The sequence below is a fragment of the Schistocerca piceifrons genome, chromosome 1, assembly GCF_021461385.2.
Source record: "Schistocerca piceifrons isolate TAMUIC-IGC-003096 chromosome 1, iqSchPice1.1, whole genome shotgun sequence".
Classification (NCBI taxonomy): Eukaryota; Metazoa; Arthropoda; class Insecta; order Orthoptera; family Acrididae; genus Schistocerca; species Schistocerca piceifrons.
The window spans coordinates 92,123,831-92,195,919 of record NC_060138.1 but is presented as its reverse complement, the minus strand read 5'-3'; positions in this window follow the sequence as shown (position 1 = coordinate 92,195,919).

Below are 72,089 nucleotides of genomic sequence, written 5' to 3'. Positions count from 1 at the left end.
ATACAAGGACGATGTTCTTGAGGAAAATATTATGGAAATGGAAGAGGATGTAGATGAAGATGAAATGGAGGATATGATACTGCGTGAAGAGTTTGACAGACCACTGAAAGACCTGAGTCGCAACAAAGCTCCGGGAGTAGACAACATTCCATTAGAACTACTGACAGCCCTGGGAGAGCCAGTCCTGACAAAACTCTACCATCTGGTGAGCAAGATGTATGAGACAGGTGAAATACCCTCAGACTTCAAGAAGAATATAATAATTCCAATCCCAAAGAAAGCAGGTGTTGACAGATGTGAAAATTACCGAACTATCAGTTTAATAAGTCACAGCTGCAAAATACTAAGACGAATTCTTTACAGACGAATGGAAAAACTAATAGAAGCCGACCTCGGGGAAGATCAGTTTGGATTCCGTAGAAATATTGGAACACGTGAGGGAATACTGACCCTACGACTTAACTTAGAAGCTAGATTGAGAAAAGGCAAACCTACGTTCCTAGCATTTGTAGACTTAGAGAAAGCTTTTGACAGTGTTTACTGGAATACTCTCTTTCAAATTCTGAAGGTGGCAGGGGTAAAACATAGGGAGCGAAAAGATATTTACAATTTGTACAGAAACCAGATGGCAGTTATAAGAATCGAGGGACATCAAAGGGAAGCAGTGGTTGGGAAGGGAGTGAGACAGGGTTGTAGCCTCTCCCCGATGTTGTTTAATCAGTATATTGAGCAAGCAATAAAGGAAACAAAAGAAAAATTCGGAGTAGGTATTAAAATCCATGGAGATGAAATAAAAACCTTAAGGTTCGCCGATGACATTGTAATTCTGTCAGAAACAGCAAAGGACTTGGAAGAGCAGTTGAACGGAATGGATAGTGTCTTGAAAGGAGGATAGAAGATGATCATCAACAAAAGCAAAACAACGATAGCCGGCCGAAGTGGCCGTGCGGTTAAAGGCGCTGCAGCCTGGAACCGCGGGACCGCTACGGTCGCAGGTTCGAATCCTGCCTCGGGCATGGATGTTTGTGGTGTCATTAGGTTAGTTAGGTTTAACTAGTTCTAAGTTCTAGGGGACTAATGACCTCAGCAGTTGAGTCCCATAGTGCTCAGAACCATTTGAACCATTTGAAAACAACGATAATGAAATGTAGTCGAATTAAGTCGAGTGATGCTGAGGGTATTAAATTAGGAAATTAGACACTTAAAGTAGTAAAGGAGTTTTGCTATTTGGGAAGCAAAATAACTGATGATGGTCGAAGTAGAGAGGATATAAAATGTAGACTGGCAATGGCAAGGAAAGCATTTCTGAAGAAGAGAAATTTGTTAACATCGAGTATAGGTTTAAGTGTCAGGAAGTCGTTTCTGAAAGTATTTGTATGGAGTGTAGCCATGTATGGAAGTGAAACGTGGACCATAAATAGTTTGGACAAGAAGAGAATAGAAGCTTTCGAAATGTGGTGCTACACAAGAATGCTGAAGATTAGATGGGTAGATCATATAACTAATGAGGAAGTATTGAATAGGATTGGGGCGAAGAGAAGTTTGTGGCACAACTTGACTAGAAGAAGAGATCGGTTGGTATTACATGTTCTGAGGCATCAAGGGATCACCAGTTTAGTATTGGAGGGCAGCGTGGAGGGTGAAAATCGTAGAGGGAGACCAAGAGATGAATACGCTAAGCAGATTCAGAAGGATGTAGGTTGCAGTAGGTACTGGGAGATGAAGAAGCTTGCACAGGATAGAGTAGCATGGAGAGCTGCATTAAACCAGTCTCAGGACTGAAGACCACAACAACAACAACAACTTCAGTTTGTGCTTGGAAATGTTTGGTTTTTGAGTTAAGGCCTTCAGAACAGTGATATCATTAAAGCGTTTTTATTCCCGCAGTTATCTGCTGTAACAGAAGATACAATATTACTTGGACGGTTAATTCGGAGGGTAAGAGTAAGCAAATACCAAGAGTTGTGTTTGGCGTTCGACACGTAATGAATCAAGAGTTGGCAGACGTGGACTTCGTGCACGGTAAGATCGAAAGCAATGCTGTGATGGCTCGTCGTTTGCGCCAGAAGATGTCTAGATCGGAAGACATTTCAATGTCTCAATTGCCGTCTGTGGTCTCATGGGATGCTTACATCTCCTGGATTGGAAAGGAGCGACCAAGACATACAACTCCAGATTTATAGGGGGAGATTCTAGGTTCTGTTCACACGAGATATTGGTTCAGCACACGAACCTTGGCGTTGTAGGTGAACGTAGCTGATACGACTGTCTGGAGGCTGTAGCGAGGGCAACAATTATGTCTTTACCATTTGCAACATATGCAGGCCCTGTCACTAGCAGACTAGCTTGCACGAGTTATGATCTGCCAGTGGTTCTTATAGCAGTGTGTTGCAAAACCAAGTTTTTCCGCGTTAGTGTTATTAACAGATGAAGAACAGTTCACACGAGATGGCTTTACAAACTTACACACTCAATACGTGATGACATATGTAACACATGTGCAACTGTTCCACGTCGTTACCGAGTGCGATTCTCCCTTATCACCCTTAGCATGTGAGCCGTTATCATTTGTGATAGGTTAGTTGGAACCTATGTACTTGCAAAGAGGCGTACACAAACTTTCTGGGAAACACCATTCTTCATGTTTTCGAAGACTCTCCACTGATTATTCGTCAACGGGCTCACTTCTTGCATGATGGCACTCGTGCACGCTTCAGTAGTAGGCTCGCTGGCACTTGGATCGAATGTTTCCTGATCGATGGATAGATAGAGGCCGTCCTATTTCTCGGCCTTCATTCTCACTTTGGCATTAACGTTATCGATTTTTACGTGTTGCGCCATTTAAAGTCATTAGTGCCCCTCCTCACACAGAATTCCTGGAATTTTTCGATCGTATTCACAAGGCCATGAGACATAGATATGAGGCCTGTATTCGCGCGGGAGATGGACATTTTGAGCACCTTCTATAAAGGCAACTACGTGCGGGAAGAAAAACGGTCGCTTGAACATCATTGTTTTGAATGACCTAACTCCTCTACTAAGCATTCCGGGCACATATTTTAACAAACTTTTTGTATTCCCCATATGAAGTATGGAAATATGAAACATTGTAAGTGCTAGAATGAGATTTTCACTCCTGTGTGCCCGACCGAGACTCGAACTCGGGACCTTTGCCTTTCGCGGGCAAGTGCTCTACCAACTGAGCTACCGAAGCACGACTCACGCCCTGTACCCACAGCTTTACTTCTGCCAGTACCTCGTCTCCTACCTTCCAGACTTTACAGAAGCTCTCCTGCGAGAGAGGTAAAGGTCCCGAGTTCGAGTCTCGGTCGGGCACACAGTTTTAATCTGCCAGGAAGTTTCATATCAGCGCACACTCCGCTGCAGAGTGAAAATCTCATTCTGGAAACATCCCCCAGGCTGTGGCTAAGCCATGTCTCCGCAATATCCTTTCTTTCAGGAGTGCTAGTTCTGCAAGGTTCGCAGGAGAGCTTCTGTAAAGTTTGGAAGGTAGGAGACGAGGTACTGGCAGAAGTAAAGCTGTGAGTACCGGGCGTGAGTCGTGCTTCGGTAGCTCAGTTGGTAGAGCACTTGCCCGAGAAAGACAAAGGTCCCGAGTTCGAGTCTCGGTCGGGCACACAGTTTTAATCTGCCAGGAAGTTTCATTGTAAGTGCTAGATTTCACATTTCTTAGCAGAGCCACAAGACAATGTGTCACTTTTTGTACATAACTTATTTGTATGCAAAAATCTGAGACGCTATTCTGATGCAAGAGAACTATGCTGCTCACCTCATAATTGGAAAAAAATATAATTTATTAAGAATATTTTACATGCCATACTAGTGAACTGACTGGTTATAAGTGCCAAGGAAAACGTTATTGGTTGAAGTGCCGTCAGTATTAAGTCAGTACATTTTATTTGTGATATTACAAATAGAGGTATACAGAAGTCATGTTTTAACTAGTAGATCTGTAGCCAAAATAAACCGTTTCTTATATTTTTCAATATTTTGCAAGGGATAACAAAATTAAATTCAAGAAAAAAAATCTCTCACAAGGGAACCTCCCCATAGCACCCCCCTCAGATTTAGTTATAAGTTGGCACAATGGACAGGGCTTGAAAAACTGAACACAGATCAACTGAGAAAACAGGAAGAAGTTGTGTGGAACTATGAAAAAAAATAAGTAAAATATACAAACTGGATAGTCCATGCGCAAGATATGCAACATCAAAGAGAGTATAAGATCAGAAACACCGTGGTCCCGTGGTTAGCGTGAGCAGCTGCGGAACGAAAAGTCCTTAGTTCAAGTCTTCCCTCGAGTGAAAAAGGCTAATTTCTTTATTTTCAGACAATTATTACCTGTCCGTCCGTCCGTCCGATGCGATCACTTTTTTGGGAGTGATTATCACATCCACAAGAAAACCTAAAAAGGGCAAGGTAGAAGAATCTTTTTACCCATTCGCCAAGTGTACAAGTTAGGTGGGTCGACAACATATTCCTGTCATGTGACGCACATGCCGTCACCAGTGTCGTATAGAATATATCAGACGTGTTCTCCTGTGGAGGAATCGGTTGACCTATGACCTTGCGATCAAATGTTGTCGGTTCCCATTGGAGAGGCACGTCCTTTCGTCTACTAATCGCGCGGTTTTGCGGTGCGGCCGCAAAACACAGACACTAAACTTATTACAGTGAACGAAGACGTCAATGAACGAACGGACAGATCATAAATTTGCTAAAATAAAGGAATTTTGCACTGGAAGGAAGACTTGAATCAAGGACCTCTCGTTCCGCAGCTGCTCACGCTAACCACGGGACCACGGCGTTCCTGAGCTCACCTTATCCTTGATGTTGCTTATATTCCGCATGGACTACTCAGTTTGTATATTTTGCTTATTTTTTTCATAGTTCCACACAACTTCTTCCTGTTTTCTCGATTGATCTGTGTTCAGTTTTTCAAGGCCTATCCGCTGTGCCAACTTATAACTAAATCTGAGGGGGGTGCTATGGGGAGGTTCCCTTGTCAGTATTGACTTGTGTCAGGGATCAGATGTTTCAGAGTTTACTGTAGGGCATGACATACATCAGGTGTGGCCTTATCTCTTTTGAGCCGCGTGGCCTAAGGCACGTTGTCACGATTCGCGCGGCTTATCCCGTTGCAGTTTCGAGTCCTCCCTCGGCCTTGGGTGTCGTGTTGTCCTTAGCGTAAGTCTAAGTTAGAGTAAGTAGTGTGTAAGCCTAGGGATCGATGACCTCAGCAGTTTGATCCCTTAGAAACTGACCACAAATTTCCAATTTTCCTTTTGGATACATCGACATTTTTCCAGTCTTTTGTTTCAAAGTAAAATTTAACGGTTTTTTGAGATGGGTGAGTATGAGAAACTTTCACCTTACTGCATTTGGAGATCTTACACTCCTGCGTGCACAACAACATATTAGCAGCATCTTTAATTTCAGAGAAGTCAGTTGTACAATTACATGGAATGGTTTCATAGCTGTAGCTGATTCAACAGTCTTGGGTAAAGTTTGAGGAGCAAAGGCCATTCTTAACTTTCTTCGTTTCTCTATAACAGTAAAATCTCTGTCGCAGCTCAGAAGTCGGTGTACACTCACCAAAATCTTTTACGTTATATCTTAAAACCATCCCACTCTTGATAGGAACACTGTCTTTCACAGCATTTTCCGTACACACTTTTTTTATCTGTTCATTTCGCCAACATATTTACTGCTTTTGGAACCCAAATTATCTCATTCGATTAGAAAGATGTTTTATAGAAAGAAACAAATGCTGACAGGCACTCTGCTTATTACAGAACCATTGTTCGATTAAATGAAGGAACCTTGGCATATGATGCCATCTAGCGATGAAGAGTGTAAACATATTCTGTGTGGTGTCACCGCCAGACACCACACTTGCTAGGTGGTAGCCTTTAAATCGGCCGCGGTCCGGTAGTATACGTCGGACCCGCGTGTCGCCACTGTCAGTGATTGCAGACCGAGCGCCGCCACACGGCAGGTCTAGAGAGACGTCCTAGCACTCGCCCAGTTGTACAGCCGACTTTGCTAGGAAAGGTTCACTGACAAATACGCTCTCATTTGCCGAGACGATAGTTAGCATAGCCTTCAGCTACGTCATTTGCTACGACCTAGCAAGGCGCCATTACCAGTTTATATTGAGATTGTTATTAATGTACCGTCAAGAGCGATGTACACCAATTATGGATTAAAGTTAAGTATTCTACCAGCTACGTACCTTTTTTATTAGACTCAACTCCTATAACTGTTCCAGACCTCACGCCAGCCTGCGTGAGCTTAAACGCGTGCCTTTCGGCTACCAGTCATAGTGGATTGGCTGTCGGGCCAGTCCACTACATTCTGCGTGTGCATATTCCTATTTACGCGGCGCAATGATTGTTCCATAAAATTTCGGGTATTTAGAGCCGCCTAAATTTCATTGCATCTTCTAATATTTCGACTGTGTACCGTCCAGCCATCTTCAGAGAGAGCCGAAGAGACAGACTCTCCAGCACTTGCTCCGTTCTTTCAAACCCACGGACCGCGCCGCTGCGCATGCGGCCACAGATACACAGTGCATATTTTTCATTTTCAAAACCTTTGATAAAACGATTTCAGCTTTGTTTAAACATATCTTGAACTCGACATATTTTTACTCAATAACGGATTTTGTGAAGAGACTGGGTATCGCCATGGGTAGTCGTCATCTTTGTAGCCACCTTCTTTGCGGAGGACTTAGAGGGAAATACGTTGAAATCGGCTACCTTGCAGACCACAGTGTTTTGGAGGTACGTTGATCAGGCGTATGTAGTGTGGCCCCATAGTGAAGATAAATGAAAAGAATATCTGAATTCCATCCTAGACAAATTCAGTTGACAACGGAAACCGGAAAAGATGGATGCCCTTCATTTTTGGATGTTTTGGTGCGATACAAAAGTGATAGCACTTTGGGATATGTAGTATATCGGAAACCGACCCATACGGATTAATATTTACAGGCAAATTGCTGCCGCCGTCCATCGCAGACGATAAGTGTTCTCAGAACTCTGGTACACTGAGCACATGCCATTGCTGACGAGAGCAGTCTGGACGACGAACTTCGACTCTTGAGAAGAGTTTTTGAAGCAAATGGCTATTCTCTACAGCAGATACGTAAGGCACTATGAATGAAACCAACTACGGGCATATGGAAAGTTCTTAAATCCATGGCTTTTCTGACATACGTGGGAAGCCTATCGCCGAAAATAAGGCGGATCTGCAGCAAACACAAAATAAAAGTGATTTTTGTCACTCCACCAAAGATGTAGCGCTCCTGGGTTCCGTTGAAGGTGGTTCCATGCTTCGGATGCTCTTACATCGGACAGATGGGACGTACAGTCCATGAGAGATACACAGAGCACTGCAGGCACACCGGGTTCTTCCAACGTGATAAATCGGCGGTGTCAGAGCACTGTGTTGGCATTGGGCACTTTATAGTGTACGATAACGTCGAAATTTTAGCCTCGACTTCATCTTTCTGGGACTCGGTAATGAAAGAAGCAATTGAAATTCGGTTGGTAACGGATTTAATTAATAGAGATAGCGGCTTCAGCTTGTACAAATCAGGGAATCCACCACTTTCTGTAATAAACTCACGAAGACGTCGTAACGGTGCAGCTCGCAGTGGTACATCGGTATCACCGAGTGGATCGACCTTGCAGTCATACATCTAATTTCATGCATATGTCGCACCTTGTGTGTCTGTGACCACATGCGCAGTCGCGATGTCCGCAGATTTAAAAGGAGGGTTCAAATGGTTCAAATGGCTCTGAGCACTATGGGACTTAACATCTATGGCCATCAGTCCCCTAGAACTTAGAACTACTTAAACCTAACTAACCTAAGAACAGCACACAACACCCAGCCATCACGAGGCAGAGAAAATCCCTGACCCCGCCGGGAATCGAACCCGGGAACCCGGGCGTGGGAAGCGAGAACGCTACCGCACGACCACGAGATGCGGGCTAAAAGGAGGGGGAAAACGCTGGAGCGTCAGTCACCTCGGCTCTCCCTGAACATGGCTGGACGGTATATAGCCGAAATATCAGAAGGAGAAGTGAAATTTATGTGGCTGCAGGCTCGAAATTTTATGGAACATATTCTTTCCGATTTGGTACTTGGAACAAATCTCGGGACATGGAACGCAGTACAGAGAGTACAATAAGATTGAAATCGCGCTTTGTGAAGCAATGCCGCTTACCAAGGAAGACATTCCCACCCATCATATAGGGAATATACCGGGTGATCAAAAAGTCGGTATAAATTTGAAAACTTAATAAACCACGGAATAATGAAGATAGAGAGGTAAAAATTGACACACATGCTTGGAATGACATGGGGTTTTATTAGAACCAAAAAACAAAAAAAAACAGCTCACAAAATGTCCGACAGATGGCGCTAGACAGCAAAACGTCAGTGAATGCGCATGACAATCGTGTATAAAGGGAGCTGTAATGAGAGAATCAGATGCGCCAGCAGTCGCAGCATGTTGACGTTACCTGAAAAGCCGCTTTTAGTGAAGCTGTATTATCAGAATGGGGAATGTGCTAGTTCAGCGCTATGATCCTATCGCCATAGGAAGGGGATTCGAACGGGTAAAGGTCCGTTGGCAAATGCAGCTGTGGCGAGAATGATTTCGAAGTTCGAAGCCACGGGTTGTTTAGACGATAGACCCCGTAGTGGCCGACCGAGCACAAGGCGTATTGCTGCTCAGACAGTTCAGGAAGAAATGGAAACTGTAGCGGGTTCGTCTATGCACGGGGAAGTCAGCGCTCGTGCAGTCGCACGTCGCACCGGCATTCCATACACTACTGTTTGGTTGCCACTGAGGCGTACCCTTCGATGCTATCCGTACAAAATCCATCGGCATCATGAACTGTTACCTGGCGATTTAGTGAAGCGGACGATTGGTTGAGTAGCGTGTTGTGGACCGACGAAGCTCATTTCACGCACCGAAGGTCTGTCAACGCCCACAACTGCAGAATTTGGGCTACCGAAAATCCTATAACTGTCGTGGAAATTCCATTGCACGACGAGAAAGTCACGGTATGGTTTGGATTTACCACATCTACTGTTATCGGGCCTTTTTTCTTCGAGGGAATACGTGATTCTGGCTTTGTAACAGCTGCCGTGACGGATGAGAGGTACGCCGATATGTTACAGAATCGCATCATCGCCAGCCTGGCTGATAAACACCTGCTGGAACGTACGATGTTTATACAGGATGGCGCTCCACCCCATGTTGCTAGACGCGTGAAAGATCTGTTTCGCACATCGTTTGGTGATGATCGTGTGCTCAGCCGCCACTTTCGTCATGCTTGGCCTTCCAGGTCCCCAGACCTCAGTCCGTGCGATCATTGGCTTTGGGATTACCTGAAGTCGCAAGTGTGTCGTGATCGACCGACGTCTCTAGCGATGCTGAATGACAACATCCGACGCCAATGCCTCACCATAACTCCGGACATGCTTTAGAGGAGGAGGAGGAGGAAATTAGTGTTTAACGTCCAGTCGACAACGAGGTCATTAGAGACGGAGCACAAGCTCGGATTAGGGAAGGATGGAGAAGGAAATCGGCCGTGCCCTTTCAAAGGAACCATCCCGGCATTTGCCTGAAGTGATGTAGGGAAATCACGGAAAACCTAAATCAGGATGGCCGGACGTGGGATTGAACCGTCGTCCTCCCGAATACGAGTCCAGTGTGCTAAACACTGCGCCACCTCGCTCGGTCATGCTTTAGAGTGCTGTTCACAACATTGTTCTTCGACTACAGCTATTGTTGAGGAATGATAGTGGACATATTAAGCATTTCCTGTAAAGAACATCATCTTTGCTTTGTCTTACTTTGTTATGCTAATTATTGCCGTTCTGATCAGATGAAGCGACATCCGTTTTTTGAACTTTTATATTTCTTTGGTTGTAATAAAACCCCATGTCATTCCAAGCATGTGTGTCAGTTTGTACCTCTCTATCTACATTATTCCGTGATTTATTCAGTTTTCAAATTTATACTGACTTTTTGATCACTCGGTAAATCCGTAATTAGCCTCTCTATATTTGAAACACCCTGTGGAGGTCAGTGTACGAAACTGGTGTCTGACCAAACGAAGTGCCGCTGGGGAAATGTCTCGAAATCGAATAGGAAGTTATTGACTGCTCTCCGTCATACATGTTTAGGCGACAGGTGCCGAAGGCGCGGCTTTGACACAGGTGGGCCGCGACGCCCACGTGCAGAAGCGCGCAGCCATCATCTGAGGAGCGCGGTGGCCGGCGGCCCGGCGGACCACACGCGCGCCGCCATTCAGCTGTCAGCGCGCGGCCGTCTGTCAGCGTCTCGTTAGCCGCCATCGCGAGATCTGCCGCCACAGCTGCCGTCGGCCGTCGCCGGCTACTCTGGGCTCTGCGCGCCAGCGCTCCGTCGTGGGCGCGGCCGCCGTCGTGGCCGCCCGCACACGGACCCTTCACTGGGCCCCAACTACCATACTTCTGTGCACGCTACTCTCTGTGTATGTGGGCAACTGTTACAACTTCTACATCTACAGGGTGGGTTTTCCACCGTGTACAAACTCTGGGGATTGATCGATGAGAGGATGCGGAACAAAAACGGTCTCCAGAACGAGATTTTCACTCTGCAGCGGAATGTGCGCTGATATGAACCTTCCCGGCAGATTAAAACAGTGTGCCGGACCGAGACTCGAACTCGGGACCTTTGCCTTTTGCGGGCAAGTGCTCTACCAACTCAGCTACCCAAGCACGACTCACACCCCTTCCTCACAGCTCTACTTGTTGTGGACTGGCAAGAGAGCCAATCCACAAGGACTGGTAGCCGAAAGGCACGCGTTTAAGCTCACGCAGGCTGGCGTGAGGTCTGGAACAGTTAAGGGAATTTATAGTAGCAAAGAACGTAAGTAACTACTAGAATACTTAACTTTAATCCATAATTGGTGAACATCGGTCTGACGGTACATGCATCACAAGATAAATAGCAAATGATAATGGCGCCTTGCTAGGTCGTAGCAAATGACGTAGCTGGAGGCTATGCTAACTATCGTCTCGGCAAATGAGAGCGTAATTTGTCAGTGAACCATCGCTAGCAAAGTCGGCTGTACAACTGGGGCGAGTGCTAGGAAGTCTCTCTAGACCTGCCGTGTGGCGGCGCTCGGTCTGCAATCACTGATAGTGGCGACACGCGGGTCCGACGTATACTAACGGACCGCGGCCGATTTAAAGGCTATCACCTAGCAAGTGTGGTGTCTGGCCGTGACACCACACTACTTCTGCCAGTACCTCGCCTCTTACTATCCAAACTTTACAGAAGCTCTCCTGCGAACCTTGCAGAACTAGCACTCCTGAAAGAAAGGATATTGTGGACACATGGCTTAGCCACAGCCTGGGGGATGCTTCAGGAGTGCTAGTTCTGCAAGTTTCGCAGGATAGCTTCTGTAAAGATTGGATAGTTGACGAGGTACTGGCAGAAGTAGAGCTGTGAGGACGGGGCGTGAGTCGCGCTTGGGTAACTACACACCTGGAAATGGAAAAAAGAACACATTGACACCGGTGTGTCAGACCCACCATACTTGCTCCGGACACTGCGAGAGGGCTGTACAAGCAATGATCACACGCACGGCACAGCGGACACACCAGGAACCGCGGTGTTGGCCGTCGAATGGCGCTAGCTGCGCAGCATTTGTGCACCGCCGCCGTCAGTGTCAGCCAGTTTGCCGTGGCATACGGAGCTCCATCGCAGTCTTTAACACTGGTAGCATGCCGCGACAGCGTGGACGTGAACCGTATGTGCAGTTGACGGACTTTGAGCGAGGGCGTATAGTGGGCATGCGGGAGGCCGGGTGGACGTAGCGCCGAATTGCTCAACACGTGGGGCGTGAGGTCTCCACAGTACATCGATGTTGTCGCCAGTGGTCGGCGGAAGGTGCACGTGCCCGTCGACCTGGGACCGGACCGCAGCGACGCACGGATGCACGCCAAGACCGTAGGATCCTACGCAGTGCCGTAGGGGACCGCACCGCCACTTCCCAGCAAATTAGGGACACTGTTGCTCCTGGGGTATCGGCGAGGACCATTCGCAACCGTCTCCATGAAGCTGGGCTACGGTCCCGCACACCGTTAGGCCGTCTTCCGCTCACGCCCCAACATCGTGCAGCCCGCCTCCAGTGGTGTCGCGACAGGCGTGAATGGAGGGACGAATGGAGACGTGTCGTCTTCAGCGATGAGAGTCGCTTCTGCCTTGGTGCCAATGATGGTCGTATGCGTGTTTGGCGCCGTGCAGGTGAGCGCCACAATCAGGACTGCATACGACCGAGGCACACAGGGCCAACACCCGGCATCATGGTGTGGGGAGCGATCTCCTACACTGGCCGTACACCACTGGTGATCGTCGAGGGGACACTGAATAGTGCACGGTACATCCAAACCGTCATCGAACCCATCGTTCTACCATTCCTAGACCGGCAAGGGAACTTGCTGTTCCAACAGGACAATGCACGTCCGCATGTATCCCGTGCCACCCAATGTGCTCTAGAAGGTGTAAGTCAACTACCCTGGCCAGCAAGATCTCCGGATCTGTCCCCCATTGAACATGTTTGGGACTGGATGAAGCGTCGTCTCACGCGGTCTGCACGTCCAGCACGAACGCTGGTCCAACTGAGGCGCCAGGTGGAAATGGCATGGCAAGCCGTTCCACAGGACTACATCCAGCATCTCTACGATCGTCTCCATGGGAGAATAGCAGCCTGCATTGCTGCGAAAGGTGGATATACACTGTACTAGTGCCGACATTGTGCATGCTCTGTTGCCTGTGTCTATGTGCCTGTGGTTCTGTCAGTGTGATCATGTGATGTATCTGACCTCAGGAATGTGTCAATAAAGTTTCCCCTTCCTGGGACAATGAATTCACGGTGTTCTTATTTCAATTTCCAGGAGTGTATGTTGGTAGAGCACTTGCCCGCGAAAGGCAAAGGTTCCGAGTTCGAGTCTCATACCGGCACATGGTTTTAATCTGCCAGGAAGTTTCAAAAACGATCTAATGAACTTATGTCTGGAATTGCATGGTTTCCATTGAAACGTCCCCTTTCAACAATTATACTTGACTGTCCTTAAACTGACACACAATATTTTTAGCGCAACGCAATCTGAGTTTCAAAAATCCCTACAAAAAAATGGCCGCTACTAACATTAACCTATACCTTTCACAAATCACTTACCTCACAAAAATCTTCGTTACTCGAACTACTGCAATACAGCGAGCGCCACTACTGCCAGCTAAATAAAAGATTCAAACTACGGAAGGCACTAACTACTGATAGGCATAGTTAGCAAATGAAAGATTTTAATAGAGAACAAACAATGTATTTACCTTAATAGTGTTGAAAAATCATAATATACATAGCAGTTCATGACATCCAGTCTTACAAATTTCAAAACTCCGCCATTTCTCTCCCCACATCCACCACCGCTGGCGGCTCACCTCCAATTGCCAACGCTACTTGCTGTTAACAGCCAACAGCCCAACACTACAATGGCAGACAACAATGCAAACTAGCCACAGACTGCACACAGCACAGCCAGTGATTTTCATACAGAGCGCTACGTAGCGTTGCCAGTAAGAAAACATTAACAGCCTACTTACATAGCCCCCATGCTCCCCACAAAAAAATTTTACAAATTGTTTTGGGCAGTGGCCAATAATGATTTGATAAAATTTTTCATAATTACAATAACGAAGAAATCAAATGCACACACTTATTGACACAATGTTGATCAAAAGCTAAAATTTTCTCACAGTCCATAAAGACAGTCCTGATCGTTCATCACAGTAAAATAGCAGTGTTTTTCTCAAAGTCTGAGCAGTAGAAGAAAATGCACACGAAAGTAGTGGATTTCCATGCAGTCTTGAAGAAGTAGTGTTGTCCTTCCAACGAAAAGACAGTGCTGACTCTTGACATGCAGACAGGTAATGGGCCACAACAGAGCAAATCCACAACAGAGTCATTCGAAGTTTTGAAGACTATTGGTAGGTAGGTCATCACAGAGTAGACCCACTGTAGTCCTGGTAGAGATTACGGTATTGGTGGGCCATCAAACGTGCAGACCCACTGTAGTCCTTGTAGAAATAATGTTATTGGTGGGACATAAAAGATGGAGACCCACTGTAGTCCTTGTAGAAATAATGGTATTGGTGGGCCATCAAAGATGCAGACCCACTGTAGTCCTTATAGAGACGACCAGCAGCCATCTGTTGCGACTGTGCAGGTGCACAATCACCATTGAAGAGTCTTGCGGACAATACAGCAAGTCCATAACCACCATTTGTGCACTCACAAAAAATTTTTTTTGAAATGTCCTTAGAACCAGCAATGCTGTTATCCAGTCCCTTGCTGAATTATTAACACACGTGCAAACACTAACAGTCCCTACTTCTCACATATTGTCCATATACTATGACCAACAGAAACGTGTGCAGTGAAATGGAACTTACAAGTTAATAATATGATGAACTGGTGTCAATTACAATTTTATAACATAAGAATACAATAACAAAGGTACAAAATACATCATTAAAGAACATAACAATACAGATAACATTTGTAGTAAAACAGGCTTTACAAAAGAATAGAAACAAACATGTACATCAGTGTTACAAGAATTATGACATAAGCAAATAAATAAAATAATGAGAATAGTTCTTGAAACATTAATTTCACACATGATCATTAAAACAAAACAGAATAAATAATGTCTAAGCATCTTTACAAGATAAATAACATATTATCAGAAAAATTCTACAACATAACTCTTATTAGCTAAACACATACAGACAGGAAAAACACAAATTCACATAGTGCAATAACACAAAAATACAGGACAGGGTTTGTTTTCAGTGTAACATTTGGTACTGCAGTCCAACCCAAAACTTCATTCCATAGATGTTTCGTCTTATTTCAACATTTGTTTCCACCAAAAAAAATCCTATCCAAGCATGCTTTCTGTATTTATCTGTTCACATATTTCTTACCTCATTATTTATTTACCATCATCTTACCTCATCATTTATTTCCATGAAAATCCTACCTGTACCTGCTTTCTGTACTTTTTCCGTATAACTTCTCAACGAATTTCTTCCAATTCATCGCAACTCATTCTCTTATATAGTCTACCCCCTCTTAAGCTAACTTAAATCTACTGAGCTCAGATGCTAAACTAAGGGACGAGGCAATGCAATATTTTTAGCGCAACGCAATCTGAGTTTCAAAAATCCCTACAAAAAAATGGCCCTGACTAACATTAACCTATACCTTTCACAAATCACTTACCTCACAAAAATCTTCGTTACTCGAACTACTGCAATACAGCGAGCGCCACTACTGCCAGCTAAATAAAAGATTCAAACTACGGAAGGCACTAACTACTGATAGGCATAGTTAGCAAATGAAAGATTTTAATAGAGAACAAACAATGTATTTACCTTAATAGTGTTGAAAAATCATAATATACATAGCAGTTCATGACATCTAGTCTTACAAATTTCAAAACTCCGCCATTTCTCTCCCCACATCCACCACCGCTGGCGGCTCACCTCCAACTGCCAACGCTACGCGCTGTTAACAGCCAACAGCCCAACACTACAATGGCAGACAACAATGCAAACTAGCCACAGACTGCACACAGCACAGCCAGTGATTTTCATACAGAGCGCTACGTAGCGTTGCCAATAAGAAAACATAAACAGCCTACTTACTCCATGCTAGAGACCATTTATTCATTCATACTTTGTTAGAGAGACAGCGATCTAATAAGCGCTGTACCTTGCAGCCACTGTTACAGTATGTGCTGGAAATGGTTTCCATGAGCCTCAACATATGCGTGCACGCTCCACCAGATGTTCCGTCTCACACGTACACATCGTCCACGTTGAATCCGAACAGTGTCAAAGGCGGCATCGATAGACTGCTCCAGTGTCTCCACATCTGGAATGGTCTCTGCACACACGATATTTTTGAGATGACCCCATAACCGGAAATCGCACGGGTTGAGATCTGGTGCACGAGCTGGTCATGCAACTGGACCCCCTCGTCTGATCCATCGGCCAGGGAAGACACGATTGACATGCATCCGGACTTTAATGGCGAAGTTGACTGGAGCACCATCATGTAACACCCACATAGAACTTCGAATCGGCTATGCAACTGGACCCCTTTGTCCGATCCATCGACCAGGGATGACACGATTGAGATGCGTTCGGACTTTACGGCAAAGTGGGCTGGAGAACCATCATGCAGCAGCCACATAACCTTCTTCCAGCAGGGGAGGCAAAGCCACACGCTAGAAACGCCGACAGTTCCGGCCTATTAGGCGACGTGGAAGGAAGATTGGTCCCAAAATACGGTAGCTAATTATGCCTGCCCACGCATTCCGGGCTGCAACGATGCTGATGATCAGCTGCCACCATACCATAGGAATTCTCCTGATGACTGTTATGAACATTGAAGATGCCACTCCGGATAAAGGTAGCCTCACCTGAGAATAGGATGGATGGCACAAATTCTGGAACCGCGGTGGTCTGGTGAAGAAACCAGTGACAAAACTATTCCCGGTGTGGAATGTCTGTCGCTAGTAAGCCCTGTAAATACGAGGTGCATTCAAGTTCTAAGGCCTCCGATTTTTTTTCTCCGTACTGGAAAGAGATAGAAACATGCGCATTGTTTTAAAATGAGGCCGCATTCATTCTCAATACGTCCCAGAGATGGCAGCACCGTACGGCAGATAGAATTTTACCGCCAGCGGCGAGAATGAGAACTGTTTTAAATACTTAAAATGGCGACGTTTTCCTTACTTGAACAGCATACAATCATTCGTTTTCTGAATTTGCATGGTGTGAAACCAATTGAAATTCATCGACAGTTGAAGGAGACATGTGGTGATGGAGTTATGGATGTGTCGAAAGTGTGTTCGTGGGAGCGACAGTTTAATGAAGGCAGAACATTGTGTGACAACAAACCGAAACAACCTCGGGCTCGCACAAGCCGGTCTGACGACATGATCGAGAAAGTGGAGATAATTGTTTTGGGGGATCGCCGAATGACTGTTGAACAGATCGCCTCCAGAGTTGGCATTTCTGTGGGTTCTGAGCACACAATCCAGCATGACGACCTGAAAATGCGAAAAGTGTCACCCAGGTGGGTGCCACGAATGCTGACAGACGACCACATGGCTGCCCGTATGGCATGTTGCCAAGCAATGTTGACGCGCAACGACAGCATGAATGGGACTTTCTTTTCGTCGGTTGTGACAATGGATGAGACGTGGATGCCATTTTTCAATCCAGGAACAGAGCGCCAGTCAGCTCAATGGAAGCACACAGATTCACCGCCACCAAAAAAATTTCGGGTAACCGCCAGTGCTGAAAAAATGATGGTGTCCATGTTCTGGGACAGCGAGGGCGTAATCCTTACCCATTGCGTTCCAAAGGGCACTACGGTAACAGGTGCATCCTACGAAAATGTTTTGAAGAACAAATTCCTTCCTGCACTGCAACAAAAACGTCCGGGAAGGGCTGTGCGTGTGCTGTTTCACCAAGACAACGCACCCGCACATCGAGCTAACGTTACGCAACAGTTTCTTCGTGATAACAACTTTGAAGTGATTCCTCATGCTCCCTACTCACCTGACCTGGCTCCTAGTGACTTTTGGCTTTTTCCAACAATGAAAGACACTCTCCGTGGCCGCACATTCACCAGCCGTGCTGCTATTGCCTCAGCGATTTTCCAGTGGTCAAAACAGACTCCTAAAGAAGCCTTCGCCGCTGCCATGGAATCATGGCGTCAGCGTTGTGAAAAACGTGTACGTCTGCAGGGCGATTACGTCGAAAAGTAACGCCAGTTTCATCGATTTCGGGTGAGTAGTCAATTAGAAAAAAAATCGGAGGCCTTAGAACTTGAATGCACCTCGTAATAAATGAGTAACAATTGTCATGGAGAACGTTCCACACGGTCACCTAGCTTACCCTGTACTGACAACGGCGGTCGTCTCCCACAGTGTTAATCATAGTTTCCTCCAAGTCTGGTGTCCGAAGATTTCGGGTACGTCCTTCATGATTACCTGCTTCCTGAAACGACCATGTCTGAGACAGATGGCGAAACACAATCACTAAATGCTGTGGTGATAGGCGGGGGTAGGTCTCCTAACACAACCCGCCTGCCGTCCGTTAATAAACATCACGGGGGTAAGCTCTCGATTCAAATCCGGAACCATTGTGTACAATGGTGTACTACAACCACTACAAGGTGAGTCAGCAAGAGAAGTGAACTGAACACAACATAACCAGTTACTATGGCAGGAGAGGGCGCTAGAGCATGACGTGTGAGGAACTGTACCATCCTCTAAGAGGAATACTTTAACTGTGAAATTTTGAAATGTTGCAACACCTGTAACCGCGTAAGTAACGAGCAGCCCTTAGTAGCTCGCCATCACAATTTTTTATCTTAAATATATTTATGACTAATGCCCTTTTGGCGAATTTATTATTTTATGAATGACATGTAAGTACTGCCAGTCTTTCACGATGATTCTGTACTTATACTCTGTATCATACGTTTTTTGTCATAATTCTGTGACCATGTTATAGGCCATTCTTTGATTTAAATTCTGAGAAAGACACTCCTGGCATTGTTGAAACCCGGTTAATTCGTTAAAAATTGTGACAGAGGGCTGTTTTCTTTCAATTGTAGCGTTAACTGTGGCTGCATATTAGACCGCTAACTCTGTTCAAAGTATGATTGAGTAAATGGTCTCCAGCATGGAAACCATCCATTTCCGGACATAAGTTCATTAGACCTTTTTTGTTCCGTATCCTCTCATCGATCAATCCTAGTGTTTTCCACGGTGGAAAAATTCACTCAGTATACGCATACACTTAAAATCGCTAGAAAGTACGACACCGAGCGAGGTGGCGCAGTGGTTAGCACACTGGCTTCGCATTCGGGAGGACGACGGTTCAATCCCGCATCGAGCCATCCGGATTTAGGTTTTCCGTGATTTCCCTAAATCGCTTCAGGCAAATGCTGGAATGGTTCCTTTGAAAGGGCACGGCCGACTTCCTTCCCTAAGCCGCTGCGACCGATGACCTCGCTGTTTAGTCTCCTCCTGCAAAACATCCTACATTCCATCAAAAAAGTATACAGAAGTGGCATGGGATTACTGAGATGTTTATCCAAGAGGGTGCAATATTCTAAAAAATGACATTTCTTATACAACTGATTCGGTGGGTCTGGAGATTCGATGTCCTGTAGTAACTAAGTCTGACAGGTGATACACACATATGGTTTATAAGGTAGATTATTTTGGCACATACACTGAGGGGAAAAAAATCGCAACACCAAGAAGGAGTTGTGCGACATAAACAAAAATTGGTAGGCGTATTTCCGCATGTAAAAAATGATGTCTATGCAAATTTCGCGCCAGTCGCATAAAACTTGAGCTAGGAGCCATGAGGATGCGAATCGTGTTTCCTTTAAATACACGCTGTATTGTGAGCCGTGCGTGGCTCGTGTTCCCGCCATCATGTACACTGCTGGCCACCGTAAATGCAACACCCTGAAGGAAGCATCCGAATCAAGTGAAATTTACACCATGGGTTTGCAGCGATGAGATATGCAACTGATTAGAATTTCAGCGCAGACGCACATCACGCGCGCCTGTGGCGCCACCTCATAGCGCCATTTAAGGCTTGACGATTTCGACGAGTGTACGTTCGGCACGTGTGTTTACCTTGTGGTTGTTTCACAAGACGATCAGTTATGCCTCGTAGACAACAGCGAACATCGTTTGATCAAGTATCCGAGTTCGACAGAGGAAGGATAGTGGCTTACCGAGATTGTGGAATATCATACAGAGAAATCGCTAGTCTTGTTGAACGAAACCAAACAACTGTAATGCGGATATGTGACCGTTGGGTGCATGAGGGTACGACGGACCGACGTGGTCGATCGCATTCACCTCGGTGCACCACTGCACGTGCTGATAGGCAAATTGCGCGCATGGCAGTGGCGGATCGCTCAGTGACATCCCGAACCATAGCACAGCACATTGCGTCTGTAACGCATCATCCAGTGTCTGCGCGTACCATTCGACGCCGTTTACAGCAGAGTGGTCTGTTCGCAAGACGCCCATTGCTTCGTCTACCATTGACGCAGAACCACAGACGTCTCCGTCGCCAATGGTGTGATGACAGACGGATGTGGACGGCAGAATGGAATGACGTTGTCTTTACTGACGAGGCACGCTTCTGTCTGCAGCACCACGATGGTCGGATTCGAGTGTGGAGACACCGTGGGGAGAGGATGCTGGACAGCTGCATTATGCACCGCCACACTGGTCTTGCTCAGGGAATTATGGTATGGGGCGGTATTGGATATTATTGTCGCACGCCTCTAGTACGCATTGCCGGTACTTTAAATAGCCGGCGCTACATATCCCAGGTGCTGGAGCCAGTTGTCCTTCTTTACCTTCACGGCTCGGCCACAGCCATATTTCAACAGGATAATGCGCGACCACACGTGGCACGCATTGTCCAAAGGTTCTTCGTCAATAACCAGATTGAAGTGCTTCCCTGGCCGGATCGCTCTCCGGATCTTTCGCCGATAGAAAACATGTGGTCCATGGTAGCTCAACGAGTGACCCAGATTACATCCCCAGCTGCCACACCAGATGATCTTTGGCAACGTGTGGAAGCTGCTTGGGCTGCTGTACCCCAGGAACACATCCAACGTCTCTTTGACTCAATGCCGAGACGTGTGGCAGCGGTGATCTCCAACAATGGCGGCTACTCTGGCTACTGATTCTGGCAGGAACCACATGTCACAGACGTCTGTAAACGTAATAATTTGATACTTGGTCAACATGTTATCTACAAAATAAATTTTGTTGTGCTACCTCTTGTCTTTCTTGGTGTTGCATTTACGGTGGCCAGCAGCGTATTTACACCCTGTTTTTAACGTATTTCCACCTCACTACGTTAATTTAAATTACTACTGCCACTGAGTTGCTGCTTTGCCTGACCGTGAGGAGCGTTAGCAGCGCGTATCGATATATCCCCCCCTCGTGGTATCTTTGCTCGACTGCTATTACTTCCAGGTCGTTGTCTGTCGTAAGCCAGTTCGGATAGGGAACTCGGGTCGCGAGGTCGGGCTGCCAGTCAGTTGGAACGCGTCTGGAGTGCTGTCCGGACCCACCAGTCAGGGAGTTGCTATGCGGCACTAGTGCAGTCGGGTTGGAGCTGTGAGGTCTGTATCGAAATGGTTCGCACGACCATTGTCGCCACGCATCACTTGAGCCGGGCCACGGTCTTGGTGAATCGTCGGTCGGTCGTCCTACCGGACGACGTGTTTTCGCTCGCCGATCGTTCATGAGTCGACTGTGTGTGTGAGCATCGACTCCCGATTTGTCTTCGTGCGTGCAGAGTTACTGTTGGGTGTCGTTCAGGTCTTCGTGCAAGTGCTTGTTGTGTTGTATGTGGTTGGTGTTATTTTCACTGACGACTATTTTAGATGTTGTTGGCATTCTGAGAGATTGAGTCGGAACGTGCGAGGAGGAGAGTTCACAGCGGCAGTTGGGGTCGTGAGTTGGGTCCTGGCAGTCAGTAGCAACGCGTCTGGAGCGCAGCCCGGGCCAGCCAGTCGCCGGCTTGCAGCAGCAGTGAGCCCTGCGTGGACATCGCCCGCCCGACCGTTGCCGCCACGCATCACTTAAGCCGGGCCTGACTTTTGGTGGATTGTTGGTCGGTCGGTTGGTCCGAGGACATCTCCGTGCGGCGTAGTCGACTGGGCCGCTGGCGGGCTCTGCCAACACCGACTCGAAGGGAGGCCTCGGTGCTTGTTGGTGACGTCACGTCAGCTAGGCACGGCGAACGCCAGGTCTGTTGTAGGCATACTCATAATGGAGGTGTCTCCCTCTCTGACACAGGGAAATGTGAAACTATTGGCGGTAGTTGACCAACACAAATTGTTTTGAGAGATTTCTGCAATCAATTAATTGTGCAATTCATTACACTTCTTAACAAATAGTGTACTCCTGAACTTAAATTTCCACCTGTTTTAAGGATTGACGTACAAAAACCACTTCATGGTCCAGCAGCAACAGAATTCGTGCTTCTTTACCATATTTGTAAATCTGAGGAAGTTACGTTTGTACTGGGTTGCTTTTAGAAGAAACAGTGAACATATTGGTGCTCTTCTTTATGTATCTTGGTTGACTATGGGGTGAGGAGCACTGAATGTTATTGAAATGTCTTGCGATTGTACACGTTAGGGGAGGGGGTGGGGGGACAGAAGAAGAGGCAAAAGAGTGATACTTCTTTTATCAAATAAAATTTTTTTATCTTATAAAGTTTCTCCTTTCAGTTGCAAGACGGGATTATTTATCTTTTCTAATGTGCATGTTTAAAAAAGTTTAAGCTCAGCAGTATTTTCGATATATGAAGCTATTTTGTTTCCAGTTTAGAATTCCTTTCGTTGAAAACGGCTGTAAACTAATGACTGCCAACAGTTGGACATTTACACATGTAAATTAGTTCACATTTCCAGTGACGATGTCAAACGAAAATAAATAAAAGAAACGAGTTAACTGTAAGGGGGTTGGGGTAAGTTTCGATAACAAAATGGATCAAGTAAATATAGTTCCTTGAATGTAAAATTTCCGAAGCTTGCAATGGGGCAAAGCATCTTCTCATATTGATCTACGTTTGTTTCTACAGGATTAAGTAATACAGAACTATGATCTTCATTTGCAGCTTTACGATAGAAAGTAAATCTTTCATCTAAATAAAACTGCAGAATCCAAAACAATACCAAACATTTTTGTCCAAAAATAAGAGATTTATATTGATAAGCACGCCCAGGCGTTTCTGCCTGCAACACACCTGGCGTTCGCCGTGCCTAGCTGACGTGACGTCACCAACAAGCGCCGAGGCCTTCCTTTGAGTCGGTGTTGGCTCTGCGCAGTGTCGGAGTCTGTCTGGAGCTGTCCGATCGGTACGAGCATCGTCGCTCGCCGACCCAGGATGTGAAGGTTGAGTGGTTTTGAGCATTACCTTGTTGGTTACGGCGTTGCTGTTGTGGAGGTTTTCCTGTGAGCAACAACGAGTGAAGTGTTCGAGATAGCCGCCGTCAGGTGGAATTGAGAAAATAAATTTATCCATAGTCAAGTGCACCAGTGGAATTTTCTGCCTTGTGGCCGTTAGTGTTCTGGTTACCTGCCCTGGACGCTAACATAGTTTTTAGGCAGTGTCTTTTCCTCACCTGTTGTTGCTGGCGAACAGGGTGTGTAGTTTTGTCAGCTCAGTTCACATACGTGTTTGTTTGGGGATAGTGATTTTTTTTTTTTTTTTTAGATGTCTTGAATTCTCGTGTACTCCGTCGTGGCAAGCAGGCGGTTGGTCGGTCAGTCTTGGATTCACCACCGGTCTCGTCTAAGTGAACGAGGGCAGACCGGTCCACCAGTGACTTCTGAATGCCGTTCTCTTAATTATCCTTTTGGCAGTGGTAATTTTGTTGCAATTTAGCTGTATTTTAAATTTTTAATTTGGCAAGGTTAGTTGTGGGCCTTCAGCCTGGAAACATGTTCTCAGAGTTTCCTTCAAGTCCAAACATAGTAGCCTTCTGCCTTCAGTAATCATTATAATATATTTGGAATTTTGAAGATATCATCCGGCGGCCTTCAGCCGCTCCGCATTCTGACCTCATATATGTATACGGTTTATCTTATCGTAAATTTAACTGTGTCATGTCTTTTCAGAATCGAACTTATTCTAAAGCATCTGTTTGGAGGCCTTCAGCCGCGAAGCAGATTTAATCCTTGCAAAAGTGCATTTGTGAACTAAATGATAAAAAATTGCAATTGTGAAATGAATCCGATCGCAACATCCTTGGCCCTTTCCACAGTCCTAATTACCTGCTAGCCCTGCGTGATTTGGCGGACGTTTCATATCGGTCTTGAGCGTTAGTTAACTTTGGAACTGGACGTGGTGAGTCGGTGTTTGTCAAGAGTCTCTTTACGGCGACAAAGACGCCATTATCATCACCTCGCCGAGTTTGAATGAGGTCGTGTAATAGGACTACGAGAGGCTGGATGTTGCTTCTGCGATATTGCAGGAAGACCTGGCAGGAATGTAGCCACTGTACACGACTGCTGGCAGCGGTGGTCGCGAGAATGATACAGCTCGCAAGAAGGCAGGGCTCCAGACGGCCGCGTCGCGCTAACGAGAGAGAAGACCATTGTGTTCGGCGTATGGCTCTGGTGCATCCTACTGCATCTGCAGCAGCAATCTGAGCAGCAGTTGGCACCAACTGTTACAAGTCGGTTAGTTTCCGACCCAGGTGCCCTGTAGCATGCATCCCACTGGCTCCAAACCACCGCCTTTTGTGACTTTAGTGGTACCAAGCGAGAGCTCATTGTAGAGCAGGGTGGAGGTCAGTTGTGTTCTGGTTCTGCCTTGGTGCCAGTGATGGATATGTGATAGTTAGGGGAAGGCCAGTTGAAGGCCTGCAACAGACCTGCCTACTTGGTAGACATACTGTACCTACAAACTGGAGTTACACTTCTGGCCATTAAAATTGCTACACCACGAACATGTGCTACAGACGCGAAATTTAACCGACAGGACGAAGATGCTGTGATATGCAAATGATTAGCTTATCAGAGCATTCACACAAGGTTGGCGCCGGTGGCGACACCTACAACGCGCTGACATCAGGAAAGTCTCCAACCGATCTCTCATACACAAACAACAGTTGACAGGCGTTGCCTGCTGAAACGTGTTGTGATGCCTTGTGTAAGGAGGAGAAATGCCTACCATCACGTTTCCGATTTTGGTAAAGGTCGGATTGCAGCCTATCGCGATTGCGGTTTATCTTATCGCGACATTGCTGCTCGCGTTGGTCTAGATCCAACGACTGTTGGCAGAATATGGAATCGGTGGGTTCAGGAGTGTAATACGGAACGCCGTGCTGGATCCCAACGGTCTCGTATCACTAGCAGTCGAGACGACAGGTATCTTATCCGCATGGCTGTAACGGATCGTGGAACCACGTCTCGATCCCTGAGTCAACAGATGGGGACGTATGCAAACCATCCGCACGAGCCGGCCGGTGTGGCCGTGCGGTTAAAGGCGCTTCAGTCTGGAACCGCGTGACCGCTACGGTCGCAGGTTCGAATCCTGCTTCGGGCATGGATGTGTGTGATGTCCTTAGGTTAGTTAGGTTTAAGTAGTTCTAAGTTCTAGGGGACTGATGACCACAGAAGTTAAGTCCCATAGTGCTCAGAGCCATTTGAACCATCCGCACGAACTGTTCGACGAAGTTTTCAGCAGCATGGACTATCAGCTCGGAAACCATGGCTGCAGTTACCCTTGAAGCTGCATCACAGACAGGAGCGCCTGCGATGGTGTACTCAACGACGGATCTGGGTGCACGAATGGCAAAACGTCATTTTTTTCGGATGGATCCAGGTTCTGTTTAGGGCATCATGATGGTCGCATCCGTGTTTGGCGACATCGCCGTGAATGCACATTGGAAGCGTGCATTCGTCATGGCCATACTGGCATGGGGAGCCATTTGTTAGACGTGTCGGTCACCTTTTGTTCGCATTGACAGCACTTTGAACAGTGGACGTTACATTTCAGATGTGTTACGACCCTTCATTCGATACCTGCGAAACCCTACTTTTCAGCAGGATAATGCACGACCACATGTTGCAGGTCCTGTACGGGCCTTTCTGGATATAGAAAATTTTCGACTGCTGCTCTGGCCAGCACGTTCTCCAGATCTCTCACCAATTGAAAACGTCTGGTCAATGGTGGCCGAGCAACTAAATGAACCTGTACCGAATCGTGCCGTCCTTCTCTGGATCTAGCCTATTTCCTCTCTCAGTCCTGTCTGGTACGTATCCCACTATGACGAGCAGTGTTCAGCTATTGGCCGACCGAGTGTTTTGTAAGCTGCTTCCTTTGTTGACGGGCTACATTTTCTGAGGATTCCTGCAGTGAATCCCAGTCTGACATTTGTCTTAACTGCGGTTAGTTTTATGTGGTCAGTCCACCACATGTCATTCCTTAAGCATGCTCCTAAACATTTTATGGAAGTAACTGCTGCCACTGATTGTTCTGCGGTCGTGAAATCATACAACAACGAGTCTTTTCGTCAGTGTATTCGAAATACCTTACATTTATTTATGTTGAGGGTCAGTTGATAACCCTCTGCGCCAACCGTTAATTTTCTACAGGTCTTCCACCATTTCGCTACAATTTTCTAGCAACGCGACTCCTCTTACACAACAGCATCATCTGCCATCTCGTAGGACTTCCGACGTTATCTACGATGTCATTTATACACAGAGCGATTCTCATTAACGTTTAAAATCCCCTGGAGTGACGTACATGACGCTAGAGCAAGTGATTTAATATAAGACATATGAGCCCGCAATTGTCGGAAAATGCCACAAAAGTGGGTGATGAATGTTGGACATGCGACGTCTCCAGAAGGCATACCACGCAGCATGTGCAGCTGTTAAACATAACGGTCTGTCGCACCTGATCATCCCAACCTAAGTCAATATTTACGTCAGTGTTTTAAGGGCCCACATGTGCGACTTCGGCGCTTGAGGCACAGGGATGGAGTCCTGCGTGCGGTGGTTAGTATCTTTTTGCATTACGTTAGACAGTTACCTACGTGTTTACATTCGGGTAAGATTTACTATTTTATTTACCTTTCTCGTGGTCTCCGCTGGTTTATTGCAAAGTACAGTACAACAGAGACCTAGTGTATTACATCACAAGTAAATGAGTATAAGCTTCCGAATTGCATCGCTGCCAGTAAATAACGTACATATTCTTCACTAAATAAAGTGCGTAAACAGGAAAAGAATGGAAAAAAGGGAAGAAACACAAGTAATTACGCTTTTGCTTGGTTACAGCGAGGACAATTATTTTGCAACTTCTACGTTTACAACAGATCACATACATAGAAGGCTTTCGAAAGAGTAGTAGCCTTCTGGAGCAACGTGCAGCACAGCGCTCCAAGATCGGTAAGACCAGCCACTGCACATGTAGCGAGGTACGTCTTCTGGTGACGTCACATGTTCAACATTGTTCATCCACTTTCGGGGTACTCCCCGACATTTGTGACTCCGTGTTACATTACTTGTCTCAGCGTCATCTGTGTCGCTTCGGATGTTTTTAAACGCTATTAAAACCATCTTCTATATTGCGAAAAGTAATGATCCTACAAAACTCTGAAACGTCTTTGTAAAGTCGTTTCATAAGACGCTTGTCGAATTCGGTACAACGTGTTCACTGTACTACGTGACTTTAGCGCAATTCATGAAGTCTTCCAAAAAGACTGAGCACTGAAATAAGGACTATTGATTATTATATGTGTGTTTTAATGTGAGGTTTCGGTTTTGTCTTGTGGGAATTGCTGAATTGTTCATCGTCTGCTGGGAGCACACGATGTAGCATCTCGTTGGAAGGAAAGCGCAGGATGACCAACTTAGGTTTCCAATACCTGAACAGAGAGGTTTACCCATCTGAGTCGAGGGCTGTGTGGAAGGCTGTTTCTGTTTGTGAGGTTGATGACGGAGGGCTACCCCTCTGGTAGCTTCCGCTACACGGGGAGCTAGGTAATCTCGTGAGAGAAAGGGACACTCTTTGGTGAACGCTTGGTGAGTACGGATCGTAGCTCTTAAGGGGGGTTTCAGGTGATAGGAAGCAGGTTGAATTAGGACTTCGTTATGTTTAACTGTTGAAATACTTTAGAACTTCAGCTTAACTAGTCGTGTGAAGTGAGTATGATTTTTAATGATTTTTAAATCTATATTTTGTGGAAGTTGCTTTTGTCTTTGCGTGTCGATTTTGTGCCACGTGTTTGGTAATCAATGACCCTTCTGGTCCACCACGGCACCGCAATAGGCTTTATTTTAACAGTTTGCTTGTTTAATGAGCTATAATTTCTGCAAGAATATCTACTCTTTCGTGGACTTTCTAGACTTTCTACAAAGCAGCACGACAGTTCGGAATGCACCACGTGCTCTAGTTCGGCCGTTTGGAAGCAGCGTACACAGTTAGTATGTTCAATATTTATCGCACAACCTCGTGCATTGGTTACACCTCTGCCCAGAATAGTGCACGCGTAGAATCGTAATGCAAATCTCACTGACAAGGGAACCTTCCCATCGCACCCCCCTCAGATTTAGTTATAAGTTGGCACAGTGGATAGGCCTTGAAAAACTGAACACAGATTAATCGAGAAAACAGGAAGAAGTTGTGTGGAACTATGAAAAAAAATAAGCAAAATATACAAACTGAGTCGTCTATGTGTAAGATAGGCATTATCAAGGACAGTTTGAGTACAGGAGCGCCGTGATCTCGTGGTTAGCATGAGCAGCTGCGGAACGAGAGGTCTTTGGTTCAAGCCTTCCCTCGAGTGAAGATTTTAATTTTTTATTTTAAGACAATTATCAAAGTTCAGGCACTCACACATAATCAACTTCGCTCTCCAAAATTCCAGGACATATTCAGATTTGCTTGGACATAAGCAGGATTTGATGGTCTACACACGGAAAAATTTGAAAACATATGTTTTCACAGAGCACGGGGAAAACTGCGCGACTGTGAAACTGTTGCATTCATTTGTTGCAGTTTATGTGACAAACTCCTATGTTTTCATCACTTTTTTGGGAGTGATTATCACATCCACAAGAAAACTTAAATCGAACAAGGTAGAAGAATCTTTTTACCCATTCGCCAAGTGTACAAGTTAGGTGGGTCGACAACATATTCCTGTCATGTGACACACGTGCCGTCACCAGTGTCGTATAGAATATATCAGACGTGTTTTCCTGTGGAGGAATCGGTTGACCTATTACCTTGCAATCAAATGTTTTCGGTTCCCATTGCAGAGGCACGTTCTTTCGTCTACTAATCGCACGGTTTTGCGGTGCGGTCGCAAAACACAGACACTAAACTTATTACAGTGAACAGAGACGTCAATGAACGAACGGACAGATCATAACTTTGCTAAAATAAAGAAAGTAAACTTTTCACTCGAGGGAAGACTTGAACCAAGGACCTCTCTTCTTCCGCAGCTGCTCACGCTAACCACGGGACCACGACGCTCCTTAGTTCGCGTTCTCCTTGATGTTGCCTATTTGCGCATGGACTACTCAGTTTGTATATTTTACTTATTTTTTTCATAGTTCCTCAAAACTTCTTCCTGTTTTCTCGATCGATATGTGCTTAGTTTTTCAAGGCCTATCCACTGTGCCAACTTATAACTAAATCTGAGGGGGGTGCGATGGGGAGGTTCCCTTGTAAGATATTTTTATGGTATTAATGCAAAGGAGTTGATAGTATCATTGTCTCCCAACCCCGTTTTTTGTGTTTCTTCTTGCTGTAGTTAAACTGTGCTCCGTTACATTTTCACGTAATTCTTACTTAAATATTTCTAGTCAGGCACCAGTTATGTGTAGTTAGGATGTGCAATCAAATAATACTTAGATACAATAAACAACCTACGTGAAAGATAAATTCTGTGGTGTTGATCTTACCCAGTTACTCCGTTTTCCAATCCTGAATTAATCAAGTTGCTTCATACACGACATGGAGTGCTATTTATCTGGCTACTTAAAGAAATTTGCATACTTGAAATTAAATTATTAAAGTAATTAAACTAACAATTTTCCAGCTCCGTTTTGTTCTAAATGGTTAGGAAGGGCTTGGGCTGGTGGCGACCCAGAATTTCTGAATTTTTATCATTATTTGTGTGAAAGAAGCAGCTAGAAATGCGAGATAACATATATGGCTCGATGAGAAACGTCGTAAAGATATTAGTAATACGTTACGACTCCCCTGGGGCACGCCGGAAGTTATTTTTGCGTGGAAGACCTCTCCGTTCAGAATGACATTTTGTGTTCTGTTTTCCAGAAACTCTTCAGTTCAGTCACGCTCTTGATTCCATACACTCATACTTTTAACAAGATATATATGATTCTGCGGTTTCGTAATGTCATATATTCATCCAGACCGATCTTGTCTGAACAATCTTTCCTCTGCAATCTCCATGAACTAAGTTTAGAGTTTTTACTTCGGCCTTTATTGTATACGCCGTCTAGCAGCAAAAGTATATGTTATTCCAGAAAGTGGTAGCGTTAGCTACCGGTCGTAGCGGGTATATCTTGATAACGCGCGAAAGAAGCGCCGTAGGAGATGTTGCTGCTGGCGTTTACGACCTGACGGCAGTTACGGCGTCATCCTCATTCTGCGACGCTCATCTCGAGGATCACAAACGAGTTCGTGAGAGAGGCAGCGGCTGTCGAGAGGCGCCTGGCGGAAGGCTTAGGCGAAATTCCTACAGAACCAAAATAAAACACGTCAGATAACTTGACAACTGTTTCAGGTCGGTATACTGACAGCGGGCAGGGTTTTATGGAGCCGATTGGTGTGGAATTCACATAAAAAGCAAAGGCAGTGTCCAAATGATATTGTAAAGAGTGCCGGGTTTAGCGCACACTGAAATGCTCAGTGTCGGTTAAGGCGGAATGTTTTCAGAATTTAGTAACTGTAAATGATGAAAAGCAGAGTAATTTTAAGAAAATTTCAGGTTTTGAGAGAACAATAGGGACTCCGCGTTGTCATTGATCGACAGTAAGTCTCGTTTTCTTTCAAAAACAAAAGACTGAATCGTAAGACATTGTTGGCTGGGAGCTCCCTAAAGGTAGGCTAGCTACCACATTGGAAAGGTTTTTTTTTTTTTTTTTTTTTTTTGCGCACATTGGGAGCTTTCCTATGCGGTGTATAACGACTGTCTCCTTAGCGTATCAGATCAGTATGTATTGTATTTTTATGTTAACCGGGGACCTAGAAACGACGGAGAGGCTCCGTCCCCCACCGCAGCCGCAGTGGTCCACAACCCCACGACGACTACCGCAGTCCACTTCACCCCTCCGCCGCCCCACATCGAACCCAGGGTTATTGTGCGGTTCGGTCCCCAGTGGACCCCCCCCCAGGGAACGTCTCACACCAGACGAGTGTAACCCCTATGTTTGCGTGGTAGAGTAATGGTGGTATACGCGTACGTGGAGAACTTGTTTGCGCAGCAATCGCCGACATAGTGTAGCTGAGGCGGAATAAGGGGAACCAGCCTGCATTCGCCGAGGCAGATAGAAAACCGCCTAAAAACCATCCACAGATTGGCCAGCTCACCGGACGTCGACACTAATCCGCCGGGCGGATTAGTGCCGGGGACCGGCGCTCCTTTCCGCCCTAAAAGCCGTGCGTTAGACCGCACGGCCAACCGGGCGGTCTTTAGTTCACTATAGTTGACTGAGTTCATGAGCAGTTGCATTGCTTGTTGTGTTGCGTGTGTCGTTCAAGAAGGAAAAGAAGGAGCGTACTTGTCTCGAGTAACATCAACCCCCTCGGCGGACTTGCACCCACCATATCAGACACTGCGGAGAGAGATGCTATTTAATACATAACGATTCCGATACATCTCTTGAGTAGGGTCTTTAACAATCTTCTCTCCTTTTCGGTCAAATAATTCTGGCAAAAACTTCGTACTACCTACTCCCGTTAGTCCCAAAAGTTTTTATACTGCATTAATAAAAAAAAAAAAGAGAGAGAAAAGTTAAGATGGTGGTTTTTTGGTTCCAGGCATTCTGCGTACCCTCCCCGCACTTGAGTAAAACGTATAGAACGTTCGTATAATCATGTGAAACAGTCAGAGAAGTATTTCTTTGGAATGAAGTTCAACTCGCGCTTCACATTGGCCTGAACCTCGTTTATTTCTGTATATTCTTTATTTTTTATTTTTTTATGGTATATTCGTACTGACAATACAAAGTTTCGTCAACCGCGATAGTTTTTTCCAGGAAAGTCAATTAAGTCGATGCGTACGCCCATGGCCTGTTTGCCGGCCGCTGTGGCCAAGGCGGTTCTAGGCGCTTCAGTCCGCAACCGCGTGGCTGTTACGGTCGCAGTTTCGAATCCTGCCTCGGCCATGAATGTGTGTGATGCCCTTAGGTTAGTTAGGTTTATGTAATTCTAAGTCTAGGGGACCGATGACCTCAGATGTTAAGTCCCATAGTGCTTAGAGCTATTTGAACCAATTTGAACGGGCCTTTCTTTTCCCGCTAGTCAAGGGAGGCGGGACAAACTTTGCGCACTCTTTTCTCTTCCTCAAAAGATTCTGAAGAATGTCTTGAACACTGGATTTAGAGATGTCACTTCACTGCATTTTTGTGCCACAACAACGGTGACACACTGTGGCCGCACGTCCTCTGTTTTACACTGCCCACTCACAGCTGACTTATGGGATGCACATCTGTCGTTAGGAGTAAAATCAGTCTCGAATCTTTTTGGCGAGCGATTTACACTCGCCCAGGCAACCTCAGAGCTGAGCGCGACCATACAGCGAGCTCGTCTGCTGAAGTGGGTATCATTTCCCAATGAAATGCGTTTCACCCAGATTTCTCCATCAAGAGTATTACACCGTGTTTCGGTTTCTGGATACGTTGAGACATTGAATAATGACACAGTTCAAGGCGAAGTACGAGACGGGGGCCCACCGCGAGTATCTAGCGGGAACACAACTCATCCAGACCGAGTGACTGTTAAGTCATCGGCCGCTGGCAACACTTTCTGAACGTGACCCGGTCGCCAGCTATCACTGTGTCGAGAGATTCTATCCACTCACTTGTCGACCAGTCTGGTGTGGCAACAGAAGATTCAAAGGATCCTACTGACGTATCATCGTTTTGACAGTCACACAGACATTCGTGTGGAGGATGTACAAATAGGTACCCCTGGTGCTGAGGGGAAACTGAATATGTTGAAAACAAATCAGTCGCCGTGTCCGGATAGAATCCACATCAGTTTCACAGCTTGCATTTATCGCCAACCTCACGGCCATCGTAGAGTCCGAAGCGACTGAATAAAAGCGCAGGTGACTCCTGCGCATATGAAGGGTGAAAGAACGGACCCGCAGAAATACAGATCCATACCCTTTACATCGGTATGTTGCATAATTCTTGAGCATATTGTAAGTTCGAATATGATAAATTTCGTTGAAAAGGATAAGTTTCTATGCACAAATCGGCGCGCATTTAGAAAGCATCGCTCGTGCGAAACTCAGCTTGACCTTTTCTCGCACGATATCCTGCGACCCGTAGTTGAAGAGCAACAGACAGGTTTCATATGCCTAGATTTCTGGAAAGCATCTGACAGGGTGCTTCCCTGTATAATGTTAACGAAAGACCGAGCATTGGGGATAGGTTCCGAGATACGAGGCGTGTTTTTTAAGTAAGGTTCGTTTGAACATAAGTCTACAACGAAAGCTAATTTCAAAAAAGTAAATTTATTTTCAGAAAGTACATACTTGACTCTGTTCTTCGACATAGTTGCCAAGTTTGTTCAAACACGTATCATACCCCTCAACCAATTTTAAAATACCCTCTTCATAAAAACTTGCCGCCTGCTAGGATGACCAGGAGTTTACTGCCATTTTCACGTTGTCGTCATCATTGTAACGGTTGCCACAGAGGTGTTGTTTCAGGTGGAGGAACGGATGGTAATCTCTCGGCGCAAGATCAGGACTGTAGGATGGGTAGTCTAAAACTTCCCAGCCAAAACTGTCCAATAAATAGCGGGTCTGACCTGCAGTAAGAGGTCTTCCATCGCCATGGAAAACGACAATTCCATTTTTCAGCATGCCGCATCTTTTGTGTTGAATCGCTCTGCGTAGCTTTCTCAGGGTTTGGCAGTATGCTTCTGCATTGATAGTGGTTCATCGATGCATGAAGTCGACCAACAAAACACCATGCCTATCCCACAACACTGATGCCATGATTTTGCGCTTGGACAGAGTCTGTTTGCCCTTCATTCCATGATCTGTTGCTTCGATTTGGGTGCGATATGCGAAACCCGTGTTTCGACTTCAGTTACTATCTGACTCAAGAAGACGTCACCTTTTCGTGATAACGAGTCAAGAACTGCATCGCACACCCAAATCTTTGGTTTTTGTGGTTCTCTGTTAAAAGTTTTGGGACCCAACGGGAGCACAGTTTCCTAAACTGTAGGTGTTCAGAAACAATGTTTTAAAGCACTGATCTCGACGCGCCAGGAAATTCGTTTGAGAGACCTGTTATTGTGAAGCTCCTGTTCTGCCTGATCCTCGCTTCAACTGAAGCCACCAAATCGTCTGCAATCAAAGAAGGGGGACCGGAGCAGTCCTCATCATGGACGTTGTCACGGCCATCTTTGAATTCACGTACCCACTTAGCGCACTTTGCTTCCACTCATAACAGTCACTGTACACTTCACAAATCTGCCGATGATGATTTTCTGCAGCAGACAGATTCCTTGTTGACAAAAACAGTATCACTGAGTGAACCTCGCACGCAGTTGGCGAGTTGATAATAAACATTTGAAAGCACAGAACAGAACCGTACAGGTTAGCTACAGAGCTGAAACTGAGCGCAGTTGTTCCCGAGGCATGCCGGTACACGACGCACGCGCTCGTTGCGGTATGCGCAAGAACTACTAGTGTCTACAACAAAACGGACCTTAAAAAACACGCCTCATATATGAGTGAACTGAAGACTTCGTAAGTATTTGTACCCAGTACGTCGTCCTCATGGTGAGTGTTCACCAGAGACAAGGCTACCATCAGGACAAGTGTGGTAAGATTCGCCTTGTTCAGCAATACGTAAATGATATGATAGGTAGGGTTAGCACCAGTCAGGCAGTTGTTTCCTGATAACGCTGTAGTTTACGAGAAAGTATCGTCGTTTGACTGTAAAAGGACACAGGATAACTTAGACAGGATATCTGTTTGCTGTGATGAATAACAAATCGCTCTAGGTTACAAAAGTGTAACTTAATTCAGTTGTTGTTGTTGTGGTCTTCAGTCCTGAGACTGGTTTGATGCAGCTCTCCATGCTACTCCATCCTGTGCAAGCTTCTTCATCTCCCAGTAGCTACTGCAACCTACATCCTTCTGAATCTGCTTAGTGTATTCATCTCTTGGTCTCCCTCTACGATTTTTACCCTCCACGCTGCCCTCCAATACTAAATTGGTGATCCCTTGATGCCTCAAAACATGTCCTACCAACCGATCCCTTCTTCTAGTCAAGTTGTGCCACAAACTTCTCTTCTCCCCAATCCTATTCAATACCTCCTCATTAGTTACGTGATCTACCCACCTTATCTTCAGCAGTCTTCTGTAGCACCACATTTCGAAAGCTTCTATTCTCTTCTTGTCCAAACTAGTTATCGTCCATGTTTCACTTTCATACATTGCTACACTCCATACAAATACTTTCAGAAACGACTTCCTGACACTTAAATCTATACTCGATGTTAACAAATTTCTCTTCTTCAGAAACGCTTTCCTTGCCATTGCCAGTCTACATTTCATATCCTCTCTACTTCCACCATCATCAGTTATTTTACTCCCTAAATAGCAAAACTCCTTTACTACTTTAAGTGTCTCATTTCCTAATCTAATTCCCTCAGCATCACCCTCGTTTTGCTTTTGTTGATGTTCATCTTATTTCCACCTTTCAAGACACTGTCCATTCCGTTCAACTGTTCTTCCAAGTCCTTTGCTGTCTCTGACAGAATTACAACGTCATCGGCGAACCTCAAAGCTTTTATTTCTTCTCCATGAATTTTAATACCTACTCCGAATTTTTCTTTTGTTTCCTTTACTGCTTGCTCAAATTACAGATTGAATAACATCGGGGAGAGGCTACAACCCTGTCTCACTCCTTTCCCAACCACTGCTTCCCTTTCAATATACAGATTGAATAACATCGGGGAGAGGCTACAACCCTGTCTCACTCCTTTCCCAACCACTGCTTCCCTTTCATGCCCCTCGACTCTTATAACTGCCATCTGGTTTCTGTACAAATTGTAAGTAGCCTTTCGCTCCCTGTATTTTACCCCTGCCACCTTCAGAATTTGAAATAGAGTATTCCAGACAACATTGTCAAAAGCTTTCTCTAAGTCTACAAATGCTAGAAACGTTGGTTTGCCTTTTCTTAATCTTTCTTCTAAGATGTAAGGTTAGTGTTGCGTCACGTGTTCCAACATTTCTACAGAATCCAAACTGATCTTCCCCGAGGTCCGCTTCTACCAGTTTTTCCATTCGTCTGTAAATAATTAATTCAGATGAGTAGGAAAAACAATCCTTTAATTTTCGAATGCGGTGTTAGTGGTGTGCTGCTTAAGGCAGTCACGCCGATCAAGTATGTAGGTGTAACGTTGCATGGCGATAAAATGAAGCGAGCTCTTAATCACGGTAGAAGACGAATGGTTGACATCGGTTTGTTGGGAGAGTTTTGGGAAGTCTAGCGCAGCTAGAAGGGAGACCGATTATAAAACATTTGTGCGACCCAATCTTGATTCCTGAATATAACGAGAGTAAAAGAACGGATCCGCAGCCTCACAGACTCATATCTCGTGTCTTTGATACCCTCATCAGGTCCTGTTAAAGGAAGACATCGAAACAATTCAGAGGCATGCTGCTAGATCTGCTACCGGAAGGTTTGATTAACGCGCAAGTGTTAGGCGTATGCTTCGCGCAATTGGGAATTCCTTGGAGGGAAGACGGCGTTATTTTCGCGAAACGCTACTGAGAAAATTTAGAGAACAGGCATTTGCAACTAACTGCAGCATGATTCTACCGCCGCCAACGTACGTTTCGCGTATGGGCCACGAAGATATTGTAAGAGCAACTACAAATCGTACGGTGGGGTTTAGACAGTCATTTTCTCCTCGTTCCATTTGGGAGTGGATTAGGAAAGGAAATTATTTGCACTGATACATGTTATCTGCCGCCATCCACCACACGCTGGCCTGCGGTTTATGTATCTAGATGTAACTTAAAAGTTTTTATCCCCCCACTTTCCGCAACAGTAGCAGGGTAGAGAAAGGAACATTACCTCAATCGTTCAGCGTACCACAGCGGGTCATCTTGGGTGGAACGTGCCAGACTGGGACCAGATCTTATGCGTTTCTGCACTACTACCCACGGGGCGCTTATAAAGTGTGCCTAGCATAGGTGGTTAAGCTGCCAACCTCCCATCACTGAGATGGTGGCGAGATTTTGTGTTATATCTTTTTAATGTTGTTCGCTGTACTGTGTGCTCATACCTTTAGAGTCGCGATCATACAGTCGGTGAAGTATTATAAACAGAGTATTTCAAGATAAAGAACCAGTGGTCGGAACTTAGTATTTCGTACTGTATATGAGTTATGAAGATGGCAACGCCAGATAAGTGCAAAAACCATGGCACTATCAGGGTAACGTCTCATGTTCCAAATATTGGCAAGAATAATACACTTAAGAATTGAAAAGTGACGACAGTTTCTCTCCCTGAAAGGTAATGGCACAAGAGGCAGCTCTGACGTTGCAGTTGACAATGAAAACAATATTTAAGAAAAATGAAACGCGTTCATGGAATGTTTGTACTTGGAAACAACGTTTAACTTTGTAAAATGGTGCAAAATGTTTCAAATCCTGAGACAAATAAGAATAAGCTGTAGGGAAAGACGGATAATGTACAATATGTACAAAACCCAAGATGGAAAATACGAATAGAAACCCAAGAAGGAAGGACTCGGATTAAAAATGGTTTAAGGCAGGAATGTAGTCTTTTGTCCCTGTTATTCAATCTATACATCGAAGAATCAATGACGGAAATAAAAGAAAGGTTCAGGATAGGGATTAAAATTCCGGTGAAACGATAACAATGATAAGACACTGTTACCGTCAGTGAAAGGGAGAAGAATTACGGGAAGTTTTGAATGAAATGGACAGTCAAAAGAGAACTGAATATGGATTGAGAGTAAACCGAAGAAAGAAGAAAGTAACGAGCAGTAGAACGAATTATATTACCTACAAACTTAACATCAAAATAGGAGACCACGAAGTTGATTAAGTAAGTTAGGGAATTCTGCTACCTTGGAATGAAAATAACGATAGACGAAGCCAGGAGGAAACACACTGAAGCTCCAAAGAAACAGGTATAGGCATGCGTTTTCAAATATGGAGATATGTAAATAGGCAGAGTGTACCGTGAAAATCAGGAATCCGGTAAAACATCAACTCTCTCATATCGTTGCGGCCGGAAAAAGATCCTGCAATAACGGGACCAACGACGACCGACGAGAATCGTTCAACGTGACAGAAGTGCAACCCTTCCACAAACTGCTACAGATGTCAATGCTGGGCCATCAACAACTGTCAGCGTGCGAACCATTCAAAGAAACATCATCGATATGGGCCTTTGAAGACGAAGCACACCCGCGTACCCTTGATGACTCGCATGACCCCGTTAACACCGACATTGGACTGTTGATGTGTGGAAACATATTGCCTGGTCGGACGAGTCTCACTTCAGATTGTATCGAGTGGATGAACCTATACGGGTATGGAGACAGCCTAATGAATCCATGGACCCTGCATGTCAGCAGGGGACTGTTCAAACTGGTGGAGGCTTTTTAATGGTGTGGGGCATGTTCAACTGGTGTGATATGGGACTCCTGATAAGTCTAGACACGACTCTGACAGGTGACACGTACATAAGGATCCTGTCTGATCACCTGCATCCATTCATGCCCAATGTGCATTACGATAGACTTGGGCAATTCCAGCAGGACAATGTGACACCTGACACGTCCAGAATTACTAAGAGTGGCTCCAGGAAAACTCTTCTGAGTTTAAACACTTCTGCTGGCCATCAAACACCCCAGTCATGAACATAATTGAGCGTATCTGGGATGGCTTGGGACGTACTGTTCAGAAGAGATCTCCACCCCTTGGCACTCTTACGGTTTTATGGACAGTCCTGTAGGATTTATGGTGTCAGTTCCCTCCAGCACTACTTCAGACACTAGTCGAGTCCATGCCACGTCGTATTGCTGCACGTCTGTGTGTTCACGGGGGCCCTACACGATACTGACTCTTTAGTGTAAACGGGAGATTAGCAGAGGTAAAGAGAAACGTTCATCTACATCTACATCCATACTCCGCAAGGGAGCAACATACCGCTTGACTCCTCGGTGAAGGTATGTTCTCGAAACTTCAAAAGAAACCAGAACCGAGCTACTGACCAATAGAAGTCTGGTAGTATCATCCATCGACCTTAATGTAAAGAAGAAATGTATGAGTATGTACGTGTGGAGCACAGAATTGTATGTTAGTACATCATGGACTGTAGGAAAACCGCAATAGAAGAGGATCGAAGGGCAAAGCACAACATCGGCGTCTCTGGTAAGCCACACCGCAGATTCAGCAAATGTAATGGGTCAGAACACCCAAAAATGGTCACGTCGCCTTCGTTATGTGACGAAAGAAAGGCTAAGGCGAATGCAACAAAATGTACCAAGAGCTATTACGAACCAGTTCTATACTATAACGAACTTGTTAAGAAAGCACGGCAGAAGGAAAACAGCTGATACCTTCGTAACAGCAAACCCTATGCAGTCATGACGAATGAGATCGAGCAAACATTACCCACTACTTCGCTCTATAAATATCCCATCGGTTTAGCTCGTAAGTCAGTCGGTCAGACGGATCGCACTCGATTCCCTAATTGCAGCGAAGTGACGTCTAGCACAAGTGTGTTGCAGATTCCTGCACGCTACGGACAACAAAGCCGCTACTGAGAGATGGCTACCTTGCCACAATCACCAGCCGCAAACACCAAAGTTACCCAGTGCTTTGGCGTCGCGGTGCAGCCCGTGACGGAGCCACCGCAAGCGACCAATCGCCAGTGCAGCAGCTGGCTGGAACGAAGTGCGCGGTGTTACTGCCTTTTGCGGCTGAAGGCCGCTTACGTTACGATTCCTCAGCAGGCATTGACAGACGAAGCCAACCACAAGTCAAGACGCCACCTGTAATGTTATGGAAATGAGTAACTAAATCTGAATCTTCTATCATTGCGCCTACTGGCGACCACAGAACACTACCATATTTCCGAGAAAAACTGGTAAGGAGCGACCCGGGAAAGTGCCTCCTGACACAGAACCAACTCAATTTACGTCCTCTCAATAGTCGCTCAAAATGGCTCTAAGCACTACGGGACTTAACATCTGAGATCATCAGTCCACTAGACTTACTACTTAAACCTAGCCTAAGGACATCACTCACATCCATGCCCGAGGCAGGATTTGAACCTGCGACCGTAGCAGCAGCGCGGTTCCGGACTGAAGTGCCTAGAACTGCTCGGCCAAAGCGGCCGGCCCAATGGTCGCCTCTTGCAATACGTACAGGTACCACTGACAAGATGAAGGGGCATGGTGATAGTATGTGCGTTAAGACATCACAGAAAAACGTCCATGGCACTACAGAATGCTGTGGAGGGTAAAAACAGTGGGGCAAAACATAGGTTGGAGTATAGCTAACAAAAAACTTAGAACGCAGGGTGCAACTAGCACTCTGAGACGAAGAGTTTGGGACTGGACAGGAATTCGTGGTGGGCCGCATCGACCTAGTTAGAAACCTTATCTCAAAAAACCAAAACTGTATGAACATTTAAATGAGCAACTAGTCTCACTCGCTTTTTTATAAAGAGATTATAATTCATGACAAACAACTGGCTACCACACAACTTTTTTTGGCGATTTCTACATCTACATCTACATGGTTACTGTGCAATTCACACTTAAGTGCCTAGCAGAGGTTTCATCGAACCATTTTCATACTACTTCGCTACCATTCCACTCTCGAATGGCGCGTGGGAAAAAGGAACACCTAAATCTTTCTGTTCGAGGTCTGATTTCTCTTATTTTACTATTATGATCATTTCTCTCTACGTAGGTTGTTTTCAACAAAATATTTTCGCATTCGGAAGAGAAAGTTGCTGATCAAAATTTCGTGAATAGATCTTGCCGCAAAGAAAACCGCCTTTGTTTCAATGACTGCCACCCCAACTCGCGTATCATATCAGTGACACTCTCACCCCTACTGCGCGATAACACGAAACTAGCTGCCCTTCTTTGCACTTTTTCGATATCCTCCGTCAATCCTATCTGGTAATGGAAATGTCGTGTGGCTAGGGCCTCCCGTCGGGTAGACCGGTCGCCTGGTGCAGGTCTTTCGATTTGACGCCACTTCGGCGACCTGCACGTCGATGGGGATGAAATGATGATGATTAGGACAACACAACATCCAGTCCCTGAGCGGAGAAAATTTCCGACCCAGCCGGGAATCGAACCCGGGCCCTTAGGATTGACAGTCCGTCACGCTGACCACTCAGCTACCGGGGCGGACATCCTACCTGGTAAGGATCCCATACCGCGCAGCAATGCTCCAGCAGAGGACGGACAAGTGTAATGTAGGCGGTCTCTTTAGCGGATTTTTCGCATTTTCTAAGTGTTCTGCCAACAAAGCGCAGTCTTTCCAATTTAAGTTGCTAGTAATTGTAATTCCTAGGTATTTAGTCGATTTGGCAGTCCTTAGATTTGTGCAATTTATCGTATAGCCAAAATTTAGCCGGCCGTTGTGACCGAGCAGTTCTAGGCGCTTCAGTCCGGAACCGCGCTGCTGCTACGGTCGCAGGTTCGAATCCTGCCTCGGGCATAGATGTGTGTGATGTCCTTAGGTTAGTTTGGTTTAAGTAGTTCTAAGTCTAGGGGACTGCTGATCTCAGATGTTAAGTCCCATAGTGCTCATAGCCATTTGAACCATTTTTGAACCCAAAATTTATCGGATTCCTTTTAGTACCCATGTCGATGACCTCGCACTTTTCTTTCTTCAGTGTCAATTGCCACTTTTCGCACCATACAGAAATTCTCTCTAGACGGTAAATTACAGCGTCATCTGCAAGCAATCTAACGTGTGGACGTGGTAGTGAGGAGACAGCGGAAACTGCGGGAAGACCAGGCTTCTAAGAGGTGTTACCGTGCTGTGCAGTTGCTCCAGTTTGTACTAAACCACCAGAAATGTCTCAGTTTAGCCAGTCAGTCCGTAGAGGATCTTATAAGAGACGTGCGGTATTATTGGTCGTGCTTCTCCATCTGAGTTTTGCAGAGAGGAAGACAATCCGTCTTTGGACTGTCTTAGTGAGTCACCGTGTGAGATTCTTTCTACCTGTTTTACCGAGAAGCGCTCGAAGTTTATGTCCCTTGCAGTAGCAGTGCCAGCACCGTTGCGTTCTCTGTAAAGTGCAATTCTACTTCCTGTGATTCTAAGTGATAAAGCGGGAAGCTATATTATTAGGATTAACGCTCAAAATGGATGCCATTATGATGTATTTATTTACTAAACACCATAAACCGATAATATCGACAAAACTGGTAACGATTTCACTGAAAACTTACAATTTCCTGTGAGCATGGTCTTACGACTGAACTAGGTCGGAAGGCATCCTATCAGCGACTGACTAAAGCGCGCAGTCTGTTCCTCGTACTTACACTCGTGATATTTAGTAGCCGTTCGTATATTTTCATTAGCTTAAATATTATTCATTTATTCATTAAAGAACCCTTTAAACGATCAAACATTTTGCAGACTTAACTATGCTGGCCAAATATTTGACCATATACGGTGCTGTTTGACTTGTTTGTCTAGCATAGATCGTGTCTGACGCGTTTATGAGAAATTTTGACTGACGGTAAGTTTCTCAAGCTGGCGGACATTGTCTGTGTCGATGTTTCGCAGTATATGTTTTGTGAAAAATTGTTTTATTGCAATTTATCTCACTGTATCGTGAGTTTCCACTACTATGAAAACTATGATCAAATATAAAAAAAAGGTTTTCACTGACAATTACCAAAATGATAGAGGTACCACATCTTTACCAGCCATGTATTACGCATGAAGAGATTATGAACAGAATATTTTACACATACAGTAACATACAAGCGGAAGTGGAATGATATAAAAGAAATCTAAGTTTTCCGGTTCTTCCACGCGTCGACGGTGTGTGCCGTATGTTCCCAAGTTGTGGTATTACAATGACCTCTCATTAGAGGACCGAGCAGAAGAGAATAAATTTCCTCATACTTGTGTCTTCTTTCTAAATGTGAGGGTGAAGTAACTCTAAACAAGTTAATAAACGTTTCACTGCCAATCAGCAGAAAGTTGATGTAATCATCGGGTTCTGAGGGTAAAATTTCCATTAATAGATTTCAGTTATCTATTTCTTTCTCATTTTAAACCATTCTCTGCACCAGCGTCTTGTTTCCTTTTTCTTTAAACACAGTGCCAGAGTAAATGTTGCTGTTGTGGTCTTCAGTCCGAAGGCTGGATTGATGCAGCTCTCCATGCTACTAGAAATGTTTTATCTGCATTTGTAGCCATTCCCACTAGTGCCAAAATATAGGACACACGAAAAGCATCTGCTTCAAAAGTAAGGTTAAATTTGTGCCGTGCACCTGCGTTTAATTTCGCGTGATTCCCGCGGATTTGGAATCCCCCTGGCCGCAAGATCGCATGGAGCGTTACTGTCGCCGGTAGAGGGCAGGTCGGAAGAGAAGGGAGTTAAGGGCTGCGGCGACGTGGAGAAAAGGAGTGTGTGTGATACGGGAGGCGAAGAGCGCAAGCGACGCGGCGCGTTGTTGTGGACAAGCGTTTGCTGTGGCCCGTTGGCAAGAGTGGTGCCTTTGTTCTCTGCAAGTTTGGCGGGCCCGAGTTGGTCGCAGCCGTGAACATTGCTCGTTAGAAGCTACTTCGGCGGGACGCACAGTATTCGGCGTGTCCTCTGCTATTGAAGTTGCAAGCAGTTTGTGTCCATTGTGGTGCCGGGTTGGAGACCGGTGTGACCTTCGCAAGTACTGGACGCGGTGGCGTCTGCTGGATGATGCCCGTGGGTTTCCGACTATGACTAAGCTTCGTCACTTTCTTCTCTCGGCGCTCTCTCAGCAAGTGTTTGTCAGTGGACGCTGGATTTTACGAGAAATCACGGTGAGCATCAGATTATTGTGCACGTCACTTGGTGTCGCGTGGTGACTATTTTGACTCCGTATCCTGGTTGCCCGTTGTTATACAGGGTGATTCAAAAAGAATACCACAACTTTAAAAATGTGTATTTAATGAAAGAAACATAATATAACCTTCTGTTATACATCATTACAAAGAGTATTTAAAAAGGTTTTTTTTCACTCAAAAACAAGTTCAGAGATGTTCAATATGGCCCCCTCCAGACACTCGAGCAATATCAACCCGATACTCCAACTCGGTCCACACTCTCTGTAGCATATCAGGCGTAACAGTTTGGATAGCTGCTGTTATTTCTCGTTTCAAATCATCAATGGTGGCTGGGAGAGGTGGCCGAAACACCATATCCTTAACATACCCCCATAAGAAAAGATCGCAGGGGGTAAGATCAGGGCTTCTTGGAGGCCAGTGATGAAGTGCTCTGTCACGGGCTGCCTGGCGGCCGATCTATCGCCTCGGGTAGTTGACGTTCAGGTAGTTACGGACAGATAAGTGCCAATGTGGTGGCGCTCCATCCTGCTGAAATATGAATTGTTGTGCTTCTTGTTCGAGCTGAGGGAACAGCCAATTCTCAAACATCTCCAGATACTGTAGTCCAGTTACAGTAGCACCTTCGAAGAAAAAGGGACCAAAAACTTTATTGGCTGAAATGGCACAGAAAACGTTCACCTTAGGCGAGTCACGTTCATACTGAGTTGTTTCCCGCGGATTCTCAGTGCCCCATATACAGACATTGTGACGGTTGACTTTCCCGTTAGTGTGGAAAGTTGCTTCATCACTAAACACAATCTTTGAAACGAAAGATTCATCTGTTTCCATTTTAGCAAGGATAAAATCACAGAAATCGATTCTTATAATCTTATCAGCTGCAGACAGTGTTTGAACCAATTTCAGACGATAAGGTTTCGTAACTAACCTTTTTCATAGGACTCTCCATACAGTTGATTGTGGAATTTGCAGCTCTCTGCTAGCTCTGCGAGTCGATTTTCCTGGGCCGCGAACAAATGCTTGTGGATGCGTGCTACATTTTCATTACTCGTTCTCGGCCGTCCAGAACTTTTCCCTTTGCACAAACACCCATTCTCTGTAAACTGTTTATACCAACGTTTAATACACCACCTATCAGGTGGTTTAACACCATACTTCGTTCGAAATGCACGCTGAACAACTGTCGTCGATTCACTTCTGCCGTACTCAATAACACAAAAAGCTTTCCGTTGAGCGGTCGCCATCTTAGCATCAACTGACGCTGACGCCTAGTCAGCAGCGCCTCAAGCGAACAAATGTACAACTAAATGAAACTTTATAGCTCCCTTAATTCGTCGACAGATAGTGCTTAGCTCTGCCTTTTGTCGTTGCAGAGTTTTAAATTCCTGAAGTTGTGGTATTCTTTTTGAATCAACCTGTATATATAAATGTGTTATTTATGAAGATTTTCCCTGGTACTACTTGAGTTAAATTATGTCAATCCGTGTGGGTTTGTGGCTGCCACCATTCCAAATTGATTTTAAAATCTAAGGGTTCAGAATGCCGATGTAATTCTTCTGATTTACGAATTGCACTTTATAGTCAGTGAAAGCTGTTTAATCTATTTCTGAGACATTTTACCTGTTGGCTAGTATCACGAGCTCGAGCTAAATTGTTTGCATCTACACTCATGCTCATAAATTAAGGATAATTGCAGAATTTGGTGCCACACAACGTGGTATTACACAAAACTGGCGCTAATAGCATTGGCACCCAGAAAACACACACGACACAGATCTGTAAGTCGATGGTATTGGTGGTAAGTTGAGAAAACCGTCCCGAAACACATGTGCTACAAAACGCCACAGTTTCCTGCGCATGTACACCGACATCAATATGGGATATGATCACCATGCACACGTACACAGGCCGCACAGTGGGTTGGCATACTCTGGATCAGGTGGTCGCGCAGCTGCTGGGGTACAGCCGCCCATTCTTGTCCCAGTGCCCGTCGGAGATCTGAAATGCCCTAGGGTTTTGAAGACGTGCAGCGATACCTCGACCGAGAGCGTCCCAGACGTGCTCGATGGGGTTTAGATCTGAAGAACAGGCAGGCCATTCCATTCGTCTGATATCTTCTGTTTTAAGGTACTCCTCCACAATGGCAGCGCGGTGGGGCCATGCGTTATCATCCATCAGGAGGAAGGTGGGACTCACTGCACCCCTGAAAAGGCGGATATACTGGTCCAAAATGACGTCCCGATACACCTGACCTGTTACAGTTCCTCTGTTAAAGACATGCAGGGGTGTACGTGCACCAATCATAATCCCCACCCCACACCATCAAACCACGACTTTCATACAAGTCCCTTCCTGGTTCACACCAGATGAAAACCCGGCGAAAATCACTGTTCAGACTATACCTGGACTCCACCGTGAACATAACCTGGGACCACTGTTTCAATGACCATGTAGTGTGTTCCTGACACCAGGCTTCACGGGCTCTCCTGTGACCAGGGGTCAGTGGAATGTACCTTGCAGATCTTCGGGCGAATAAAACATGTCTGTTCAGTCGTCTGTAGACTGTGTGTCTGGAGACAATCGTTCCAGTGGCTGCGGTAAGGTCCCGAGTAAGGCTACCTGCAGTACTCCGTGGCCGTCTGCGGGCACTTATGGTGAGTTATCGGTCTTCTTGTGGTGTTGTACCCTGTGGACGTCCCGTACTGTAGCGCCTGTACACACTTCCTCTCTGCTGGAATCGTTGCCATGGTCTTGATATCTCACTTTGTGGCACACGGAGGGCCCATGGGCCCATGCTACGACCTGTTTTGTTTGACCATCCTCCAGTCGCCCTAGTATTCTACCCCTCATAACATCATCAACGTTCTTTGAGCCATTTTCATCACACAGTCACCATTAGCACGTCTGAAAACGTCTGCACACTTACTCGTTGCACCGTACTCTGACATGCACCAACACACCTCTGCGTTATGTGGACTGCTGCCAGCGCCACCGTGCGACGGCCGCAGGTGAAATGCACCCCATGGTCATACCCTGAGGTGATTTAAACCCACAAACCTCCAACCAGAGCGTTGCTTCACCATGTATCGGCATTATCCTTAATTTATGAGCATGAGTGTACATTAAAAAAAATGCCTCAGTAGTCAGGTCAATGTTTCCTGCATAATGTTCGTACTTCTGTGCATTTGTAGTATGTTTAATTTCTACTAAATAATTAACGAGTTGCCTCTGTGTTACAGGATAGGTGATTGTATCTCTTGTTAGCTGTGGTCTAGTTAAAGATGGCTGTGTACCAGGACTGAAATTTTAATGAGGTTTTCTAGTACTGTGGTGACGGCAACCGCCGCCCTATATTATATAGAAGGAGGAATTATTACTACTGGCGTTGCCTCTGCCATCGCCCCTATCATCATGAATTTGAACCAAATTTGCCAGTCATTTTGTCTACTTGGAAGGCAACGGCGTTTTGACAGTTACTGGCAATAGCCGATGGTTAATATTTGTGAGATATTCATTTGATCTTTTGTTTTGCTGTTTGTAATGTAAATGTATTTTTACTTCATTTAATATTCTTTACTAAAAGGATGTGATTTCACACTGTTGCCATTTTGAGGTATTTGCTATCAGTTGTGTCATCGAAATTTACTCTTTTCAGTTCTGGAGGCGATTAGCTAATGTTATTCTTGGATTTCTGCTTTTTAAAAGTAAATTCATTGGTGTTTTTAGAAGCGTTAATAAATTCATTATGCCTCAGTACCTTTCCACTCAACACCAGCTCCCTACCGTATTTCAAAATTTATAACCGTTCTTGGTATGTGTACTAGATGGTTTTGACACATCCGTGACTGTATAAGAGCTAGCTTGACAGAGAATTTTGCCCTTTTAGGAGGGCCTTAACAAGTTTTAAAAAATTTCATTGTCCATTCGAAGGAAGATGATGTTATCACCAAATTATGAGAGTAATACTTCCTTTGGCAGATTTTCATGGGTAAATCTCTCATTTTAAGCGATTATCTGGACCAGAGTCATGTTTTGTTCTTCTTCTTCAAACACAGTGCCAAGGTCTACGCCAGCACTGCTTTGTCTGTATTTGTGGCCGTTCTCATTACTGTCAAAGTACTTATGAACGTGAACATCACCTGCTTGCGGTGCGGTTAATCTGACAAACACTGTTTGAATGTGTACGGGCTCGCTTTGCAAATCCATGACTAGATAAGAGCGATTTTGTCAAACACGTTTGATCGTTTAAGGGGGGGGGGGGGGGGGCTTAAGATGACCGGTCTCTCTCGTTGTAATATTTTTGTAAGAAATTACTTATTACCTATAGGCTTCACGTAATATCTGTAATGTAGAAAGCGACTTTTAGTAGCAAATATTTATTCAGCAGGATTACTTGCTTCTCGCCAGAATAACTGTGCTTTTCCTAAGTTCTTCTCTGCTGACATAAAGGGCATTCCCATATTTAGCCACAGCGCGTCTCACCATCGTCAACTATGAACGCCATATGGTCCACCGGTTCCTTTAGCCAGCGTGGGAACTGAAATCTTACTCCCGACTGCGTGCGTTCTGCAGTACCGCTTTAGTCACTGAATGATACGTGATACCTGCAGACGCGATACGTAATTGTAAAACTGGAAAATAAAGAAATGAAATGTGGCTTGAACCTAAGACGTACATTAAAGCACGCAACGACAATAGATATTTGTCCCTTGCACAAGAAGTGCAGACTTTTTCGCATACTTGCAGGAGAGTGAATTTACAATTTATCGTGTCTTGCAGGGGGTAGTTTACTTCCTTCCTTCCGCTGTTAGTCGACAGAAAGATATGTCATATTTATAACAGAATAAGAAGTAAATAACAATGTTTATTTAGCTTCCGCTAAATGCTCTTTATAGAACGAGCAAAACAGCAGAAAAAATCAGAACTTTTTTATAGAGTTTGTGAGGTCGGAACAAGTGTTCCATAACCTAAAGTAATGTAATAAGTTTGAAATACTTGAAAAAGGGGTGGACGGAATAGGGAAATCAAGCTAATGTACAATATGTCCAATGATCAAGAGTTAACAGTAAGTATCTAAGACCAGGTGGAAAGAACGCGGATTGGAAACGACGCAAGGCATGGATACAGTCGTTGTCCCCTGCTACCAGTCTGTGCACTGAAGAAGCAGTTACACCAATAAGAGACATTTTCAGGAGGACGATTAAAGTTCAGGGCGCAGGGACGTGAACTGGTGAGATTTCGTGATGAAGTGCTATCCTCAGTTAAAGTGAGGAAAGTGGAAACGACTTGGATTGTCTTTGTCCCCTGCTGTTCAGTCTATGCACTGAAGAAGCGGTTACGCAAACAAGAGAAATTTTCAGGGGCACGATTAAAGTTCGCGGTGCAAAGACGTGAATTGATGAGATTTGCTGATAAAATTTCTATTGTCAATTAAAATGAGGAATAATCTGTTGAATGGAATGAACAGTCTTATGCGTAAAGTAGTGAAAATGAGAAATGCGATGAATTTAACATGATAACTGGCAACCACGCAATCGTCGAAAATAAGGAATTCATTTACCTTGGAGGGAAAATTTCTCATGACGGGCGGAGCGAGGATTAGATAAGAAGCAGATTAGCATCGGCAAAGAGAGCACTATTACCAAAAGAAGTCTTGTGGTATCAAAAATTTGTGATAGACATTTTTAAAAACTTACTGTGCTGTCGTCAGTCATACGACCACACCGCCGCCTGAGAGATCGATCTCGCCGGATGCGATTCTCTCGATAAACGGAACAGAAGAACGGCTGTGCTAGCCAAAGAGTACACAGCCAGTCGCAATACTTAGGCTCGCCGGGAGGCGCCGCTAGGCCACTTCACGTGCTGCAGGAGAGTAGCGCAGATGCGCCAGTCTACAGTTCGTAGCCGCGCTCAGTGGTCAGCCAGCGCCGATGTCAGTCATCGTCTGCAGCTGAGTCATTGCTGCCATCAAGTCTTTGTAACCCGGTTCCAAGTTAGTCTCCAAATTCACCGGATTCGACATTCAAGTTTACGAGCGATTTATTCGTCACTGCAAGATTTGTGACTTGTAAATTATGTCATTCTACAGACGCTTAGTCTAGTCGCGTCTTCTACAATTGTCAACCAACATATCATGGACTACAACAAAGTTAAGTAATAAATACTTTATTTTGTACTCCCGCTAATTAATTGTGTTTTCCTGTTGTAGCTACTAAGCTGTCTTGGCATAGTAGATCCCACGTTTCCACCTCCTTGGCTGCCTCATATTTGCCACCTCATGTTGATGGACTCGGTTATGGTGGAGGATCGAGAGCCATCACTTTATAATATTGCATAGAAATTGCAACATACCATTACCTGGCCATCCGTGTGTGATCATCCTGTTTCTCTTTTCAAATCGCCACTGTCAGTTTGCGCTAGCAGGGAGGAGGTTTTTTTATTCGACGGAAAATTATGGCCCAGGGTTCCCTAATCCGCCTAAGTGGCTGTGTTTAAGGCAGGCCGAGTGATTTCCTCATAACGGCTAGTGTTTTCCAATTCGTTTCAGATAACGTTCTTAATATCCTTCTCGAAGGCAGCACCTTACAGAAGCGCTCTAGGTTTTTTTATTTAGCGTATGGCTAATACAGACATATCATGATATTACATATACATATATACATATTGACACACAAGAAACTTAAGTATGTCTTTACAACTGAATATCCAGTCCTTCAATCCAGCGCACTGCATCTGGAGTTGCTAGCAGGAAGTCCTCTTTGGCGCCGTGATAGGCTCGAATCCTGCATTCACTGACAATGTGGTGAACAGTCTGGTATGGAGCCCCGCAGTCACAAGCTGGATCAGGCAGCTTGTTCCACTTAAAGAGAGCATCCCTGCATCGCCCATGGCTGGTACGGATTCTGTTGAGAGTAGACCACGTCTTGCGTGGTAAGTCGAATCCACTTGGAAGTTTAGCACCTGAGAACATGTTATGCAGGTGCACATCTGTCATTGCTTCCCACCGACCTTTCCATTCTTCAAGAGGTTTGAAATTCTTAGCAACCATGTCAGCAGCATCGCACAGAGTTGGATGACGTGATTTCAGTCTCTTGCGATTTAAAAGTGGCAGGTCGCTATGCACGGGTAGGTTAGAATTCCTGGAGATCTTGTGGAATTCTCTCATAAGGGCAGTACATCTGCGTAGATCAGGAGGCATTATACCGGTTAACAGTGGAAGCCAATAAACTGGAGTAGATCTGATTGTGCCAGATATTATGCGCATTGTCGTATTCAGCTGGGTATCAACAAGCCTTGTATGATGACTATTCATCCAAACAGGTGCACAATACTCAGCAGTTGAGTATACCAAGCCCAGAGCTGAAGTTCGCAGGGTGGTTGCTGAAGATCCCCAGGTAGTTCCGCATAGCTTATGGAGGATGTTGTTTCGAGTCCTCAGCTTTTGAGCTAAGTTAAGAAGGTGTTGTTTGAAGCATAGTGTTCGATCCAGGATGACACCAAGATATTTTGGGTTCCAGTTGTGATGAAGAATTCTGCCTCTGAAACTTTACCTCCAGTTTTACGTTCGCCAACTGGTTATTTAGATGGAAGCAACACACTTCTGTTTTACCCACACTGGGTTGGAGTCTCCAGATTTTGAAGTAATTGTCTAATGCAGACAGGTCATTGGCTAAAATCTCTTCTGTTGTCTTCATTTCCTGGTGTTTGACGGCTAGAGCCAGGTCATCGGCATAGCAGTATTTTCTGGACGAAGTGTCAGGTAGATCAGATAGATATAGGTTGAACAGTAAGGGTGAGAGAACTGATCCTTTAGGCAATCCATTGTTCAGCTTCCTCTCCTTACTTATGTTGCTTCCAGTGATTACCTGGAACTTCCGATCACTTAGCATGCTGTTAATCAGTCGAGCCATTGTTCTGCAGGGTATGATGCGGAGAAATTTGTAGATAAGGCCTTCCCTCCACACAGTGTCGAAGGCGGCAGTTAGATCAACAAATGCCACTGATGTTTTCTGCTTCATTTGGTATCCTGACTCTATGAAGGATGTGAGAGACAATACTTGGTCGCAGCAGCTACGCCCTGGTCTGAAGCCTGCCTGATCAACTGGAACGTTCTCTAAGATAGCGCTACTTATTCTGTTATATATTAGCCTTTCAAAAAGCTTGTAGCAGCAACTGAGTAAGGAAATGGGGCGATAGTTTTCTACCCTGTTGCTGGGTTTGCCAGGTTTCAGAACAGATATTATCTTCACCTTTTTAAACTCAGATGGAAGTTGACCAGTCAGTAGGTTTAACCTTAAAATACCCTACACGTGCCTCCTGGGTGGTGCTAATTGAGCAACAGTGATTACAGGCAGCCAGACTATCCATAGGATCTCCTGGCAATGACATATCAACTAAATAGCGCTCTAGGTATCACTAGGCAACGGTCAGAAGAAGCGCCTGCTTCCTGCTGCTGCTTCTGGCTGGACGGAAGACGTAAATGTTAAATAATTTCGTGGAGAGGTTTGGAGCTCGCCTTCTGGAAGAGTGGGACAGTATACTCACGGTTTCTCTTGGGTGTAGCTTGTATTTTAAAGTGGTTACCATTTCGGAAATCTGGAGTTAATGATCCTCCTTTATCAACGAGCTTATGTTTCCTACAACGATTTTCCGTATATCTACGTAGAATTCCTCTTAGGCAAGCTTCTTGTGGTGGCGATTTTCGCAGCAGCTATAAATCAATTGCAGTAGTTTCAGGGAACACACGTTTGCATACTGCAAATTAAAGATTTTTTTTTTTAACTTCTGCACCCAGATGCGTTTCCCGTCTTATTTACAGGGTACCTTCAATGGCTGTCCTGAAATTTTACACGCTTTTTTCGTTTGCAGAAAGTGAAACGTCCCCTTTGAACAATTATACACGACTGTCCTTAAACTGATACACAATACTTTTTTTTTTTAGCGCAACGCAATCTGACTTTAAAAAATCCCTACAAAAGAATGGCCCTGACTAACATTAAACTATACCTTTCACAAATCACTTACCTCACAAAAATCTTCGCTGCTCAAGCTACTGCAATATAGGAGCGCCACTACTGCCAGCTAAATGAAAGATTCAAACTACTGAAGGCACTAACTACTGATAGGGATAGTTAGCAAATGAAAGATATTAATAGAGAACAAACAATGTATTTACCTTGATATCATCATGTATAAATATAGCAGTTCATGACAAATTACAAATCTCCGCCATCTCTCTCCCCACATCCACCACTGCTGGCGGCTCACCTCCAACTGCGCAACGCTACGCGCTGTTCACAGCCAGCTGCCTAACACTACAATGGCGAGTATTACAACAATGCAAAGCAGACACAGACTGCCCACAGCACAGCCAGTGATTTTCATACAGAGGTGGCGTTACCAATAAAAAAACCTAAACAGCCTACTTACATAGCCCCCATGCTTCCCACAAAAAATTTTACAAATTGGTTTGGGCAGTGGCCAATACATATTTGAAAAAATTTTTCATAATTACAATAACAAAGAAATCAAATGCACACACTTATTGATACAATGTTGGTCAAAAGCTAAAAATTTCTCACAGTCCATAAAGACAGTCCAGATTGTTCATCACAGTAAAAATGCAGAGTTTTTCTCAAAGTCTGAGCAGTAAAAGAAAATGCACACAGAAGTAGTGGATTTCCATGCAGTCTTGAAGAAGTAGTGTTGTCCTTCCAACGGAAAGACAGTGCTGACTCTTGACATGCATACAGGTAATGGGCCACAACAGAGCAAACCCACAGCAGAGTCAGTCGAAATTTTGAAGAGTATTGGTAGGTCATCACAGAGCAGACCCACTGTAGTCCTGGTAGAGTTTACGGTATTGGCGGGCCACCAGAGGTGCAGACCCACTGCAGTCCTTGTAGAAATAATGGTACTGATGGATCATCAAAGATGCTGTTCTTGAGTTTCTCCCGGCGTATTTGATAGTCAAAATATTCACGGGTGTGCTGCCGGTCTATAGTGTCCAACGGGCACAATATTTCGGCGATCATACATGTCGCCATCATCAGGTGAACTGACGGACTGAGCTCCTGTGAACGTGCCGGCACGGAGATCCGTACGCTATGGCTGCTCAGAGGGAACTGGGTTCGGTCGCGGCGGCAGCCGATTTAAATACCCTCCGCCCGCGGCGCGCTCCCTCCGCCGTCCGCGCCCCGCGCCACGGTCGCGCGGTGGAACAGATTGCGACGGCGTCTGAGATGACGTCGGAGTGATGGCTCTGTCCGCCGTGGTCGTCACAACTATACGTTTGCTCGATTTACTCTTGATTAACCCGATCGCTGGTTCCCAAGCCTTGCTAAGATTATAGCCACAGTCACGGTTTATGAGGTCGTCATTGGTGCGAATTTCGATGGCCTCTCTAACAACGCTGTCCCAGTATCTCGACGTCTGTACCAGAATCCTCGTGCGGTCATATTCCATGGCGTGATTTTCCGACAAACAATGTTCAGCGACCGCCGACTTGCTCGGATACATCAGGCGAGTGTGCCTCTGGTGTTCACGGCATCGATCCTCGACGGTACGCATCGTCTGACCAATATACGACTTGCCACATTGACGCGGAATCTGGTACACGCCGGCCTTCCTCAAACCGAGGTCATCTTTGGCGCTCCCCACCAGTGCACGAGTTTTATTTGGAGGACAAAACACAGTTCCGACCCGGTATTTCTTCAGAATGCGAGCGATTTTCCCCGAGAGTGCGCCTGTGTATGGAATAAATGCAGTGCCTACCTCCTCCCTCGTGACTTCATCCATCTCAAGAGGTTGTGCTGCAGTGGTTGGGCGGAGAGCACGTTGAATCTGCCACTCTGAGTACCCATTTTTCCGAAATACAGTTCTCAGATGTTCCAATTCCTGGGGTAGACTCTCTGCGTCAGAGATAGTGCGCGCCCTATGTACTAGAGTTTTAAGTACCCCATTCCTCTGTGAAGGGTGGTGGCAGCTGTCTGCGTGCAAATACAGATCAGTGTGCGTAGTCTTCCGATACACCCCATGACCTAGGGTGCCGTCAGCCCTTCTCTTGACCAAGACGTCAAGGAAAGGTAATTTACCCTCCGTTTCAGTCTCCATAGTGAATTTGATGTTGGGGTGTATGGAGTTTAGATGTGTAAGGCAGTCAAGTGAATAAACTCCTTGACTTCCTTACACATCTAAACTCCATACACCCCAACATCAAATTCACTATGGAGACTGAAACGGAGGGTAAATTACCTTTCCTTGACGTCTTGGTCAAGAGAAGGGCTGACGGCACCCTAGGTCATGGGGTGTATCGGAAGACTACGCACACTGATCTGTATTTGCACGCAGACAGCTGCCACCACCCTTCACAGAGGAATGGGGTACTTAAAACTCTAGTACATAGGGCGCGCACTATCTCTGACGCAGAGAGTCTACCCCAGGAATTGGAACATCTGAGAACTGTATTTCGGAAAAATGGGTACTCAGAGTGGCAGATTCAACGTGCTCTCCGCCCAACCACTGCAGCACAACCTCTTGAGATGGATGAAGTCACGAGGGAGGAGGTAGGCACTGCATTTATTCCATACACAGGCGCACTCTCGGGGAAAATCGCTCGCATTCTGAAGAAATACCGGGTCGGAACTGTGTTTTGTCCTCCAAATAAAACTCGTGCACTGGTGGGGAGCGCCAAAGATGACCTCGGTTTGAGGAAGGCCGGCGTGTACCAGATTCCGCGTCAATGTGGCAAGTCGTATATTGGTCAGACGATGCGTACCGTCGAGGATCGATGCCGTGAACACCAGAGGCACACTCGCCTGATGTATCCGAGCAAGTCGGCGGTCGCTGAACATTGTTTGTCGGAAAATCACGCCATGGAATATGACCGCACGAGGATTCTGGTACAGACGTCGAGATACTGGGACAGCGTTGTTAGAGAGGCCATCGAAATTCGCACCAATGACGACCTCATAAACCGTGACTGTGGCTATAATCTTAGCAAGGCTTGGGAACCAGCGATCGGGTTAATCAAGAGTAAATCGAGCAAACGTATAGTTGTGACGACCACGGCGGACAGAGCCATCACTCCGACGTCATCTCAGACGCCGTCGCAATCTGTTCCACCGCGCGACCGTGGCGCGGGGCGCGGACGGCGGAGGGAGCGCGCCGCGGGCGGAGGGTATTTAAATCGTCCGCCGCCGCGACCGAACCCAGTTCCCTCTGAGCAGCCATAGCGTACGGATCTCCGTGCCGGCACGTTCACAGGAGCTCAGTCAGTCAGTTCACCTGATGATGGCGACATGTATGATCGCCGAAATATTGTGCCCGTTGGACACTATAGACCGGCAGCACACCCGTGGATATTTTGACTATCAAAGATGCAGACCCACTGTAGTCCTTGTAGAAATAATGGCGTTGATGGATCATCAAAGATGTAGACCCACTGTAGTCCTTGAAGAGATAATGTTATTGGTGGGCCACCAGAGGTGCAGACCCACTGTAGTCCTTGCAGAGATGGCCAGCAGCCATCTGTTGCGATTGTGCAGGTGCACATTCACCATCGAAGAGTCTTGCGGATGATATAGCAAGTCCATAAACCACCACTTGTGCACTCACAAAGTTTTTGGAATTGTCCTTAGAACCAGCATTGCTGTTATCCAGTCCCTTGCTGAATTATTAACACACGTGCAAACACTAACAGTCCCTACTTCTCACATATTGTCCATATACTATGACCAACAGAAACGTGTGCAGTGAAATGTGACTAACAAGTTAATAATAAGATGAACTGGTGTCAATTACAATTTTATAACATAAGAATACAATAACAAAGGTACAAAATACATTATTAAAGAACATAATAATACAGATAACATTTGTAGTACAGGCTTTACAAAAGAATCGAACTAACATATACATCAGTGGAATTATGACGTGAGTACATACATAAAAGATCACAATAACTTTTGAAACATCAACTTCACATATGAGCATTAAACAGAACGGAATTAATAATGTCTAACATCTTTACAAAGTAAATAACATATTATTAATGCCAATTATATTCGAGGATAACAGTATTCCTCATCATAGTGAATGTAGCTTAATATTAAAAGAAGAAAAAATTCTATGAAACTACACAGAGAGAGGAAGAAAACAAATACACAAGGGTACACAAACATATAGTGGGATAACACAAAAGGGAAAGGACAGGGTTTGTTTTACTGCAGTATTTTGCATGGAGATCTCCCTTTGTTCATCATTATTCCCAAAAAGTCCTATCTAAGCCTGCCTTCTGTATTTTGTTCACATCCTCTGTCAATAATAGTTTTTCTCCACTGTACAGTATCCTATTTCTTATAAATTTATAATAGTTAGTTTCTTATATAGTCTACCCCCTCTTAAGCTAACTTAAATCTACTGAGCTCAGATGCTAAACTAAGGGACGAGGCAATGCAGCAGCACATAAAACAATTAATATAAACAGCAATAAAAAAAATGGAAAATCGCAAAGCAAGCTACAGTAAATCTAAATTACCAAGCAATTCAACATTACAACTAATATGAGGCAATGCGCAGCAAACAAAAAAATAAATCTGGCTTAGCAGAGTAACACAAATTAAAGTTCAGTAGCACTATGCCTGGCAAACAGCAGCTTATATCTAAACATGACATAGCTCAAGCAGAAAAAATATTACAGTAAAGATAACAATGCAGATAAGGGAAATGTATAATCACATCTTAATGTCTAAGTAATTAAAGTGGTGCACCACAACAACTTATTGTAAAAAAAATATTACCATGTACTTGAAAAGAAAATTATGTGTCCAGTTACTGTTACTAGTCCCTTCTTATTGTTCTTTCCTTTCCAATTGCTCCTTTTTTTAAAGAATGTGGATTACAAAATCATCATTTAATAGATCTGTTGACAGAAAGTGTTCACATTAGCAAATGCATCTAAGTTTATTTTATAAAACTAATGCTGTAACACAGCTGGAAAACAGGTATCAAATGAAATAAGCAATTACGCAAACCAAAGCATACAAATATCATTCAATAGTCATGTGACATTTCATAAGTCAGTAGCTCTCAACTCTCGTAGAAAGACGCTTGTCGTAATCAGGTGTGCAGATGTAAAAATATTTCTCGTCATTTCATTAGGCATTTCAGTAAATATCATAAATTACGAGCTCCATAGTATGCTTTCAACAAGGAAATGTCAATAGCGAGTATAATGGCCCCCCCCTTTTTTTTCTACCTGTGCCGCTGAAAGGCTAATGGCTTTTTTTCGGGTGGCTGTCGCCCAGGTGGGTGCCCGCGACGCATTACGTGCAGGTGGTCACTTAACTTTCTTATGGAAATATTTACGACAGCAGTTTCCGCTACAGTGACAGTCTCACATAAAAATATTTCACAGGTCAAGAATTAGCGTTGCAAATCTGTAGAAAGAAAATCCTATAAATATAAGTGTCCAAATAAAATATTCGTCAGCATTGTGATACAGTCACGAATTTACGCACATTTCATAACTCTTAAAGTACGATTCTTGGTTTCCAACATCCTGTTTCACAAGTCAAGAGTCCCTACCCACTATTCATTCCTCCTTACCTTATTACACATATACGTATCCATCAACACTCGTCAATATTTCGTCATTATAAATATGAAGCATAATCAAATAACTCATATAGCCTCAGCCTATTAATCATAAACATACCTCAGCAGCATAATACACATCGTCGTCGTAAAAATAACGTCATAACACCTCAGTCAAATCTCAAAATCGTCGTAGCTTCCTCCAATAATTAAAAAAATTCTCTGCTCATGTCAGAAGTGTCATCTGCCTCAAACGTACTTTAAAAATCATGAATCCATACCAAATACATCATTCAAAGCTCTCATAGTATCACAATGATTCCGAAATAATATGAACAGTTTACAAAGTACAGACAAAATACAGTTTCATAAGTGTGAAGTTACCCAACTGTGTATTGCGTAAACATGTGTCACTGATGTAGTAAAAAAATGTTTATCTCTCAGTTAAATGATCAGATAGCTGGGTAATTTGTGTGTTAGAGAAATATGGTACCGATGTGTAAAGTTGTATAAGCAAATACCATATTAGCTAGGGTTCCTTGTGGTTGCCACACACATGGTACACAAAGTAAGCGTGTACCCCCCTGAGGATTAATGTAATTATACCCTCAGGTGTTACAGATTACAGCAATGAAATGAAATGTATCACTGAAAACTTTTGTATCATTGTACTTCAAATATCTTTAAAAATTAATACTTTTAAGTACAAAATCAATCACTCAAATACGTGTCCTGTAGCACTAAATGTGCGTCTTGTTGCAACATAATCTCTGTGGAAGTGTCGTAGTTACCGTCCTCCGAAAGCTAAGTTCTGCAGAAGTCAATGTACTTGCCTCATGATAAACAAAAGTGAAATGCTTTGTGTATAGATATCGTAGTTATTACGTACATTACTGTGATCAAGAAAGTACTATACTGTAAAGTATTGTTGTGCTACGAAAAAGGCTCTCACATTGTAGCTTACTGCTAAAACATGTTTTGCTTTCCAGCAGAATTCAGAAAAACTGTGCGGATATAAAACAGATACACCGCAAAAGCAACATTGTAAATTGTCACTCATTAGTAGCGTCGTGATATAATCATGTATCTGTCAAAGAAACCAAATGCTAAGTCATCATTAATTCCACAGAAAGTACTTTAAATCCAGAATGTATTTTCAAGTAAACCAAAATGTTGCATTAAAATCTCATTAGCAGTACTGGTAAATGTTCTAAGTATGTGAGCCTTATAGTCGTTATGTAATCGTGCAACTAACAAGCAAGAATGTACACACACAATAACACTGTGTCGTCTGTTCACAATAACAATGCATTCGTAATTTCTGTTTCAATAAGTTCTCTTGGTTCTTGATTGGATATTTAACTTCAAACATTGTTGCATGTTAACAGATTCTACGTCTGACAAAGCATACTAGAAATGTGAAGTGAAAAGTTTTATACCAAAGACTAAGTTAAAAAGCAGATTATCTCTCAATAAATGGTTTTACATGTGAAATGTGGTGTAAACCTTTACTCTTCCTAGTACACAGAGTTTGAACTTGAATGCAATTGTCATATGGTATACGTCGGTAAAGAATACTGGAATTTTTCTCAAGGTTAGCGTCTGTGTTATTTTTCTCTGAGCCAGCCGGCGCAGGTGGCTGCCTGCGGTGCGGGTCATTGTCTGTTCCTTTGTTGGCGCGCGTCGTTATTGGGATTAGGAGACCTAACTTCTACAAATTCGCCTTGCCGAGAGGGCCCAGCTCTGTTAGAATCCCGCCAGTTCTGATGAAATTCACGTCTGTCGTTTTGTCGGTAGTTTACATAGTTTCTTGTTTGTCGGTCAAGTGGTGGAGAATTTCTCCCTGAATCGTAACTGCGTGCTGAACTGTTGCGTCTGAAGTTATTCTGTCTCCCTTGATAATAATTATTTTGGTTCCCATATTGTCTGTTTATCTGATTGTCTCTGTGATAGTCACTACCGCGGAGAGGTGATCTTTCCCTGTAATTATTACTACTCTGCCAACGGTTGTCATATGGGTGGTGTCTATTTTGGTCACGATTTGCGTTGTAAGAATAGACCAGTCGTGTCCGGTTATTGTTTCTGTCGTCACGGAATTGTGACGGATGTGACCTGTAATTGTTGTGTCCTTGTTTTCGCGTTCCGCGATTATCAGTGTCAATTTCTAGTTCTTGTAACAGTCCCTGAAAAGCTTCAATGTCGTCTTTGCAACGTCCTGCTAAAATAATATGCCGTAAATGTTCAGGTAATTTGATTAAGCAAATGCGGATGAGTTCTGAGGGGTTGTATGGGTTTGACAGGTACTGATTCTTGTGCAACATGTCTTCAAAATATTTCACAAGACTGGAGAATTCAGATTGTTCGAAATGTTTCATCATTATGATACCATGTTTTACTCGGTCTTGTGTAGCTTGAGACCAATATGCTGAGAGGAAGGCATGGTAAAACTCTCCTTCACTGTGGCAATCGTGAATTACCGATCGCATTCTTACAGCTGGTTCATTCTCCAAGTAGCCACACATAAATTCTAATCTGTGTTCTAACGACCAGTTGGGAGGAAAACAATGAGAGAATTGATGGAGCCATGCTTGTGGATGAATGTCGTTGCCAGAATTCTTAAATGTTTTGAATTTACGTGTAGTAATGAACAGCTTATAGTCAAAATCATCATGTCGGCGAGTCGCATATCGGTCATTGTTAGGTCGTGTCGGCCGTTCCATCTCAAAATTCGGTGCACATTGCCAATTTCTTTCATAACTTCCGAAATGCCCTGTGTTATTATTTTGCGGCTTTTCCGTGTTTCTAAGTCCCTCTTCCCGTGTTGGAGTGCCAGTGTCCTCTGAAATACGTAATTCTTGTATTACCTGTGTCAGCTGATCTTGTGCATCCCGGATTTCTCTTTGGTGTTGTGTATTAATTTGATTCTGATTTTGTTTGAATTTTCTTATTTGGTCATACTCTTCTGTGTCAGTGAAGGCTATGGGTCTTGTGTCATTCAGATCATCATCTACCTTTGTAGATAAGTTAGTGACCTGATCCGAAAGTTCGGCTACTTTCTCCGATAGTGTACTTATTTCTTCAGTGTGTTTTTCTGAACCAAGTTTCAGAGTATCTACTGTGTCCTTAAAGTTTTCCTGAGTTTTTGCAAGTTGCGTAACCGAATCGGTAGATGCAACTGAGTCAAATTTAGCTTGCAAGGTCTCATGATTTTCATGAACAATAATTTGCAGTTCTTTTATGGCTGCTTCGTGATTCTGTAATGCATTTTCATGCCGCGAAAAAATAGGTTGAAAATGCTCACGAATTTGTGTTTTTACGTCATTACAGACTTTTTGACATTTCGATTCAATGTTATGTAACTCAGTAGTTAAATCTTCACGTGTTTGTTCAAGTGTTTGTTCCAATGAGTCTAACTTTTTAAGATTTTGTTCCACTGTGTCTAACTTTTGAAGCTTTTGCTGTGTTTGTCTCTGATTTTGTTCCATTGTGTCTAACTGTTGCTGTGTTTGTCTCTGATGTTGTTCCATTGTGTCTAACTTTTCAAGCTTTTGTCCCATTTGTTGCATTAATTGTTATAACAATGCACTGGTGTCTGAAACATGTTCCTCAGTGCTTTTCGGCAGTGAAGTTGCACCGGCAACATTCACATTTTGACAAGTGGAAAATGTGTCTTGACTCATTTGAGAAAACGGTGGGAACCCAAAACCTGAGTCTGCAGTATTTGCAATATTGTGTTCTGTCATTCCCGATTTCAGAGGCGAGCTGTTGCCGACCAATCGATCGATAACGCTTCCCTGTTCACTACCTGTTTCACTGTCTACACCATTGTTTGCCGCCCGCTCCATTTCCCTATGCGCAATTACCAAATTACTACTTTGAACATTAGTTAATTCATTACTCTGCGGCGCTAACACACTGCTTTCGTCTTCACTGTCATTTCTCAGTTTACTTTGGAGCCTAGTATTACGTTTTTCACACGCCATTATTGTCACAGTATTTCACACGATAACACAGAAAAGCGCAATTTGAAGACCAAAATAAAATAACATAGCAATGGAAATAATGTCTACTTAATTGCCAGCGCAGCTGCGAAATACTTGGTGCAAATCTACATGCATGCCACAACTGTTTTACTGTACAACAATGAAAAACTACAACTACAAAGGAAATTCTCTCTATAATTACGCGCTAGCAATAAACAATAGCTACACTAATTACACAAACTACAAGAAAAAAATCAGAAGATTCCAGTGAGGTATCCTAGGCTAAGGGTCGACATATGAAACGTCCCCTTTGAACAATTATACACGACTGTCCTTAAACTGATACACAATACTTTTTTTTTTTAGCGCAACGCAATCTGACTTTAAAAAATCCCTACAAAAGAATGGCCCTGACTAACATTAAACTATACCTTTCACAAATCACTTACCTCACAAAAATCTTCGCTGCTCAAGCTACTGCAATATAGGAGCGCCACTACTGCCAGCTAAATGAAAGATTCAAACTACTGAAGGCACTAACTACTGATAGGGATAGTTAGCAAATGAAAGATATTAATAGAGAACAAACAATGTATTTACCTTGATATCATCATGTATAAATATAGCAGTTCATGACAAATTACAAATCTCCGCCATCTCTCTCCCCACATCCGCCACTGCTGGCGGCTCACCTCCAACTGCGCAACGCTACGCGCTGTTCACAGCCAGCTGTCTAACACTACAATGGCGAGTATTACAACAATGCAAAGCAGACACAGACTGCCCACAGCACAGCCAGTGATTTTCATACAGAGGTGGCGTTACCAATAAAAAAACCTAAACAGCCTACTTACAATAGACGTGCAAAGAAGTAGTGACAACATTGCCGTAACATGCACGCTGTTTGTAGCTGATAGCAGGTCAGTTGAAATAGTGCAGCGACCGGTGACAGCTGTGTTTGAATCAGTTGCAGTGTGTCCTGCAAACAATTGAAAACCAAACGTGAGAAAGTTGGCAACACTTACAGAAACGAAAAACATTGTGTAATATTTCAGAACACCTTGCAAATAAGGCGGAACGGGTCTGGGTGAGAAGCTAAATAATAATTTAAAAACAAATAAAATCTTAATGTGCAGCGTGAAAAAGAGGGGTTTTCATATAAACTGCTGCAATTTCCTGTTAGGCATTTTGCTCTCCGTGAGTCTTGTGGAACCTCTCTTTTCCAGTCGTCCTAGGGCAACGAGACCATTTGGGATTCGTGCCAAGAATTTGCTTGAGTCCCTTGGTGTGGAGCGTGTGGCCTCCCAACTCCAGGGTTTTACCCGCCTGCCTCCCTGGTTGCTCCAGAGGCCCAGCGTCCTTTTAGACTTGTCAGAGTACCGGAGGAGCTACACTCCTGCGTTTGTTTTTACCTCCTTATTTTACGATATTTTAAACCAGCATGCCGACCATGTACCAGTATTTACGGATGGCTCTAAACAGGGGGACTCTGTTGGTTGTGCTGTTGTTTTCCCTGATCGAGTCGTCAAGTTACGGCTTCCTGCGGCGTTTACCATCTTTGATGCCGAATTGTTTGCGATCTTGCGGGCACTGGAGCAGATGAGATGTGTTCCCAGTCGTAAGTTCCTCATCTGTTCTGACTCCCTGAGTGCCCTTCAGGCCATGCAACACTTGTACCCAGCGGATACGGTCGTCCAGAACATCCATGGTGTCCTACTCCACCTGCAACGGCAGGGGAAGGAGGTTTCTTTCTGCTGGGTGCCGGGGCACGTGGGTATTAGGGGAAACGAACTGGCGGATGTGGCTGCCAAAGATGCATGTTCCCTCCCTCACGTTGTTGAATGTGCCGTCCCCCTCCACGCTGTTACCTCCCTTTTGCGTTTTCGTGTTATGCGTCAATGGGAAGAGGAGTGGCTGGTAGTCGGTGAAAATAAGCTGCGTCTGGTCAAGGCCACCACGCGGCCATGGCGTACGTCCTACCAGTCATGCAGGCGGGATGAGGTTCTCCTCACTCGCCTCCGCATCGGGCACAGTCCCTTAACGCACGGTTTTTTACTCCGGCGGGAGGACCCCCCAATCTGCAGTGCTTGTGGCGTCCAGATTACTGTCCGCCACATTTTACTTGACTGTCCTTTATTCTCTGACCAGAGGGCGGTGGTTTCCTTGCCACCGGATTTGCCCTCTATTTTGCAAGACGACGCAACGACTGTGGTTAAGGTCTTACGGTTTTGTGTCCTGTCCAATTTGTTGCCTCGGATTTTAGGGAGAGGATTTTAATGCGCTGGTGGGAGACTGGCTCACCCAGGTTTTAGGTAAGAAGTCCGCCAGTCACGATTACCTACTTGTTTCACTTCGGTTTCTGTTCTCTTTTCCTTGTGTTTCCTTTCCTTTTTTAGTGCGTTTCTTTTCCTCGTGTTTTGCCTCTGTATGTGAGGATTTGGAACTGCGTCAGGCCTGTGTCTTTTAGCCGTTCTCCTTGTTTGCTGTCCGTCTTAGTCCCTTCACTGCATGTGTTCCTGTTTCTATGCGTTTGGGCGCTGATGACCACGCTGTTTAGCGCCCGAAAACCTCAAACCACACACACACACACACACACACACACACACACACACACACACACACACACACTTTTGTGGATAAGTGTGCGTGTACTCGTTCGGTAGACAGAGGCCCTAGAGCAAAGCGCGGGTCATTTTCTAGCTTGTGGTGTGTTGGGTAAAGGGGACTGACTTAATTTGTTTCTGTGCATATTTCATAACGATGCTTTTGTGTGGCTCTTCGGCATTGACACTGAAATGTACTCCAGTTTTGTTGTTGTAAGTATCGGCTATAGTTGCTAGTGGCCAGTGGTAGTCGGTGTACTGAACTGCTAGCAGTGCACATATTGCAGTCCAGTGGTCGAGTCTCGTAGTCTTTCTTAAAGAGATTATATTGCTACAGGGATTTTAATTACTATGTTACCGTTGGAGTAGTGAGAAGTTGTAATCCTGTATTGCGGGTCAAAACGAGGCTGGCGACTTCTTTAGAGTACATGTGTAGCAGTGTAAAGATGTAATACAGGCCCGCCACTAAACGTTTCCGACTAATCTGCGGAGCACAACGTTAAGGAATTCAATATGCCGAGATCCACCGTGTGGAGAATGTTCCAAGAATGCCATATTTCAGCCATTACCTGTCTCCGCAAGCAATGCACTGGCCGACAGCCTTCACTTAACGATCGAGAGGAGCGGAATCTGTGTAGAGTTTTCGAAGCTAAAATACACGCAACACTGCGTGAAATAACCGCAGAAATCAATGTCGAACGTAAGATGAACATATTCACTAGGACAGTGCGGTGAAATTTGGTGTTAATGGGCTATGGCAGCAGACGGCCGACGCGAATACCTTTGCTAACACCACAGCATCGCCTGCAGCTCCCCTCCTTGGCTCGTGGCCATGTTGGTTCGACTCTAGTCGACTGAAAAACCGTAGCTTGCTCAGATAGAATCACGATTTCAGGTGTCAAGAGCTGATGATTGGGTTCGAGTGTGGCGCAGAGCCCACGAATCCATGGACCCAACTTTTCTCACAAGGCACTGAGCATGCTGGTGGTGGCTCCATAATGCTGTGAGCTATATTTACATGGAATGGACTGCATTCTTTTGTCCAACTGAACCGATTATTGATTGTAAATTGCTATGTTCGGCTACTTGGAGGCCATTTTCAGTCATTCAGCGATGGAATTTTTATCGATGAAAATGCTTCATGTCACTGGGCTACAATTCTTCGTGAACGGTTTGAAGATCATTCTGGACAACTCGAGAGAATGATTTCGCCGCTCATATCAGCCATCATGCACCTCGTCGAACGTTTATGGGACATGATGGAGAGGTCGTGTACGAAACCCTTCTGTGGTAACACTTTCGCAGTTACCGACGGGCGGGAGGTGGGGGGGGGGGGGGGAGGGAGGGGGGGGGGGCAGCATGGCTCAATATTTGTGAAGGGGATCCCAACGACTTCTCGAGATCAACATGCTGCACTATGAAGGGCAAAAGGAAATCCGACACGTTATTGGAGATATCCCATGACTTTGGTCGTCTCAGTGTGTGTGGCTACTGTCTGCGAAATGTGTTGTGAATATAGTGGCTTTTTGAGAATGAAAATATGGTCCGAATTAGAACGTACCTTAAACTTCTAGCTTAAAAATGATCCAAGTATGAAACTAGCCGATCCCACAAATAATAAATAGAAAACAGCGTACTTGGAACATGTTTTCATTCTCAAAACACGCTGAGGCTGTGGACCCAACTAAGATAAAATAAAATTTCAAAATTAATTAGTAGGAATGAATAATAAATTAAAACGTCATGCATCACGGGGCAGTTTTTCAAGCATGGAAGTGTTTATGGAATTGTATCTCCTAAACTTCTTGTCATATAATGAGGCATAGAACGTTCCAAAGGTACGTTTCAGAGTGAATCACTGGTTGTGGGAAAAGTGGAGAAGGAAACAGTGTAGAGAATGAAAATCATCGAAGAAGATACAGATTAGATTTTTTAAACTTACTTATTCAAGCACCTATTTGTCCCCCTCTGCGGCTCAGTTGTCGGCTGACTGCCGTGCGGAGGAACCCGATTCGATTCCTGGATCTGGCAGGGATTTTTCTTTGGTTTGAAGATGGATAAAGAGTGCTCTCAGCCTCGTGAGGCCAACCGAGGAGGTACTCCACTGATTAGTACATATACATCTACATCTACATTTATACTCCGCAAGCCACCCAACGGTCTGTAGCGGAGGGAACTTAACGTGTCACTGTCATTACCTCCCTTTCTTGTTCCAGTCGCGTATGGTTCGCGGGAAGAACGACTGTCTGAAAGCCTCCGTGCGCGCTCTAATCTCTCTAATTTTACATTCGTGATCTCCTCTGGAGTTATAAGTAGGGGGAAGCAATATATTCGAAACCTCATCCAGAAACGCACCCTCTCGAAACCTGGCGAGCAAGCTACACCGCGATGCAGAGCGCCTCTCTTTCACAGTCTGCCACTTGAGTTTGCTAAACATCTCCGCTATCACGCTTACCAGATAACCCTGTGACGAAACGCGCCGCTCTTCTTTGGATCTTCTCTATATCCTCTGTCAACCCGGCCTGGTACGGATCCCACACTGATGAGCAATACTCAAGTATATGTCGAAAGAGTGTTTTGTAAGCCACCTCCTTTGTTGATGGACTACATTTTCTAAGGAGTCTCCCAATGAATCTCAACCTGGCACCCGCCTTACCAACAATTAATTTTATATGATCATTCCACTTCAAATCGTTCCGCACGCATACTCCCAGATATTTTACAGAAGTAACTGCTACCAGTGTTTGTTCCGATATCATATAATCATACAATAAAGGATCCTTCTTCCTATGTATTCGCAATACATTACATTTGTCTATGTTAAGGGTCAGTTGCCACTCCCTGCACCAAGTGCCTATCCGCTGCAGATCTTTCTGCATTTAGCTGCAATTTTCTAATGCTGCAACTTCTATGTATACTACAGCATCATCCGCGAAAAGCCGCATGGAACATCCGACACTATTTACCACGTCATTTATATATATATATATATATTTTTTGAAAAGCAATGGTCCCATAACACTCCCCTGTGGCACGTCAGAGGTTACTTTAACGTCAGTAGACGTCTCTTCAATGAGAACAACATGCTGTGTTCTGTTTGCTAAAAACTCTTCAATCCAGCCACATAGCTGGTCTGATATTCCGTAGGCTCTTACTTTGTTTATCAGGCGAAAGTGCGGAACTGTATCGAACGCCTTCCGGAAGTCAAGGAAAATGGCATCCACCTGGGATCCTATATCTAATATTTCCTGGGTCTTATGAACAAATAAAGCGAGTTGGGTCTGACACGATCGCTGTTTCCGGAATCCATGTTGATTCCTACAGAGTAGACTCTGGGTTTCCAGAAATGACATGATACACAGGCAGAAACATGTTCTAAAATTCTACAACAGATCGATGTCAGAGATACAGGCCTATAGTTGTGCGCATCACCTCGACGACCCTTCTTGAAAACTAGAACTACCTGTGCCCTTTTCCAATCATTTGGAACCTTCAGTTCCTCTAGAGTCTTGTGGTACACGGCTGTTAGAAGGGGGGCAAGTTCTTTCGCGTGCTCTGTGTAGAATCGAAATGATATCCCGTCAGGTCCAGTCGACTTTCCACTGTTGAGTGATTTCAGTTGCTTTTCTATTCCTTGGACACTTATTTTGATTTCAGCTAGTTTTTTGTTCGTGCGAGGATTCAGAGAAGGAACTGCAGTGCGGTCTTCCTCTGTGAAACAGCTTTGGACGAAGGTATTTAGTATTTCAGCTTTACGCGTGTCATCCTCTGTTTCAATGCCATTATCATTCCAGAGTGTCTGGATATGCTGTTTCGATCCACTTACTGATTTAACGTAAGACCAGAACTTCCTAGGATTTTCTGTCAAGTCGGTACATAGAATTTTACTTTCGTATTCACTAAACGCTTCAAGCATAGCCCTCCTTGCGCTAACTTTGACATCGTTTCGCTTCTGTTTGTCTGAGAGGTTTTGGCTGCGTTTAAATTTGCAGTGAAGCTCTCTTTGCTCTCGCAGTAGTTTCCTAACTTTGTTGTCGAACGACGATGGGTTTTTCCCGTCCCTCACAGTTTTACTCGGCACGTACCTGTCTAAAACGCATTTTACGATTGCCTTCAACTTGCCGGTACGAATGGCAAGAAACCAGCCAACGACCGGAAGAGCGCTGTGCTGACTACATGTCCTCAACACTGTGTCCGATGACGCTATTGGCGGAGGTTGACGCGGCTGTCGATCGGGTCTGATTGTCCTGTCCAGGGCGAGAGCGCGGAACTATACCTACCTTACACTGTTCAGCAGTTATGTACAGGCGTAAGCGGTGTGGCTGTAGTCAAGTTCCCACTATTCAGCCATTGCGTTACGTAAACATTTATGGATTAGCTCAAAATAATTCGCGATGTTGACAGTAGCTGATGATGAGTGCAACAAGATGATGATGATGTCCTGTATCGTTTTCCTTATTATGAAGGTGGGAGCGTCTGGTAATTCAGGGTAGGGAATGGCATATGGAGCCAACGCCCTTGCTGCAGTGGTAACACCGGTTCCCGTCAGATCACCCAAGTTAAGCGCTGTCGGGCTGGGCTAGCACTTGGATGGGTGACCATCCGGTCTTCCGAGCGCACTCAGCCCTTGTCAGGCAAACTGAGGAGCTACTTGATTGAGAAGTAGCAGCTCCGGTCTCGTAAAGTGACATACGGCCGGGAGAGCAGTGTGCTGCCCACATACCCCTTCATATCCGCATCCAGTGACGCCTGTGATCTGAGGATGACACGGCGGCCGGTCGGTACCGTTGGGCCTTCATGGCCTGTTCGGACATAGTTTTTAGTTTAATGGCATATGGAAGTATTGCAGACGAAGTTACCTTAAAAATTATCTACCAGGGCGTGCTGAAAATTAATGCCTCCGAATTTCTTATGGCAAAACTCTTAAGGATTTTTAAATAAAACAAACGTTATTAACATTTTACATATTTATTCTTCATGTCTACATATTCTCAGTCGTCTGCCTCTAGAGGTCTCCGAAGAGTAGCGCGTAACACGGCGGTGCGTAACGAAACTACGCCGAGAAGCTGCGTGCTGTAATCGAGTTTCGAATTCGAAGAGTTCGTCCACACATGGAACACACTCTCCTTCAGCATGATAATGCCAGGCCACACACACGGGCTACGACATTTGGCGCCTTGGGTTCATTGTCATTTGCAAAATCTTCTCTATTTAATGTCTTTGCATATTGTAAGCTTCTCTCATGAGGTTTTCTCGAACATATCGTATAGAGAATTATATAATTTTTAATTATTATTCTATAAGTATAATATAAAAATAATGCAAAATTTCAAGCACTTCAGCTTTCACTCGCAATTCAGAATTCACTCTTGAGACAATGTCCAATGGATTTGTAGAATTAAGTGTATAAAATTTTGCATTTCTAGCCTTAAGAGATGCTGAGAAAATGGTATTTTAACTTTTAAAAATATGATTTTCAGGAAATGCAGTTTAAAATTCAGCCTGACGGATTTTCTTATATCAGCTGTTCAGAAGGCCCCAGATTTGTACCCAGGGTCCTCTTTCCCGCCAAGACTTCTCTTCTGATTTCTCGTGTCCTGCCTTTTTTCCTGTATCACATCTTCAACTGACTCTGCCTTCTCAAATGCAGAGAGGCGCTGTAAATCTGTTTTTCTCAAGATGCCCTGAGCGAAATTTCCTGTCTCAAAGGCTATACTCTCTAATACGCTCGTCTTCCCTATGTTCCCACTTTGAAACATAAGAAGTGCATGGTAAGTTGAATTTCTGACAACCGTAGTAGATGAAAATGTGGTTTTAGGGCATCGTTTCAATATAATTGAATTTAGAGACTCATTCCGACTCTGGGTTTTGCGATGAACGCACATTTTTTGGTGTTCAGCTTCAGCCAGAAACCTGTAAGTGGGCTTGACAACATCTAGGATACAATTTGGAACCCTCTTCTTGTGAATGCAGCGGTTGTTATCCCTTTGAGCCTGTAGCTACTGAAGTGTTGCTTCGAAACTAGGCGTGGGGTGGAGGCCGCGTCACAGCATTTAATTATTTTTCATGCACTTCGGATGCGATTTCATCGTGGAAACTTTGGGAACTTATTTTGCACGAGTTCTGGTAATAAATAAAAAAAATAAATTGAAAATTGACATTTTCGGTCAATCTCGTGAAGGTCCTGCCCTAAGAGTAAGGTAACATCACGGTTAATTAGAGCCTTTATTCGCGATATGATGGGTACGATAGCTTACGTTTGGAAGGGACAACAGATTTCGGCCATACGAATGTTGCGTAGGAGTGGAAGGCGATTGAACTGACAATGGTGTGAGCGTGTGGGTGCTATTCTGTCATTCTGCGCAACGGATTAATCTGAGATGTACCCTTTACCCAGTGGCTCCTGCAAGATGCAATTTCCACCCCAACCCCCCCCCCCCCCCCCCCCCCCCCACTACTACAGAAGTCAGACAGACGCTCCTAACGTACTAAAGAGAAATGCCTGAAAAACTTTCGGCAATAAATATCTTCTGGAGTCGTCCGCTGTAAGGAAATGACACAAAAATTCACAAAATTTCTTACGTAACTCGTGGGATACTTAGGTACTGGAGTAGTGCTAGTTAGTGTAAGAAAAACATGAAACTAACGAAAATTATTATTTATTTTGCAAAAATTCTGGTAAATCACAATGGCACTTTTAGTTATGAACTGAACAAGTTATTTCCGGGTTCTTTTCGTAATGTGAAGTTACCTCTCAAGGATAGGAATCGCTAATGAAATTTCTATACAAAGTTTAAGATTGTTATTGACTTGGCAGAATGGCTGGAGGCGCGCCTACTCAACTTGAATAATTATTTGTT